This window comes from Dendrobium catenatum, unplaced genomic scaffold (assembly GCF_001605985.2).
Source record: "Dendrobium catenatum unplaced genomic scaffold, ASM160598v2 fragScaff_scaffold_1016, whole genome shotgun sequence".
Taxonomy (NCBI): domain Eukaryota; kingdom Viridiplantae; phylum Streptophyta; class Magnoliopsida; order Asparagales; family Orchidaceae; genus Dendrobium; species Dendrobium catenatum.
The window spans coordinates 713,494-775,686 of NW_021319478.1; the positions used below are offsets into that span (position 1 = coordinate 713,494).

At 34.7% G+C, this 62,193-nt stretch overlaps 3 protein-coding genes and 1 pseudogene across 5 annotated transcripts; 2 read left to right on the forward strand and 2 right to left on the reverse strand.

Annotated features, from left to right (window-relative positions):
* Positions 1–7,619: 7,619 nt before the first annotated feature.
* LOC110105858 (probable mitochondrial adenine nucleotide transporter BTL3) lies at positions 7,620–15,382 on the forward strand. Its single transcript, XM_020835523.2, has 4 exons — positions 7,620–8,404; positions 10,808–11,111; positions 11,478–11,945; positions 15,047–15,382. Exons 1-4 carry the CDS (start codon positions 7,980–7,982, stop codon positions 15,113–15,115), a joined length of 1,266 nt encoding a protein of 421 aa, XP_020691182.1. The 5' UTR covers positions 7,620–7,979; the 3' UTR covers positions 15,116–15,382.
* A 3,871-nt stretch (positions 15,383–19,253) lies between these two features.
* Positions 19,254–32,485, reverse strand: LOC110105832 (cryptochrome-1). Of its 3 annotated transcripts, none has more exons than XM_020835482.2 (5): positions 31,952–32,485; positions 29,769–29,987; positions 21,499–22,217; positions 19,997–20,748; positions 19,254–19,642 (listed from the first exon to the last, which is right to left on the reverse strand). In XM_020835482.2, the coding sequence occupies exons 1-5, from the start codon at positions 32,292–32,294 to the stop codon at positions 19,594–19,596; spliced, it is 2,082 nt and encodes a 693-aa protein (XP_020691141.1). In that variant the 5' UTR covers positions 32,295–32,485; the 3' UTR covers positions 19,254–19,593. The 3 variants fall into 3 exon arrangements, with proteins under 3 accessions (XP_020691141.1, XP_020691143.1, XP_020691142.1); XM_020835484.2 differs by having other exon boundaries at positions 21,499–22,205; positions 31,952–32,483; XM_020835483.2 differs by having other exon boundaries at positions 19,254–19,639; positions 31,952–32,483.
* An 18,579-nt stretch (positions 32,486–51,064) lies between these two features.
* On the reverse strand, positions 51,065–53,981 carry LOC110105838 (transcription factor MYB93). Its single transcript, XM_020835493.2, has 3 exons — positions 53,273–53,981; positions 53,049–53,178; positions 51,065–51,897 (listed from the first exon to the last, which is right to left on the reverse strand). The coding sequence occupies exons 1-3, from the start codon at positions 53,403–53,405 to the stop codon at positions 51,297–51,299; spliced, it is 864 nt and encodes a 287-aa protein (XP_020691152.1). The 5' UTR covers positions 53,406–53,981; the 3' UTR covers positions 51,065–51,296.
* LOC110105839 lies at positions 52,289–52,717 on the forward strand (annotated as a pseudogene).
* Positions 53,982–62,193: the final 8,212 nt, after the last annotated feature.

Sequence of the window (62,193 nt, forward strand, 5' to 3'; positions counted from 1 at the left end):
AAACGGTGGATTATTTCCGTTGGCCTTTGCAGTTGTTGAATCCGAGAGCAACGAATCATGGGTTTGGTTCCTTAAGAACTTACATGACTTGGTTGAAGTAGTTCAACTCCGTCAAAATTTATGTATAATATCTGATAAGCATCCTGGTTTGGTGAGAGGGTGCAGAGAAATTTTTCCTAACGCCGTTCATAGACACTGCCTGCGCCATCTGCGTGAGAACTACAAAAAATTTTTACGTCGTAAAGCAATTCCTGATGTTGAAGGCCTATGCATTAACATGTACTTAGCTGGTAGTACTGATGATATCGTGAACTTCACTCGCATGATGAACCACATTAAAAATATGAAGCAAGAGGCGTATGACTGGTTAATAAAACGTGATGTTAGTAAGTGGTCATTACTATTTGACAACGGATGTCGATACAGCATCTTGACAACCAATGCATCAGAATGTTTTAATGGAGTTCTTAAACGTGCTCGTGGACTTCCCATTCAAGGTCTGGTAATGTCCATATACTATAACCTTGTATCTTTATTCGTTAGGCGTTCTACAGACATTGAGAAGTGGCTTATGTCTAGGGAATCTGAATTTATTTCACGTACGATGGCTACGTTACAGCGAACTGAACGTGAGGCTAGAAGATGCCCACAACCCATAACTATTTAATAGAGGTGAATTTGAAGTTCTGGATTCGTCATGTCGCCCACATAGAGTTGAGATTCCATCACTTGAAAATTGTACCTGCACATGTAAGAGACCATAACTCTATCATGTGCCGTGCGTTCATGTCATAGCGGTCGTCGGATATAGGCGATGGAATCATAATCCGTTCGTATCACAGTACTTCACACTCAACTCCTATAGGGAAACGTACTCCAGCTTTTTTCATGTTGTACCTCCGAAGGAAGTTTGGCCGAACTTCAGCGAAGTTCAGGGAATCATACCTTTACTTGCACCGGCTTTCAGAAGGCGTGCAGGTAGACCGAGGACCAACAGATTTTGTAACACAATGGATGAGGCTCATTCAACATCGAATAAGAGGTGCGGACATGGCAAGCAAAATGGTCATAATAGAGTAACATGCCCAAATAACCCAGGATCATCGAGGTATAAAATATATTAAATTAATATTTATTTTACTACAATATGTTATATTGTTGGTTTTGAGATTGAGTCAACTGATTAATTTTTTCTTAATGATTTGAAGATATCGTCGGTAGATCGAGGGAAGCCATCTCAAAGCTACGACCAAGGATTGGGATCCACATCATGTAGAGTATCGAAAGTCTGAGGCACCTACGTGTTATGTATCAAAATAATCAAAATTACATTTATGTTCTCTAAAAATTTGCTTAGTGCAATGAATCTTTCATATTATTATTATTATTATTATTATTATTATTATTATTTAATTACTTAAACTTTTTCTCATCCTATAAGAAAGGGTGATTCCACTCCTAATGCCCCACTCGAAACTATGAGAATACTAGATTTCAAAACATTTTTTTGAATATTGTATCTATAATATTTTACTTGAAAATTTATCTTATTAGCATCAATTTTGATCTAATTTTTCAAATTTTTAAAACTAAAATATTTTGATAAAAAAAAATTAATAATTGATTCTAAAATCATCGAAACTCCATTTTCAATAAATTTGTTGATAAGATAATATCTTTCAATAAGAGGAACCTAACAAAACCAATAACATCGGGATCAAAGTGCAAATGGGCATAAAGCATAACTAGAAAATTCTAGATATAATTTTAGGACTTAAAACAGCCTTCAAATTTTATGTGCTAAAAAAGAAATAGGCATTTTATGACTCTCAAATGCCTAACACATCTTATATTAGAAAATTTAAGCCCTTATGACTACCAGTGCCTTCAAAAGCCCTTATGACTCCCAGTGCCTTAAAAAAAAAAAAAAAACTTCGTCCAACACCAAAACTCCTTAAAAATACATATTTCACGCAAATAAGTGCATATATGATTACCTCGCAATAGAAATAAATATAAGTAATGGAAATTAGAGAAATTTAATAGTGCTTTATTAACATCCAACAATTTGAAATACTGAGCAAATTTTCAAGTTTTCAGATTTCATTAGTGCTTTATTAACATCCAGCAATTTGAAATACACGACGTATTAGTATTTCAAATGCTAAAATTTGCTTTAACTATAGCTCACATTACTATGGCGCCATATTAGAGACTATCTTTTGAGCTAATGTGAAATGCCAGTGATTAGACAATTGGAACTATGCTAGAACTGCAAGTCAATGAGGCTGCAATTCATTCGACTGATTTTATGTATATTCAAAACTTGTTAGATTAGCCGCAAATCTCTAAAATTTGTGAAATATAGCTATGGCTGAAAGAACTCGGCGGCGGCGTGGTGGGCGTCGTACCACCCAACAGGAGAACACGGAGGAACCGATTCGAGAAATGAGCATAGCATCGCTGGGGGCATCTCATAGGGCGCATGATCCATATCAGGTATAAACGTAATTCAAGTGTATTTATGTATATTATGAAGTGCATACATCTCTATCTTTCTTTTAATTGGTTCTTCTTATATCGTTGCCACAGGCATCTCCTTTAGTTGCTTCGACCCATTTACGTACAGCACGTGAGTGGCCGGTTGAGTGCCCCCGCATGATTTATGTTCTACGAAACCTCAGACTACATAACATTCGACATCTACAGTTCATACGTTTGGATCATAATCTCATAACAGCACTTGTCGAGAGATGGTGTCCTCTTACGAACACTTTTCATTTCACGGTTGGAGAGATGACAATAACGCTGCAAGATGTGCAGGTTATACTAGGACTGCAAATTGATGGGTCAGCCGTTGTGGGACCAAATGTTGTTGGATTAGGTCGTCGTTGAGAGTCATGGCCAGAATGCTGTAATGAACTACTTGGTACACATCCAGGTAGAGAAACTGTGTACCATGCTCCAGGCGATGAAGAGGACACAGCCACTTTTAGGATGTGTAGTTCACAGTTCGAGTCAATGCTCCCCTTACGTTGGCTTCGCTGGACTTTCTACAGAGATTCGTATGAACAGCTAGCTCATGGTCCATTTCTTCATCATGTCCGGGCTTACATCCTGTTCATGATTGGGTGCTTTTTGATCCCAGACACATCGCGATCACATGTGTCCTTGCAGTGGTTGCCCTTGCTTATGGATGTCAACTCATTCGGTCAAATGTCTATTGGATCTGCTGTTCTTGCACATCTATATAGAGAGCTATGTAATGCGACCAGGCCCACACGTACTTATATTGCCGGATGTGTTGCATTACTACAAGTATGATCGTGGGAGAGATTGTACATTGGCCGACCCACACTGCGTGTACCACAAATACATGATTTTGGTGGAAAACCTCTTGGTTGCAGGTATTATTATTTAATTATAGCAAAGTTTAAACATAGATAATATTTACTTATGCTATTACCTATTTAATGTAGGTGGGCTGAAGATCGGATACGTGAGCTCCCCTCTGGTAACACGTTGACATATCGTGATGATTTTGACGGTTTACGACTAAGTCAGGTAAAAGGAAATTTTGGACTATACCCCTTATCAATTTTTCCTTTATATGGAATCAATAGAAATCCTTGACTTCTATAAATGTAGGTGAGCATGACTCAGTACACGGATGACATTCTAGCAACTTTGCCTGTCGATTGTTTGGAGGGGATCGACATATGGCGTGCTAGAGTGCCCCTCATTAGCTAGAAACGTACTGAGTGGCATCTTCCTGATCGTGTTATGCGGAAATTCGGGGGAATACAATTCACTGATGTTCCACCGATGGAATTAAATTTTAGAAGGATTGATGGAAGAGGAAGAGCTGATCTGGATTGGACTGTTCAGTATAGAGATTACCTAGAGATATGGGAAGATAAGAGAGCATATGTAGTAGCAATAACCCGCCCAGAAGGAACAGGTAATCAGGAGTTAGGTACTTACCTACGGTGGTATAGATCATGGGCTTCGATCTATTTGTTACATCCTCAAACAGAGCCGCCAGAAACTTTATTTCCTCGCTCTCCAAGCGAATGATTAGTGGTACGTCGCAATAATATAATTTTTTACAAAGTTCATATAAAGCATATTTTGACAAAAAGTTTTTATCGCGTAGGCTGACTACTACATACGTTTGAGTGCTATTCTTGAGCCAATGGCGAGGGGTCAAGGACAAAATGCAAGTTCATTACAGTTAGCAATTGACCAGGTTTCGGAGCTCTCCGCCAGAGTGCAGCATTCAGTTTATATCGACTATACTACTTTTGACACCACACCACCTGAGATGAGTCAAGCTAGGGCAGAAAGAATACGTTCTCATGGCTCTCAAGGACCAAGACGATCAACTTCTGATGCTCCATCTACATCCAGGAGAAGTCGACGACAGCATAATACTGAACGAGAACTCCCAAGACATTCAATGCACATTCCATCGAGCACCTATGACATGTCTGGGTTAGGACCCTCCATACAACATTGGAGTCCATTTGCAGTACAGGAGAGCAGTGCACATGAAATCTTTTATGGTACACCATCTCAACATCCCGCAACACAAACATTTATACCCATAGCAATATCAGAGTGGATGTCAAGGGTTGGGTTACCATCCTCCCCCTCGCAGCAAGATATATTATTAATGGGAGGACAAACTTCAGAACATTATACTGATGTGAGGCAACATCGACCTGAACTTCCACCATAAGATGAGGAATTTTTTGAGGAAGAGCAACAGCTACAACGACGCAGAAGAAGAGCTCCAGATAGATATACTCATGGTAGTAGGGCTCTTCCTCGTCATCGATAGATGGGCTGGGTTAAAATTTTCTCTTACATATGCTTATTATTTCAATTGTATGTGATTATTCGATGATCTGTAAGACAACTTAAGACCTCTTATTTATGCTCTCTTCTTTATGCTCAGCACGCAAAATATAGTATTCTATACGTTCTTTCATACTTGAATTGAATATTATTCCAAGTTGTTTCATAACAAATTTCGCTCCTTGGTTCATAGGAATCCACATGTGAAGGAAGAAGAAGTTTATTATTACAAAATATACTCTGAGGTCAATGAAAAAATGGGAGGCACACCAACACAACAACTAATAGAAGAAGGAAGTACCCGTATACATAAAAGTTTGTCTTATAGCACAGATGAAATCCTGGAAGCAAAAGCAACAACAAATGAAATTTTTAGATGTCTTCTACATACTTGGGGGGAAGACGAGGATGTTGTCCTGTGGCATGAAAATGATGATATTATGAAATTAAGGTAATATAGGTCTGGCTATGAACTTCGATCGAGTGGTTGGAAGTTGCTACAAGATAGATTTTGCGATATGAACGGCCAGCTAGTATCATTAAATTTTCTAAAGGATCGTATTCGAGAACTGAGTTGCGATAGACATGATACAGTTGAGCCGGGGATAGGAATATCAATGCTTGATATGGATCACTGTATTCTATATCATCATTAGTGACCTAAAGCAGATAAATGACTTTTAGATAACTACAAAATGCTAACACAATGTTCTCAGGATGGAAAGGAGAAACAATTTTTAGCTGGTGAAGATTGGAACCACCTGCAACACGGATTTATGTACCACTTCAAATGTTGTCCAACACAATCGCAACTTCAAGCTCGTGTACGACTTTTGCTTAGGAAATGACTATGATGTGTGCTTAAATTAAATCAATTATTAATATTTGATGTATAAGATTAAGGTGCTAAGTAACTCAAATACTTATTTTCTTTACTTTTGGTATTATTGGCCTTTACATAATTACTTGTATTATTTGCTTAAGTAATAACTCATTGCGCATTTGCTTAAATTTTAGCACATAATGTCATCATCATCATCAAGGACCTCATCAATAAAGGGCTCACCATCTAGGGATTTCTTTCATATTATTCCAAGAGAGAAGTTGATATATGATGGAATAATTTGATTGACAGAATCAATGTCGTACCCTATGGATGAATTCTTGGAGGAGAAAGCAAGATCAAATAAATTTTTTCGATGTTGTTTACATGAATGGTCTTGGTATGAATACGATAGTTTATGGGATACATATCACGAAGTTATCAAAAGTCGTCACCCCATGTATGTGGATGGAGAAACAATTACTGATATGGGCTGGAAATTTATACGACAAAGGTTTACGGATCATAATGGTCATTTTGCTCATATACCTATTCTTAGTACAAGAATTAATGAAATCACACAGAAAAAAGATGGTTCCGTTGTGGTCAATGCTGAGAATCCAATAATCGATGTGCAACATTGTATCCTTTATAAAAGATGGCATACTAATCAAGATGCATTTCTATCAAAAAAATATAAATAGCTGAATATTATAGATGGTAAAAAGAAGAAGGAGTTTCTAAACATAAAAGATTGGCAATACATCCAACAGCAGTTCACAGCAAATTTCTTATGCTGTCCAACTCTAACCCAACTCCAAGCGCGTATGCGTATAGTTCTGAGCCAAATGTAATAATAATTTATTTACCTTTGTTCAATTCTAATCATATGTCATCATTTCTATTACTGAACTTATCCTGTATTTTCATGAATTTGTGTTAATGATTTTTCGCACTATTTCAATTGCAATTTCTCTAAAAAATTTAATTAGTTCTATTTTAGATTTAAATAAAAAAAAACTTATGATATTATATATTACATTTATTTCTTATTTAAATTCATTCTCATTTTTTATAATTATATTTCAATCTTCATTAAAAATTAAAATTACCTCTACAATACAAAATTTATCAAAAATCAGAAACAAAAGTAATATATACGGTGGAAGAAATACCATCTACGCTCTTCTGTGTTTCTCAAATAATGTAGATTAGCTTTATACCAATAATTTTCTATAAATGAATAGCGTAAAAAATTAACGTGTAAATTTTTGAAACTATAGAATAGTTTCAAAAATTTTGTATTTCTTAAAACAATTCTATTAGTTTTGTTCTCATTTTTCAAAAAAAAATTATTTATTACTTTATATTAAATTTTTTTAATATATTAATATAATTAAATTTAACAATTTAAAGTTTAATATGATTAAATATTATACAAAATTAGCATATTATTCATATATAATATATATAATACATATAACTAAATAGAGACGTATTTAAGTATTTAACTTATTAACAAAATAATTAAGTTTCTATATTCATGCATTGAAAATGAGGCACCATATTTGTTTTTTTTTTGGAGTAAATAAAATGAGGCAAAATAGGAATGGTATAACTTAATATCAAACAACGTTTTCAAGCACAAAAATTGAGTCAAAATGTCGCCTGACATTTACTGCAAATATCTGGGCCTCCGTTCTTTAACTTTGAGCGAATACACCTAATGTTTCGGCGCAATTCGTAGAATAACCCAAATGCGTCCTCCTGTTACACACATTCATAGAATGCGCCAATCCAACAAGCGCCAAAAGGCCAAGCGTATCCGCTGCTTCTCAAATACTTTTTCAATACTGCTTGTTCTCCTAAAAATGGTTGCTGAGCAGCTCGTTTCAAAAATTTGGCCTTCTCCTAATACGCAACAATATGGACATTTTATAATTAATCAGTACTTCTCGTCAGCGGAGATTCTCCTTAACCACTGTCATCTCAATACTCAGTCGTCACCGAGAAGACGGTCAAAATCCTGGCGAAGAATTGGCGAAAGAAGAAAAAGATCGACTACTGAACGCGCAAGCGTGAAATGCCCCAACCTGCAAGCCCTAGTTGCCATGGAGCCGAAGCATAATACTTCCCACTGTCATTGTCCACGCCAACATGCTTCAGCCCCTTGCGCAAAAGAATTTGTTTATTCCATTCTCTCTTTCTCCTCACGCCTCTCCTATGCCGGCCTACGGAAACCCTAACACTAGAAATACGCCCCTCCCCTCTTGTAGTCCTTAGCAGAGAAGAAGAGATGCGCGGAATCGAAGTATGGTTCCGCGACTCCGTACCCGTTCGATTTCCGGCAGTTGGAGAGGATCCGCTTCGAGAGTCGCGCGCATTCGTCGCCGGTGGATTGTTCATCGACCCTGTCGTGCCGGCGTCCTTAATATCGTCGGTATCGTCCCCCCAAAGGGCTTCTTTTCGCTGGTTGTCGGTGGTCAGAGTGCGTGGATTCTTGTCAGTGAGTTTATCGGTGAAGGGGGGTGAGGGATTCGCTCGGGAGTCTGTCGGGTTTCTCGAGAAGAATGGGGAGAATAACTCTGTGGAGGAGATGAAGGAGGATGAGGTTATTTTGGTGGTCAAGAAAAAGAAGGTTAGAGTACGCGGGGCGGGAGCTGGTGCTATTAATACCAGTAAGCATTTGTGGGCTGGAGCAGTTGCTGCCATGGTGTCCAGGTACAAAATTCTTCCGTAATCTTGTGCAAAAGTAGAATTTGGATCCGTTTCTTGCCGCAAATTCTTACTGTTTGTTTGTCAATACTTGAGTCAACATTCTTCCTTCCACATTTACATCAGTATCCGCCATTACTTTTCCTTGGTGTACCTTATGGAGTAGAATGGTAGGTTTTATTAGTAGATTTATGTGTGAACGTTCCTTTGTATGAGCTAGAGGCCCGTTATGAGTGGCAAAATGGTTTTACATTTTGGTTCCTGGCTGTGGTTTTCTGTTTGATTAGTCTGTTATACCAATTGGGAGGATCAGAAATTTAGAACTTCATTAATCTGTTGCTATGCTAGCATGTTAGTTTGTATAGACAGATCCATCTCTTCTTGGTGATTCCTATTTTGTGATAATTCATTTGAGTAATTCCAGCATGCTATGTGGCCTTCAGTGCAGCAGGTGCTTGCAATGGAAGAAAGTTTTAATCTGCTTTATTTGGTGTATCTAAAACAGAAGGAATTAATGACTACATTGAATGCAAGGATGGGAAGTAAGATTAAGTAGACGTGGAGTTTTATTGACAGTTGATTTCAACTGTTGATAGTGGGTGAGTTTGTATATGGTTTCTGGGATCGGTGATGAGGTCGGGGAGCACTTAAATACATAATAATTAGGGATTTTCTTTGCTGCACTTGTATTTGCTCCATTTAACTTGCCCAGTTTGAACATAGATTCTATTTGTCCCAAATATTTTTTGAAGAATTGAAAGGTGCATATAAGTTAAGTATTGTATTTCTTGTTATAAAGTTTTGCTCTTACATTATGGTAGTAGGGTACTCCTATCGTAATGTAACACAACCAATATGTGTGTTCATAAACTTAGTATTTTCCAGTTTTCAGTTTTTGTTCATTGCTACCATCATATTCATCAATCTATCTTTCCAGGAACCATGAAGTTCCTGATTTCTGGAACCAGCTTACTAGAAGTGATATAAGAGTTTTTTTTTTTCTATTTTGGGATCGACAGTCAAGAAAAGTCTTTTCTTTCATCCATTTAAATTAATTTTTTTTGCACTTCATATCAGAAGTTTCAGTGAGAGAACATATAGCTCTAAGTGTGTTGGACTTGGAAGCATTTGTATTAGAACGTTTCCAGTTTATAGTAAGTGATCTTAAAAGCAGCATATTTAATTGATTAATTTGGTAGAGGCGATCATTATGTTGTCCTTGCTTAGAATAATTTCATCGTATGGGCATTTATCAGCAATTATGCCTAACTCCTATAGTTGTACCATCAGAAAATCACAATCTAGCTTGCATTTACATCAGTAACCATCTTGCAACAAGAGAAATTGTTTTAGTTGGCACACCTTTGATTAGTATAAAGTTGTTGAATTCATCAATGAGATGATTTACTTCTTAAGCTTTCAGATCAAGATAAGAGATGGTATTATCCGATTAAAGCTTCACTTTCTTCAATCTTTGTTACTAAGCAAATTCTAATTTTTTTTTCTTTTTGTTTGGGAGGATTCCTCGTCAGTTGGTTGGCCTTTGGAATTCGACTATACCAATATGTATTCATTTTATAACTATGACAGACTAATAGTATTTGTTTATCACCCCTCATACTAACTAAATGAGAGATTTAACAAAGAAATTATTTTAGAATAGCATAATAAACAATATACTAACTCATTAAAGATTGATCCCCAAAAAGTGAAGTGGAGTTAGTTTTGAAGGAAATGCATGAAGTTAATATTTAGGTCCATATGAGATATCTTTTAGATTTAGTATTATGAGGAATATTATAGTAATTTGATTAAAAAAAATTTTCTGATAAAATTTCGAAGAATATAAAGAAGTTAAATGATTGAAAAATAAGCAGTTGGATATCGATATTTAAACAAGTTTGAGATCTCAATATTTAAAAATAATGGCAATTCTCAAATTGTGCTAACTGGAGATGAATCAAGTGTACGAGTCATATGATGGAGCTATGAAAGAGAGTATTGAAACATAGATCTAGAAAAATTTATCAATTTTAGAGAATCATTCATGCATGATGATCAACTATGAAAGTGGTTTTAATGTTCAAGCAATTAATGGAGTAGCATTGAAAGCAAAGAAATGATTTTTATATAATTTTTATTGATATTGAGAATTCATATGATCGATTTCCATGAGAGTTAATTTGGTAGCTATTAAGATAACAATTTTTGTCAAAAATAGGCTAAACTTATTCAATATATGTATGATGGAGCTAAAATTACAATAGGTTTACATCAATGATCAATGTCGAGTCTAAGTTTTTGTCACAAGCATCTCCTTATATTTCTAATTGGAATGCTACTAGAGAAATTATTTTTTTCATTGTCACAAAAAAAAAAAAACTTGAGAACACTTTTTTCTTGTTCCAGAACCTTTGTGGCTCCACTTGAGAGATTGAAATTGGAGTACATGGTTCGAGGTGAACAGAGCAATCTGCTTGAGCTCATTAAGAAAATTGCCACCACACAAGGTTTAAAGGGTTTTTGGAGAGGAAATTTTGTCAATATTCTTCGCACAGCACCATTTAAAGCAGTTAACTTCTATGCATACGATACATACAGAAAACAACTACTCAGAATTTCTGGGAATGAGGAAACGACTAATTTTGAAAGGTTTATTGCTGGAGCTGCAGCTGGAATCACTGCTACCATACTGTGTATTCCAATGGACACGGTATGCATCATCCTGGACATTTATTGTTGCAATTTACAATGTGATTCTTTATTCCCTATTTTCTTTCCCCTGCTAAGTACATCTTGTATCTTGTCCCTTGTTCAAAATAAGCAACTCTTAAAGGTATATTTATCTCCTTGATATCATGATTTATCGACTTTATAATTTCATAAATTAGAAATTCAGTCCAGCATGCATATCTAAAGATATAGTTAGTCCATTTTCTTTTCATTTTTCATAAATTAGAAATTCAGTCCAGCATGCATATCTAAAGATATAGTTAGTCCATTTTCTCCCCCCCCCCAACACCTCCCTATAACTTTTTGAAGGATATGATTAAGGTCGTTTGGCTTGCAAATTATTCAGATCCGAACAAAGATGGTTGCACCAGGAGGTGAGGCATTAGGTGGAGTTATCGGCGCATTTAGACACATGGTCTACACGGAGGGATTCTTTTCCTTGTATAAGGGATTGGTGCCTTCCATTATTAGCATGGCACCATCTGGTGCAGTTTTTTATGGAGTATATGATATATTGAAGTCAGCTTATCTGCATTCGCCTGAAGGAATGAAGAGAATTGCATTGATGAATCAACAAGGAGATCAATTGAATGCATTGGATCAGCTTGAATTGGGCCCCATGAGAACTTTACTGTATGGGGCTATTTCTGGCTGTTGTGCTGAGGCTGCCACATATCCTTTTGAAGTTGTTAGGAGGAAACTACAATTGCAGGTCCAAGCAACTAGATTAAGTGCATTAGCAACGTGTGTAAAGATAGTTGAGCAAGGTGGTATACCAGCACTTTATGCTGGCTTGATTCCAAGCTTGCTACAGGTAATATCAGCATGTCCTTTATATTTTATGCGTTGGCTCTCTTATGCATCTTTTGAGAAGTTTTTATTTAAATGGTAAAATAATATCCTTCTGTTTCTTTCTTAAAATTAAATCTGTTATTCAAGAGCGGCTTAGCATGAACATCATTCATTTAATCTATACATATTCAGGTTCTACGTTTAATATATGTAGGATGAGACTGAAACAAGGTTCCCCGAGTAACTTCCTGTTTTGTAATGTGTAATTTTCATATTTACCATTCTGGAAGCATAACAGACTGGTTCATCTTTTCTTATATAAAGTGCTCTTCCTTACAAAGCAGTAAAAAAACTGAAATAATTTCTCTTAAATATTCAATGAAATGTTTGGGACTTGAACTATCTTCCACTAATTGTGAACCTTTGCATGATGTCTATGATAATTATAGAATTTATTGGGAGCACAATTTTGTTACAAGAAAAATGTTTGTGTACTATTAAGCTTCCATCCAGGGGCAGAACCCCATTATGCTGAGGGTGGGCAGTTGTCCACTCTCAAAATTACAATGGTGGTGATTGTAAATGTGAAATGAACTATTCTAGGTTTTTTTTTTTTTGCAAAACTGAAGTGCTTACTGCTCATGCCTACATTGGGAGAGCCTTTAGTTTTGCGCGCATCTTCGTTGTACACAAGAAAAAATGTAGGACATTGAACATCATCATCATTAGACTTATCCCACATAATTGGGGTGGCTTTTGGAATCATTACTTTTTATTCATTCCCATTGTGTACTGACTAAGATATTAAATCTATTCCTTGCAAATCATTTTAAATAGCTTCTATCGTTGTAACCCTAGGACTTACCCTTCTTCACATTCCTCTAACATTCATTTTATTTACTCTCTAATAAGTGCCTTTTTTATAATATTTTCACCACCTAAGTCCAATATGTCACTTCAATTATTTTTTTTAATATAATCATTTTTTAATTTATCCGTTTTAAAGTCATCATATATTTGTATTAACATTATCATTTTTGTTGTGCTCAACTTAGATATCAATGATTTTGTTAGTGACTAACACTCAGATCATACAACTTCGTTGACCTGACTATGGTTCTATAAATTTTACCTTTAATGAGTTTCTAGGATATCCTATCATTGCATAATATTGTTTATGCAATTCTCTCCAACATTAATTATAGTAGTTATATGCTCATCTATCTCTTTAATTATGATCAAGCTCTTTAAAGGACATTGAACTTATGAATTCATATTACTTACTATGAAGTATGAACATATCTTAAATGTGGAGAAGTAATGCCATGGAATTGAAGAAGCATAACAATTGTAGTGCAACTTTGAGAGGGTAAATTTGGGGGATAAAAGAGACATTTTGTGATGATCATAAATTCTATTTTGAGCAATTCAAATTCCTATATCACTCTAGAAATTAAAGAAATAAAGAAAAAATATAAAAATAGAGAAACTCATTCATATTTTTTGTATTTCCATCCTCCATAACTAGGAGTATTTTTAGGACATAAAACTAGCTCATTAACTAACCATTATTATCAATACTAATCACAAGAATGATTTATATGTTAATCATAGACTCGCAATATGGTTAATCCAAAACTTGTTAGCATAAGGTAGAGCTGTGGGTGGAGAATTGTTTGTTGTTGTTAATGATGTATGTTGAACAAGTAGTTGAAGACGATTTTCATTATGATTATGTAATATATTTCAAGATAATAAACATAAATGCCATTTGGACAATCCTTAATCAAATAGATGTCGTCCTCCATGAAAGAAAACATATTAGATCAATACATGGCTATGCAGTTATATGAAGAGGAAAAATTATAGCCATGTGTGGAAGGGACAATGCTCTTCTTAAGGAAGCAATCAAATGTTAGAAAAAGATGTGATTTTGCCTGTTGTCAACTGGTTTTGATTGGGCGGAGGTGTCGGAGAGATCTGGAAATGGGGAACATAGAAGCTCAGCAGGGAATTTGGATCTTGAGCATAGGCATGATGAGGACCTAACAATGCAAGATAGCGATGTAGGATTTTAATTCGGCAGCAAGATTAAGATATGGGTGTGGTGAGTGACTTGAAAGGATTTGAAATATTGATAAATGTTGTGAATAGAGCTCGAATGATCAGCTTATGATTTTCGTGATAGATCTTAGCGGCAGTGAGTTGCTGGAAGACGATGACTTGGCAGGTGGCAGTCAACAAAATCCGATTGGTTCTGGTGAGGATCAACCGAGGTTTGAGGGGAGTTGTTCGTAAATCTGGATGAAGTTATTGATAATAGGGAGGTTTTCTTGGGCATGAGCAGAGATTCAATGAACCGTGGAATACGTGTATTGATGGCACAAGGAGATGGAGACGAAGATAGAGGCAAGCAAAACTAGAGAAGACAGCTTTGTGTGCAGAATAGCCGAATGGCAGCGAAGCTCCATGAGACAAACTTATGAGATTTTGGCGAGATTTTGGTTGGAGATATAGTTGATGTTGATATATGCTCTAGATTAGCGATTGTTGAAGGCAGGCTTGACGAAATCGGTGATTTGGAAGCAGAAGGTGGAAGGCTCAACAAGATGAATGATATTGGGATCCTTGATGCTAATTTGTGCAATTTTGGATGCTCAGTCACTCCAGAAATTAAGAAAGGAAAAAAAGAAACAAAAAATGAGAAGACTCATAACTTTACTAACGAACATTTAGCTAATTACAAGATTATGTGGTGGATTCACAACATAGTCGGAGAGAATTAATTTCAATATAGGTTGGATATATAATGACAGCATCTGTAGTGTAATTCTGTCACACAGCGTCTCCTAGAAGTGGCATTGTATATCAGCAGGTTGTTCAAACAACTCCTTTTCCCTGTTTGAACTCCTAAGTTTACTTACGACTCTACAACCAGAACTCTCTCTCTCTCTCTCTCACACACACACAGAGGCACGCCACCATTATTGTCTGTCAACTTAGCTTCCTATTCATTCATCAACTTTTTTTATGAGTGTTTTCCTTTTACTCATCATTCAGTGTTGCCTTATCTCAAACTCCTACTATTATGCTTTTTAATTCTAATCTGCACTTTTATTCCAGGTTTTACCTTCTGCTGCCATCAGTTACTTTGTATATGAGTTTATGAAGATCGTCCTTGAAGTCGAATGATTAAAATCCATTTATGGCCACTGCTCCAATAGATGTGAGAGAATGATTTGGTGGCTGGAGATTTTTTTTTTGGCCCTATTTAATATGGCAAAGTTTACTAGCCTCTCTCTCACCTTTACATTTAATCTTAAGGCCTGCAGTTGTGAAGGCCTGCAAGCATGTGTTATGAACTTGCTTCATCATTTCATTTTACCTTCTAATAACTTTCTCTATACTAAAAAAAATTGATTCTCAATCTCGAGCTCCTAAATGGCGGATTTTAATTTATCTTGCCATTTTATCCTTATTACTACCTTCTTTGCTTCTTGCTTTTCTTAAATAAATGAAAACTTCTTTAACTGATTTTTTCAAATCTTGAGGCAGTATGTGATGCATCACAAGGCTTGCTTCAATTTTTTGGACCACTGAAGCAATAAGCCACATCTGTGCTATAATGGAGGATAAGTATTTATTGTTATACGTTGATCAGGAGCTTTGGCTATCAATCAAAATTTTTCGGGTTCGAATCTTATATTTGTGATGATGTTTGTTTTAGTTTTTATCTTAATTGGCCTAAATGTTTCAAAAAATAATATTTCTTGTTAGGTGATTTAATAAATCTTGTATGTTTAAAATTTTTTAGCAAACATTAATATTTGCAAGAATAAAATGGCACTGCTCTGACTTTTTTTTTTTTTTTAGCCTTCATTTATGTCAACCTTTTTGAGTTGCCTGGACCTAATTCAAATGGGGGCTACATAACAACTTAACAAGCAGTTGCGTCAGTTCTCTTATGCTATAATAGCTTTGGCATTGTAGCATATCATCATCATCATTAAATGACTAACCCAAATATTCGGGTTTGGAATATATATATAGCATTTCTTTAATAATGTAGGGATAATATTGAAATATTAATTTGTGGCCTCGTGCTTGATTATAAATTATTAAAAATGATATTTTTTTTTAAAGATTTAAATGAGAATTTGAATTTTAATAGAACATAATGGGGAGAAAAAAAGATCTATGTAGTTGATACCATATAATAGGTTAAAGGCTTATTATTGTTGTGGATCTTAATGCTGTTATTGTTTATTGTTCGTTTGTTTTCAATGATTTAAATTTTTACGATTTTTCTTTCTCTTAAATCTGATAAAAAAATATTTTCTCTTGATCTAAACGATTTTCACTATGAAATTTTTGATATATGTCATTTTTCTGAGCATTTTAATAATTATATATATATATATATATATTGAATGAACTAAATCGATTAAAAGTATGCCTAAACTACATAGGAGCTAGCGTATTCAAATGTAGGCATGAAATACATGACATGAATGAAAGTCTTGTTTATTGATATGATATATATTTTGAGATAATACCTACATTTTGATAAGTACATTAGATTGATTGGCCTATTATGATAATTGATTGAATAACATGATAATTGATATTATATGATGAATATGATTTGAAATGCATGTGAAAGTAAGATAAGCTAACTGAAAATGATTGATTGATTTAGGTTGACCGGAGATATATTACTCTGCACATGAGGGTGAGACACAGACTTTCCTTTAAATAAGATCTGTAGTGATATTCCAAAAGATATGAAAATAAAGGCATAAAAAGACTGACTAATATGATATCATATACAGATGGATCGAAAGTAACAATTTCTTACATGAAAGCCACATAACCTGTGATTGAGAATAATATGGCTAATTCCTGTTTACAAGACTGATATGGTTGAGACTGGTAAATATAGGGTAAGCCTGTAAGACTTGATATAGGAAAAACACCACAGAATCCAGAATGTCTGCCTTGCTTATAATATGACATGCATACATGATAAAATTGCATATGTAGAATAGAGTATAATATCAAAGTGCATAAATGATATGATATGACATGAACAAGATCCAAGATACAACTAATACAATAATACATAGTATATATGATACATTATATTTATACATAATGTATTGATATTGTATACATACATAGAATAGATATAAACCACTTGTTAATATATGATAGGCATACAAGTATAGATAGCATAACATAGAGGCAAAATAAGAGTATATAATAGATATGTCCAGATACATCATTTCACTTACAATGTTGTGCTAATATGAGCATAGAGATGATAAATCGTGCTGATCTCTATGTGGTTATTGATCATTAATCATTGAGTTGTAATGGTTGCATTAATTTTTCCTGTTCATGTTGATTGTCACATATTCTTACTATTACATAATCATACTGCTATTATGAATGATCACATTGTTTCTATTATTATGCATTTATTGCAGTTATAGATTCAAGTAACTTTATGGATTGTTAGCTCACTCTGTTAGGATCTAGTGGGGTGGGGTTAATCCGAGTTGTTGTCATAGGTGTTTTGTTTATTATTTATTTTTGTAGCCTAAAAGATTGTGTGGACTGATATAATAGGATTTTTTTTTATTGTATATGATTTTTTTATTAGAAATGAAAATGTATATAGTTATGTTTATAAAATGGAATGAAATGTTATTTTTCTGCTACCTTATTTTTGGATAACTAGTGGTTCTGGATCAGGGCTGTCAAAACCGGGTCACGGGTCGGGTTCGGGTCCAACCCGAAATTGACCCGACACTGTTCAACCCGACCCGTTTTTGCAAACAGGTCGGTTTTTCGAACCCGAACCCGACCCGCTTCAGGTCCGGGTTAACCCGAACCCTACCCGTTTCAGATATATTTTATTAAATTTTTTTATTTAATTCAATTTATTTAAATCTAAATCAAATTAAGGTAAGATTTACTTCAATTAATTTAAAATAAATCAAGATTAATTTAATTTGGACAATAATGTTTATAATTTTTTGAAATATCATTTACTTATTTAATAAAAATCCATTAAAACCCTCCTAAATTAATTAAAAACGGGTCAAATCGGGTTGCTTTCGGGTTTCCAGGTCAACCCGAACCCGACCCGGTTTTGCAAACGGGTCGAAATCCCTAACCCGATCCTGAAATTTTCGAGTCGGGTTCGGGTCGGGTTTTCGGGTCGGGTCAAATATTGAAACCCCTATTCTGGATGATTAATTAGAAGATAAAAAATACAATTCTTTCTAATTAGATCTTGGGCGAATTTGTTGTCTCTTATCCAATCCAAGTTAACATTTTAGGAGTACATGCTAAGTTAGATTGGGTCATGACACTACTAATCACTAAAATCCAACCAAATGACCATTATGCTTTCTATATGGCACTATCAGTCATAATATTTTTATTCATTGTGACTCACCATGTATTCTCTAATACTAATTGAACAGATAATAAGGATTACTTCACCTCTATTAGTGCCTACATTATATATCTTAGTCAAAACCCCATCTTTTTTAGGTCTCGTTTGGGACGACTTTCTTGTTGCTCCTTAAAGTAGTTTTCTAGTATAAAAAAATTAATTTTTATACTAAAAAGCTGCTTTAAGAGGCAACAAAAAAGCCGTCCCAAACAAATTATGTACCGTAGCCCACTCCTCCACCGAGCTTGAATGTCACACTATTGCCACCATTATTGTTGATATTCAATAGGACAACTCCATAATCTTAGAACCTAGCATCTACTTTTTTCAGTCCCTAGTGATCTATTGTGACAATGTGGGTAATACTTAGGTCTTGGGCGGTTAAACTTTCCAGTAAAAGCTTCATATTTGATATATATTTATTTGGTTTAGCATGATTGATGGCAGGACTATTGTTAACTACTAAACTTGAATCCTAGATCTAGTTATGTATTCTATTGGTTTAATGAGAAAACTAAAAGACATCATTCAAAACTCTAATGGGTAGAAGTCAAGGTACATGCTACAACATAAAAGCTTTTCATGTTTATCTTAACAATCTCAACACTTAAATTACCTGATAAACAACACATCATTGCAAGTGTTACTTAGGCTTCGTTTGGTTATTCTGTACCTTTCCTAAAAAGTATTTTTAAAACTGTTGTTTTAGAGAACGGAGTTTTCTAACGAAAAAGTTAATATCAGAAAGTTTTTGAAAACAGTACAAAAATACAGTTATCTAAAAAGCATTTCTGTAAAAGTGGCACATACAAAAAACAGCTTAAAAAAATTTCTACCGTTTCAAAATTGAAAAGGCGAAATTAAGCCATCTCAAACGAGGCATTATATAACAATTTTATGCATTGAGCTTCCACAAAAAGGTTGGATGTTTTCCCTTACACTCAAAACTCAAAATTATCTGATGATAACACACCACCGCTAGAGTTATTTATATAAAGTTTTATGTTACATGATTTTGTGCCTAAAAATTATATATTTTTCCTAACACATAAAACTCAAGTTACCTGATCGATAGCAGCACACCACTGCTAGAGTTATCTATACATCAACTTTATGGTACATTGATATTCTGCAGAATCTGATTCTCAGCAAAGTAAGAGGAACAAAAGGATGGATTGTCTACATCTGATTTCCATAATAGAATCTAACCAATTGCATTTGGCTGCACCGTGTTCTCTACCTCCCAACTTCTGCTAGATGAAATTTCTGATTGTCAGCATTATCGTATACAGAGTAAGTAAATATTCAGTAGGAGACACAAGAGATGTTGCTAAGATACATGACAGATATAGGAAGAAAATGAAATAGAAGAGAAAATGCGATAGAAGCATCCATTCATGGTTTCTATCAATCCCTCCCCCTCTAATATCCATCTCTATCTCTCTTATCACTAGAGTACCACCTATCTAATATATTTTATAGTTTATGAGCCTAAACAACAGGTGTAATAAGTAAAAGAAAGAAGTTTTTCATGAGGCTTGCTAGTTTTCTTTGAGCCATTAACAGTTTAGTAATGAAAGATAAAAAGATGAATTTTTTTAACTCACACAGATGGCGAATGCGGTCTCCAATTAGTAATTTGATGTGCCTGGGGAAGTCTCTGTAAATCAGCATAACCTCTGCTAGTTTCCTGGGTGAAAAAATGCTCAGATGGAGTTGAAGTTGATGAAGGAGACCACACAGGAACCAGACCCCTTTCTGTATAACTACTAGATGACTCTTCTGAAAACTCAACCCTGGAAGGAGTGAAATGTAGGATTGTACTATTTGTATCTGTGCCTTCATGAATCTGGGCATCAATAGTCACATTTATTGGTACTTCGGCCCTGCTATCTTCCTCACCGATGTCTATATCGACAGATATCTCTTCCTCTTCAATTCTGACTAATGAAGAAGTTATACTAGGCACTGTCTGATCCAAGAACCTCCTGGTTGTGGCTTGAATATTATTAGTCCTAGTATGCTCAAGATCAACTTCCATATTCGTTTCAATAGGATAATCAATATATTGTGACTCTGAGGAATCACCAAGGCCCTCTTCTGTCCCATTCTCCATGGCAGCTCTCGATGCAGCTTCAATATGCCACATCTCTGTGAGAGCCTCCTCTAATCTTTCTTTAGCTGTAGAGATTTCTATAATTGGAAGAGGGTAGTTGGAACCAAGCTCGATGCCTGCAGCTTGGAGTACAGATTCAGGCGCATCCCATGGATGGTGTATCCATTCAGTTGGTAGCCTAGCAAGCTCAGGAAGCCAGCGACGAACATATTCACCATCTGGGTCGAACTTGTAGCCTTCAAACTTTTAAGTACGGCTAATTAGAACCAGGCAAGTTAACTAGGAGCTTAAAAATTTATATGAACAGTAACATAAGTTGCATAATTTAGGGGCAAATTGGTAGTACCCAGGATTTGATTTAAGTAGGATTTCGTAAATCCTCTAAATCCATATTTCGAAATACAGAGAGGCCAAAATCCTAAACATTCATGATAAATCCTATTAAATCCGGTGCGACTGTTTGGCTATAGAGCGGATTTAACGAGCGGACTCTTCCTCTCGAGCCAATGGATTTCGTAAATCCGGCAAAAACAGGATTTCGGAAATCCGGGATTTAGCACGAAAAGGCGGAATTTTCCATTTACGGTGGCTTTCCTTTTCCGTGAGATTTAGTTTGCATTTTAGGCCGTTTGGCTTGATTTCACTCAAATCCGACCTAAATCCTGCTACCAAACAACCCCTGAGTGTCCAAAATGATATCTTTTATTGGTTTTAGATTCTATAACAATTAAAATGCTGAATGAAAGTTTGAAAGAATGAAAAGTATCAATTATAATTGAAGTCCAAAACATCTCTAAAAAAAGGATTTCAACATTTGATTCAACATTTAAACCTAATAACCCAAACTTCATTGACAAATCAAATTCAAATATCTAGTAAAAAAAAACAAAACTCTACCATGATGAAAAAACAAAAAAAAAAAAGAACTCCCTAAACAACATAAACAATACCATAAAGTTAAAGAGAGAAATTTCTAAAAAGTAATAAGTATACCTGAGGGTTATCAATGCGATCAAACTCCCGACCATCAGGAAGAGTTCCAGATATATACTGCCAGCCCAAGGTATCACTTTCAAGATCAGCATCCAGAAGTGTATCCCAGAAGTACTTCATTCCCCACCTCCATGGAAGCTGCAGTACTTTTACAAAGAAGCTGGATACAACCACACGGATACAGTTATGCAGCCAACCAGTAGCCCAAATTTCTCTCATTCCAGCATCCACAAGGGGATAACCAGTTCTACCCTGTCTCCAAGCTTTAAAGTAGCTTTCATCAACAACCCAAGGGAAGAACCTGAGGTGAGAAAGTAGCGGCCTTTCATGGCTGCAAGGGTGGTGGAAACTCAAGTATCTAGAGTACTCCCGTAAGCCAATGGACTTGAGAAATAAGTTAACGCTCTCTTCTCCTGCTTCATTTCCCTCGTTAGCCCACACCAGCTGCTTGATTCGGGCAACATGAAAGACTTTACGCACGCTGAGCTCCCCAAAATGTAAATGTGGGGAAAGGAGAGAGGTGGTTGTACCATCTGCATTTTTTCGGTTCACAGAGTAGTCAATAAGTGGTCCATTGATAAATGAACTGAGGGACTTATCAGCATTCTGCCATCCTGGAGACCAAGCTCTTGCAAGAAGAGCATTACTTCCCCTCTCGGATTCATCCTCAAATACTAAAGTATCAGATGGGCACCTTGAGATATCACCTATAGAAGGAGCTGTCACTCACACAACTGTATTTATTATTTTACAACAATGGAAAATATAGATTCAAAAGTCCACAAATAAACGAGCAGAATTTAGTTCAGCTTCTCCAAAAAGAGCTGCAACAAAAAACATAGCACTAACAGCCCTTTTTGTAATAATTATATGGTTATCAATCACAGATACAGTAAAAGAGAAATCCATGTTTAACAAAGGAAGAGTTTAATGAGTGGTAAAGCAATTACAAGGAGAAATGTTGAAAATTTCAGATTTACTTGATAAACCAACATTGATCTATATAATGGATGATGTATTATTTCCCGAGACAGAAATATAAATTATTTAGGGCGTAATTTCATACAAAGCACTCAAAATATCAACATTTATATATTTCATATCTAAACTTCAGTATTTATATCCATAGCACCCAAAACTTCTAAACAAAATAAAAAATAACACACCTCCGTAAATTCCCTAACGCATCATAATGCTTGCCATGCCCACCGCTCGTGCTGCCAGACATGTCAATGCCCTCGCTTGCAAGCTCCATCCCGCCTTAACCCATCAATACCCTTGCTACAAGCCCCCATGTAATTTCCTCGCTCTGTGTGGTGGCTAGTGTGGTGATGACCGTGACAAACCCAGAGGAAGGCACTAATGGGTCCAGGCAACCACGAATATGAGCCTAAAGATGAGCCGCGATAGATCTGATGCATGTCATCTGCTAACTTTGTTACCGGAGTGCTAGATGGAGTAAATAGTGATGTTTATGTGTGAAATATGTAAATGTTAATATTTTGAGTGCTCTGTATGCAAGTCCTCCATCATCATGTCCTTGACTTATCAAAATGATGCAAGCCAAATCTTTAGACACATTTTTGTTAGTTTGTTAGGGATAGTTGCAGCTATAAGAAGGGGCATGAGATTAAGAAAAGATAGAATTCTAGCTAATACTAAGATAAAAATAAAAATAAAAACAGCATGCTGAGAATTTTTGTATGACCATAATAAACAAAAAGATAAAAAAATATGCAACTCTCCAGTTAAGAATTGATTTGACTTGCAGTTATGTTGACCTCTACAACCAACCTAATAATCTTAAATTCGATAAAGAGAATTCAGCTTTAATATGGATTGCATTGGGTTTTGTTATGCACTGGTTGAAGAAGCAATCAAATGGGGAACATCAAGCTTCTATTAATGGAGCTGATTTGTACAGAAAAATATCTCTCCTACCTATAGTGGGGCATGGCGGTATGGGAAAGACAACTCTCCTACAACATGTTTATGAAGATGAAATGACAAAGAAATTTGATCTTAAAATGTGGGTTTATGTTTCCAACGAAATTGAAAAAAAAAAAAAGGGAAGCCATTATAGATATGTTGGAATCTCTTAAGAAGGAGAGGCCTCATTTGGGGATACTTGAGGCACTTCAAGATAGTCTTCAGGCTGAGATTATGTCCAAAAAGTCCTTACCTGTGCTAGATGACATTTGGGAGGATGATGAGAATAAGGATAAAAGTAAATGGAAAAGGTGCTCGTCCCCTTTGGCTTATGGGAGTTTCGGTAGTAGGATTTTGATAGCAACTCGAACGGGCTCAGCTGCAATGATGATTGCAACAATTATTAAAAAAAAAAAAAGAAAAAAAGGGGGGGTTGAAGTATTTAGATTAGAAGGTTTGGAGAAAGATCAGTGTTTGCAGCTCCTTAACTCTCATACATTTGTTGATAAGAAGAATCCTAACACCACTAGAAAGATGATTGAAACGTTTTTTTTTTTTTTTTATCTCCATTTGTTGCAAAGGTCATCAATAGTGTTGTGAATTCCTGGGCAATTTACAAAAAAAATGATATAAAGGCCTGCGCTACGATGGAAAGGAGCCCTCGAAAACGCTCAGACGACATCTGATCGACAAACGGACAGCGCCATGGCGTCCGGAACGTCGTTGAAATTCAGGATATACATTTTATTTAATGAATTTGGATCATCTGAGATGGTGACGAATTTCTAGGCGATACAAATGTAATATAAAGGCCTGCGCTACGACGAAAATGAGACCTCGAAGATGCCCAGATGACGTCCGATTGATAAACGGACAGCATCATTGCGCCCGGAACGTCCCCAACATTGAGAATACACATTTTATTTAATAAATTTGGATCGTCTAAAGTGTCAAAAAAAATTTCAAAGGCGGTTCAAATATGTTACGAAGGTGCGCGTGGTGGGAGAAAAACAAATACAACCGCCGCGGTGTCTCACAAACACCAACCGTGCACGCCTTTGGTGGCGTGGCGGGTAGGCGGCCTCTTCATTTTTCCCCTAAACGGGGGAGACGCCGGGAGGCTGCCGAAATTTTGTCTGAAAAAAGACAAGAACTTGGACAAATATTGGATATCATTTGGACAGCATGGGACATAAAGCATAGGCTCAAAGATGACTTGAACAATTTGAATAAAAATTTGAATGAATAAAAAAGAGAATAAGACTTATGATTGCAACTAAATTGTGCTCAAATGAATGTTAAATAATAATGACATTCAAAATCAAATAAAGTTGAATATAAGAGGACTACATAGAATTGAACTTCATATAAGGATAAAAAATTTGCAATCAAATATCAATTGATCAAAGTGATGAATTTATAAGGGATTTGTGATCTCTACAAGCATTGAATGATAAGTGACAATCATAATCATTCAAATGAAGATGGCAATGACAAGGAGGCCTAAGTGAACAAATGCAAGAACTATGAATCTCAAACTTGAGTTTGAACTAAGTGAAAGAGAACTAATGGAGGACTACACTTGAGCTTGAATTCAAGTTGAAACACATAAGAATTTGAATGAATCATAAATGATCTAATTTGAAGAGATAATAAAAAAAAACTAAGCTCAAGATATCATGTGATGAACAAGTACTTAGTCCATTATGTATTCAAATGAATATCAAATGGATAAGTAAGGGATTCATGTATTTCAATTTAGCATGTTTATGAATGATTCATACATCTACCCCAATCATGTATGTGGGTGATTTGGAGTAATTGTAATGATTGCAAGAGCATGAATGCAATGACATACCTACAACCAATAGCATGAAGCTTCACACAAATGTTGAAAGCCTTCATGCTAGATGAGGGGTGAATATCAAGCAAATGATGAATATCAAATTTATCATGTATATGCCAAATTTTCCTTAAAGGTTAGGAGTTTGCAATTGGAACTGGTTCACAAGCAACAATGTAGGCTCTTGAAGATCATGTCAATCAATATGCGAATAACAACATACAACAAATGATCTGCAATACATACAATCTCTCTACGAAGACAAATGTATGTGTCAAATGCCACTTTGGGTAGCTGTAGAAAGGCTTCAGTAAATGCAGTATCCTGAAGTCAATTCCAGTCTGTGAAGGAATGCATTTACCTGCCTACTTGTAGTAATGACGGATGTACTACACGAGCCAAAAACCACAACAAAGTGCATGAAGGATACTACAGATACAAGCTCCCACGAGCTTATGTTGGAGTCCCGCTATGAATATTACATAAAATTTACGAACAAGTGCCAAACAACTACGACGAATACAAGCATCTACGAACGAAGCAGGAGATTCGTTAGTGCACAACAAACTACATGTGAAAAGCAATAAGCAGTGTACGACAGTCTACATGTACAATGCAACAAATAACTTAATCCACAAGCTGCTACAACACGCCACCGGATCTGCAACATTCGTACAAGCAGACAGAAGACATCTATTCCAAGAATACCCCTGCACGTGCACTGTAATTTGTATACACATAGGTACACTAAAGGGAAAAATATAATCTCAACCCGTATGGGCCCCGGCGAGCATGTTATTGGTACACACGTGACATCTAGGGATGCTGCGCGGGTTATCAAATTTTGAACCCGATCCTCCTAAGAAGATAAAAGGAGTGGACAGGGCTCAATTATAAAATGCCCCCAAACCCGCATGGGCCTCGGCGAGCGTGTTATTGGTACACACGTGACGTCTAGGGATGCTGTGCGGATTGACAAGTGAATTCAGGTTCGAAACTGATCATTCTATACGGGTCAATAGAAGTCGATAGGGTTCGAACCAACAAACAATTATACGGTTGTGGCGACCGTTATATTTGTCTTAATACATTAATATTAGGCCTTCAATGCCTATAACAATGAGAATTCACTATAAAGGGCATAAAACCTACGAAACCTGATCTTCTATCGACAGCCCAACAGAGTTGACAAGGTTTAATCAACAAAGGGAAATGACCCCTAATACCCTGATGATGGCCGCGTTGAACAAAAAAAATCTCAACCGGAGGGGTCCATTCCAAATATTTTCAAATGCCTCCCACATATAGTCCAAAAATCTCAAAATCCAAAAAAAATATTTAAAACTGAAATAAATCCATCGCATTTAAAGCAAAAATTCATCCACCCTCCGCAACAGTTTGTCGAGGTGGACAAATTTAAAACTACTTCAGCTCACAAAGAGCTAAATGCCTAGTCAAAAATATTACTATGATCCATTCTCAAACAATATCCTGCCAGTAAGGACGTGGTACACGTCCTCTAACCGGCGGTTCGCCTCCAAATGGCACCGCAGGATAAACGGTTATGACTCGAGGCCCTCTGAACCGAGTGGTTTTGCCGCTAAATGGCACCACGAAATACCGGTTATGGCCAGCGCCGTTACGTTCTTTATTGGCATCAAATCCTTGAGATATGAATCAATAGGATATGATCAATAGGGCACAAAGCCCTCTGTTAGCTAAGGTGAATTCAAATTTGTCCCCTTAGACAAACATCCAACCCAGGTCTACAAGGTCCCCTTGGACGAAGCAACCCATGGCTGCCGACAAGGATCCTTCTGTCAGGTTGGGTCGACTATCTTCTCTGACTAAGTAAACCAGGGACCACGATGGCCCGGGACGACGGAACCATGGGATCTTGATCAGGTCTATCATCTATTCCCCCACCATTCGCTTTAAGTTCAAGATGGTGAAATTTCTATTTTTAAATATCAAAACCTTCAAATTTTCAAATATTAATCATTCAAATACCCAAATCCAAACCCAATTTCCAAATTTCAAATCCCAAATTCATGCTGCTACTATATGCCAGATACCACGTATTATATACGTATCTGATTGACGACTAGCCTTAATCGAAAGTTCTCTCTCGTGATCGGGAGGGGTAATTAACTATAGAGGCTTGCGCCTATAGGAAACCAGAACACAGATCATAAAGTCTTTACAAAATGAGGGCGAAATCTCTGGGTAGTATCTTATCTACAAACCCATCTGCCTTCCAAAATTTATCCCGGAACATATCCGTTAAAACTCCCTCGCCAAATAAAAAAATGAAAAGCGGGCAGAGGCCGGGGCCGAATTTTCGGAGCCCACAAGTTCAAATGACATTGATTCTTGTAAGTTCGTCTAAATCCATGTTTTTAATAATTTAAAGAATAATTTCGCTCTAATTGCAAGTTTAACTATCATAAAAAAGTTTATTGCTTAAATCAAAAGCCAGGAAAAATAGGTATTATAATTTACTCTCTAATCAAATATACTCGTTGCAATGCAACATCAGGCATACATAAAGCAGAAAAGAATATATAATATTATTGAGATCAACTGCACCATATAAGTAGATTCTAAATTCAACAAGACGGCTTCAGTAAGCTTTGAAGGAAAGGAAAAAACCATTTACAGTGAAAAAAGTAATGAACATAAACTCCCTAAACTGCTTTCCCTTCTAGTCAGGCTTCTCATATTAAAAAATTTGAAGAGAAGCCTGCTAAGAGCCTGCAAAGCGTGATAGTGTCACAAGCATAGCATGTTAAAGCCAAATTCTTAAACATCAACCCATCTTTTGCCGCAAAGGTTAGTGTTTTGTTGGGAATTCCCAAGTATCCTTACGCTAGAACATTTCTAAAATGGGTGACCTTCTAGAAAATGCACTAAATGAACAGAAATGTGAGCCTTGTTAGGAAAAATTGAAAAATATCTCAATAGTTGAGAATTTGAGATGTTAAAAATACCATGCAGTACAAAGTGTTAGGTTATGAGAGCTGCTCCTTAAATTCATTTGAGTCTAGGTGCTATATGAGGGGACCAACCTTTTGAATCTATAAGAGCCACCTCTCGAGTCATATCTACATTATGGATGATTCTAGGCTACATATAAGGCTACTAACAAGGACTTTAGTTAGTAGCAGAGATTGAGAGAAAGTATAGTAAAGATAAACTATCAAATATTGAGATATTTTTTATGTAATAATTAGAGTTTCATCATGAACTTCAAAGTTAAATGTGCTTGCAATGGAGCACTTCTTGTATGGGTAACCTTTTAAATAGTTTTACCAAGAAGACGACATCTTGACGTTTTTTAGGACAAAGTGGATAAAATGTAGATTGATGAAAAGTTAGGCTATTACAGATAAAAGATTTGCCTCGAAATATCTTTGGACTACTCTAATTTTATAAGTATAGGTATCTCATGGACTCAATTTAATCTCATAATGATCAAAATCTTATAAAATGTTTGTATCACCTCTGTTATAATGCGTGAGAATTGGGTTTAGTCTCACATCATATAGTTAAAAAATATGTTGAAGTAAAAATATCATAAGGTTGGCTCTCATACATAAGCTTAATCTAGTGGGTCGAAAATGGGTTTGACTACTAATATCTGACCCAACTTTATCCCCATTTGGTTCACTCCATAGCAAGTGGTATCAAAGCTGATTGTTCAGATGGGATTAAATGACTTATGTGGTTTATGTATATCGTATGTCTTTAGCTCTTTCTAGTATAGTTGAACAAAGTTCAGTTAGTGACTCCCAAACTGTTGGAGTTGACTCTTAGCGCATGATAATTGATGATGCTAAAAAACTATTATTTGAGAAAGAGTGGTGGCTAAGATGCAAAGCTCTCCGAACTCAGGAAGAGAAGATTGCTAAGACATGTGAAACCTTGGTTTAGTCTCATATCTGATAGTTCAAAAACATGTTGGCATAGAAATATCAAGTGGTTGTCCATCAACTATAAATTTAACCTTATGGGTTGAAAATGAATTTGATAAGTGATGTATCAAGCTCAAAATTGATCCCCATTTGGTTCACTTTCTAACAAACTCCCATTATTGAGTATCTTCACCTCAAAGAGTAGCACCCATGTTAGAGTGAGCTCTTTTGTGTGCCATTGTTATATGAAATTTGATGCAAGAGTAATGGCTGATATTGGGAATTCTCAGGGGAATGAATGATATGCCAACGCCACATCAAATTTGTTACAAAGTTGAGCAAGTTGATATACTATTTATGGACCCACAAACTTTGACTTGAGCTTTCAAGTTGAATAGGATTGCCAAATTATCTAACTTTGCACAAGCCCATCCACAAAACATAACATGAACGTACAACATATTCAAGAAAGTGCATATGAAAGATTTCTTTGGAAGAGTAAATATCATCCCTTTGTTGGTTCATGAAAAAAAATAACTTAACTTAATAGAGATGATGATGTCATTTATTAAACAGGAACAAACCAGATTTAATCCTTTTTGGTGGTAAGAGAGGAGCTGCAGGATCATAGGACATGCTAAGGCATTTATTCCAGAATGGAGCAAAAGTTGAAAATGGGCAACCATTCTCATCTGTAACTTCCCATGGTTCGTAAAGCAAATCAGCATTCAGAGAATGAACAGTGAAACCCCGAGCAGTCAGAAGCTCCTTGATGCGGTGATCCCTCACAAGAGACAAAGGGTCTGTTGGATAAAACCGAGGTGTTTCAGAATTAAGAGCATAGCAATCACAAACAAAAAAAAAAAAAAAAGTATCAGGACATACTCATGCATTGCCATGCCAGAATGAGAAAACAAACAAACAACAATAACAACAACAAGCCTTTGTCCCACTACGTTGGGTCGGCTACATAAATCATTTTTCTCCATTGTCTTGTTAAAAGTCAAATTCACGTTTAAATCTAATAAAGAAAGATCTTTTTTAATATTTTCTAACTAAATCTTTTTAGGTCTACCCCTACCTTTTAGAAAGGAAAAACATATTATTAAAATTAAAAGACTTTTAAGCAGAAATAGAATAATGCAAATGATAAAAAGCTTCCATCTGGGGTTATTTTATGTTTTTGTTTAAATGTTTTCTATTTTGAGCATTTATCTCCCATCTTTGATAATCTGTCTTCCTATCCTGACGAAAGAGCATATCAGGATCTCCAAATACATTTTTTTTCAAATAGGAATAAATCTTAACTAGGTGCCGAATGTTGGTCATTAAAAGAGAAGCATAATACTAAGTTAAGTGCTACATAGATGAGGATGCTCAGGTGGATTAGTGGCTTTACCCTTAGAGATAGGATATGAAATGAGCATATATATGAAAAGGTTGGAGTAGCTCCAGTGGAAGATAAGATTAGAGAGAGTCGCCTACTTGCCTTAGATGATTTGTTCACATAAAACAGCGGCCTTCCGATGACCCGGTTAGTAAAGTAGAGGTATTAGATTTGACTTATGATAAGAAATGTATATGAGGACCTAAAAAGACTTGGTAAGAAAATATTAAAAATGATTTTTTTATTAGATTTAAACGAGAATTTGATTTTTAACATCACACAATGAAGAAAAAATTATTCATGTAGCCGACCACACGTAGTGGGACAAAGGCTTGATGTTGTTGTTGTTGTTGTTAGCAATAGATCATAACTTATGTTAAATCTAAATGTTATATTATCTTTTCTAGAATTAGAAGAAAAATATACCAAGTAATCTTATGATTCTATTCTCAACCAATTCATCATTCAAAATTTCTTCCATTGTTCATGGAATGCATATCCTAATATTAAAAATCATCTCATGTTATGTTTAATCGGCAAAGAATAAGTAAATTAAGATAATAAGGCAAACAATAGATACAGGAAAAAGAAATTGGAGATTTCTCTCAAGGGGGTACAAAAACAAAGGGCAGATGTAGATTCCGAGAAATAGCAATAAGATTTATGCTTCTTGTTGCATCCAGATGAGGTTATCAGTTAGCAAACACATAGTTCAGACATAAAGAAATGGAAGAATATAGAGAATATAGGTTATAAGCAGCATAGATTTTGTGTAAAGAAAGATATATATTCAAAATTGGATTTCACCTAATTGCCAAAAGTTGGAAAGAGAATTATCAAAAAAATATATAAAACCTATCAAAAACCGAATGCATAAAACAATCGGTGGAACACAAGCAAATTAAAGCCCAGTAAAAAATTCTTTGTTATTTTGAGTTAAGGAACAAACAAAAAGATTGAAGACTTTAAAAATGGCAAACTGCTACAGTATATGAGCTTAAACAAAAACGGAAGAAAAAGAACTTAAAGTACAACAGACCCTAATAAAAACAATAGAAGACTCCAAGCTTCTGAAAGAAAAAAACAGAGTGCCATAAACATGGTAGCCTTAATCCAGAAAACTTTTAAATCATAAAGTGCAAAGGAAAAAAACAGACTCCCGAACCTAAATTCTTAAATTAATATCAAAAACCTTAACAAAAGATGCACATAATCTACAACAACATTAACAACAATGAAGAAAACTCGCCCAATAGTAAAATGACAGTACGTTCTCCAAAAATATAGAAGCAATAAATGAAACAAATTGACAGCCATTAATGATTTTTTTTCCTTTCCATAGAGGAGAGAGAGAGAGAGAGAGAGAGAGAGAGAGATGACCATAGAGATGATTGAAGAAAAGGCTGGTGGCACCAGTAGAGTTCAAAAGATCAAGAAGAGTGGAGGCAGTGTCAAAAGACCTCTTTGTGATGAGACTAGTCCCAAGGCTCCTAAGGGAGGAATCAAGATGCCTCAAGCTTTGGCACAACCACCACCTTGAAACCCTACCAGGGTAGTAATGGCCTTCTTCTTCTGGAGCCCAAATGAAGACAGGCACCACATATCCAGCTCTTACCCCTGCTGCAAGAGCTGGGTTGTCTTCAACTCTAAGGTCTCTTCTGAACCATACTATGCTAATGTTGTTGATAGGGCTTCCACCATTAGAACTGTTACTATGAGGCATGAGTCGATCTTTCCTTCAAATTTTTGTTTGTTTGTGAGAAAGACGAGATTTTGGTAGATGAGAGTGATGAAAGCCAGGAAAGGGAGGGGGTCTGTACAGGACAAGTGTGTTGTGCTGTGTTATGGGAGGTTCTAGAGAGGAAAGCATGGCATCAGCTAGGAAGAAGATGTGGGGATCACCTTGATTGGTTTTGAATTTTTCTCTTTTATTTTTGTTTTACTTTCTCTGCATTCAGGTTGAAAAAAGGTTTTATTTTTAGGTGAACTGTCATATTTTGTTTCGAAATTCAAATTTATTTTTTAGGTGATCTGTCGTGTTTTGTATCAAAATGAGAGTGATTAAAAACATAATTTTTGAATCAATCTAAATCATTTTAAATGAATTTTAATGCTGCAGTTAATAACTTTATTACTGCAATTTCTATGGCAATTGGAGAGAATAAGAACCTCACACTTTCATTTTAAATTTCAATAATTCAAATGAGAATAAATAAGAGCTTTAGATTAGTATCTATTTATAATAATTTAGAAACAAATTTTAAGGAGGAGCTTTATTAACATTTAAATTAGTTGTATGAGCATCATCTTAAAATAATCTAGAAATGAGCAAATTAACTAAACCGTAGAATGCACCAAACAGTTTGGCGTTCTCAAAATGCATCAAACAGTTTAAACAGTTTGGTGCATTCTATAGAATTGACCAAATTGTTTAGCATTTCCAGAATGCACCAAACGGTTTGGTGCATTCTAAATACTGCTACAGTTGCAAAATTTTATAAATATATACGGTTTTACAAATTTAGAAGATATATGATTTTTTTGAACAAATTTTGATTAATTAGCAACTCGCCCGTTCCTCTAAACAGTCGATTTTTCCTTGTTGAAATGCATTTATTGTGCATGCTTAATCAACTAATTATTATGCTAATGATGCTTTGCCTAAAATTTTGTCTGAACTCTAATGAAATTTTGCAACTATAGCAGTATTTAGACCAAACGATTTAGTTAGTTTGCTCATTTCTAAATTATTTTAAGATGATGCTCCTATAACTAATTTAAATATTGTTGCGTCCAGGAGTATTTGCGGCGGTAGAGAAATATCATATTTAAAGTCTTAGCATTGTACGAAAATCCGGCATGCAATCAGATAAGGAGAGAGGGTCTAGCATTTATGAAACACCAAGATTTTTACGTGGAAAACCCCTGTAAAAGGGGGAAAAACCACGGGGCCTAGCCCAGTTTGAACGAATTCACTAGTATTTGCAGTCGATTACAAATGAGGCCCTTCCTTGGGAGAAGGCCTTAGCTTGATGTACATCTTATGGAGTACATTACATGATGTAAATACAAAGAGCTACTATCGACGTATTCATTTTGTTGGAAGGACTACAGTCGGCGGGCGACGTAGGTCAGGAGGACCATAGTCAGCTGGCGACGGAGGACTGTAGTCGGCGGGCGATGTAAGTCAGGAGGACCGCGGGCGACGAAGGTCGAAAAGACTGTAGTCGGAGGGCGACATAAGTCAGAAGGTCCGTAGTCAACGGGCGATGGATGTCGGAAAGACTGTAGTCTGACGACGAAGATCAGAAGGACAGCGTCAGGTAGAAGTCCAGCAATGGAAAGAAATGCATCTTCGCATAGGCGTCCAGTGAAGTCCGATAACCGGTAGAAGTTCGGCGTCGGGTAGAAACTTGGCGAAGAGTGAAGGTCCGACGTCGGGTAGAAGTCCGACGTCTTTGGTGGCAGAGGAGAACTCCGGCTTCACTTGGGCGGAGTTTCGACGTCAGGAGGAAACTCTCTTGTAAATTGAGAAGAATTTCAGCATCCCATGGAAGTTGGGCAGAACTCTGGCGTTCTCCCGAATATCCGACAGAGTTCCGGCGTCTTCAGGCGGTAGGAAGAGCTCCGGCGGTGGTCGAGGAAGAGTTTCTTCCTTCTCCTCCTTCTCTTCTTTTTCTCTCTCTTCACTTGAGTCCCCTTGGTGTAGAATGAGGGCTCTATTTATAGTTTTACTGGAGTGACATAGCCCGTAAATAGGCGTGAGATCAGGGGTGAATTGGGAGTGTTTTGAATGGACGGCCGATATCGAATCCTTTGATCATGCACCGTTCGTTGGGCATTTGAAGGCCTTAATGATGTCGGAATTCGGCGATCATGGGCTCGTTGGATTCGTCTCGTCGAGCTGCTCGATTCGAGTATAAGCTCATCAAAATCGGAGACCGTTTGGTAACTCAATTGTTGTTTGAACCTTCCAATAGCGCTTCGGGTCCTTGATTTGGACCCATTTGGGCTCGGATTGGGTCGAATTTAGTGTCGTTGGATTTGTATTTCCAAGACGCTCAGTTTGACTGTAAGCTCGCCAAAATTGGAGTTCATATGCTCTCGAATTTAAATTTTGAAGTTTCCGAACTGATTTTGCCTCGAGATTCGTGCTCAATCAAGCTAATTTTGTGATGCCGTATCAAATATTAATAAAAGTCCTTAAATTTTGTTCATTCATTTTCACATATATTTAATCATTCGCCATTATCTCACCTAGAGCATTTGCAGGCTTAAACTACGAACTCTTTATTTTAACGTTGGACAAAAAATTAGTATGCACCTAGATAAAAAAGATTTTTAAGTTCACAAGTGCCTTAAAAAATTTCTAAGTTTAATATATAAGATGAACATTTGAGAGTTTGTCCTTCCTCTTAATAAGGCAAGATTATAAAGACGAGTTGAGCATCATAATTCTTGAAATTCAAAACTCTCTCAGATAATTGGGAGATGATTTTTCGATGGTGAAGTCCAACGTTTTGGTCTTATATGGAAGTTAGACACCAAAGCCAGCCAGTTGACTTAGATGATTAACATTGGTGATCTAACAGTGATGGTTGGATTGCAATAATCTAACGATGATGCTTCGACACTAGTGGTTTGGCGACAGTTGTTCGATAATAGTGGGCTGACAATGGTAGTCTGGCAGTGATGATCCAACAACAATGATTGGATGGACGTGATCTAATGACAATAATCAGATAGTAGAGATCATATATAAGTTGTCCGACTATAGTGGTTAATAGCTAAAAGTTTAATATATAATATAAACATTTCAAGAGTTTCTCCTTCCTCTTAACAAGGCAAGATTATATAGATGAGTTGAGCATTAAAATTCTTGAAATTCAAAACTCTCTCAGATAATTGGGAGACAATGGTCCAAAGCAGTGGTTCGATGGTGATGATTGAACGGTGGTGATCCAACATTGATGGTTGTACTGCGATAATCTAACAATGGTGCTTCGACACTGGTGGTTTGGTAATAGTAGTCTGACAGTGATGACCCAATAACAATGATCAGATGAACATGATCTAATGACAAAAATTAGATAGTGGAGATCAAATATAAGTTGTCCGACTGCATCAATGTCAAAGGTGTAGAAGTATTCTAGCCAAAAACTTATCGATTTGATTTCAATATCATCATATGAACTCCATTTTTACTAAACTTACCATTGAAAATGAATATTTTAATGTGACAAACCTAACAGTAATATGAAGAGCATTGTGATTAAAGTTCAATTGAACCAACATCAAGAAATCACAATTATGGTAAAAAAAAATTTATAAGAACATTTGGTAGACCAAACACTCCTTGATTATTAAGTAAGTGTGGTTGAAACGAGCATCTATGTGACATAAATGTTCTGATAAGCCTACGATTATGAAATTTTGATATTGTTAACACTATATGCTAAAAAAATATTATATGATCAAGATGAATCATTTGATGGAATGTTTTAATTTTTGGTTGAAACAACCTTACACCCATTTGAGAGGTCATTAGTGTAAAAGAACTTCATCAGTGAATACTGAAGTATTCATTGTTTACCATTAAGCTAACAAATCATAGAGATGTAAATCAGAGGAAAATATATTCTCATTTCATATAGAAAGAATACAGTAGTGTATTTATATCTAAAGATTATGTAATGTATAACAACAAGAGTACCCATGGTAATTACATAAAGCTATCAAGGTAAATTATGCCAAGTAGTGGAAGTAGGTTATAAGCCAAAAGCAAAAATTGTATGTGTAGATGATGATGTTGTGCGGCTATTGTTATCACTGCCACTCAAGTTGATGGGTGGTGAAACCAACAACCTGCCTCTAAGATAAGTAAGTCTAGATGTGTGTAAGGATTTTGTAAAAATGTCCGCAAGTTGATCAGTGGTGGAAACATGATGAATTGTGATATGCTGATTTTGAATGCAGTCTTGAATAAATTGATGTCTATCTCAATATGTTTGTTTATTGCATGAAATATAGTATTGAAAGCTATAGATATGGATGAAATATTATCACATAAGAGTGTAGATTCAAGTGATATGGAAAAATATTAGCATAAACGTCGAATCCAAATAAGATCAGTAGCGACGAAAACAAGAGAGCGGTATTCAGCTTCATTTGAAGAATGAGCAATGGTGGACTACTTCTTAATGTATAAGGAGATGAGTGCTTTGCCAAGAAGAATGCAATACCCTGTTGTAGATTTTTAATCCTGGGTCGCTGGCCCAATCAGAGTATGAGTGTGCTGAAAGTGTAAGATCAATTTTGAGAAGAAGAAGAAGAAGAAGACAAAAATACATGGTTCCTTTGAGATAGCGAAGTATCCTTTTTAGAAGTTGAAAGTGACTGAATAAGGTTTGATGCATATGTTGGCCCAAATTGTTTATCGCAAAGGCAATATCTGGATGGGTGTTTGTAAGGTACTCTAGAGATCCTGCTAACTATCGATATAGATGGTTGAAGTGATCTTATAATGTAGTATCTGTGGACTATTTGGATGGCAGAGGAGTGGACAATGGTTTGTAGGAGGACATGCCAGCTATATGAAGTGTTTCAGAAATGTAACTTTGCTGAGACTGATGATAGCATATAGTAGATATGTAGAAATAAATGGCCAAGTATCGTGAAAGGACACCTAAATTATGGATATAAAATTATTTTTGTAGTTTTTGGATAAGTGTGGAAATGAAGGTGGAATCATTTCCATAAATGAGAATGTTGTCCACATAAATAAGTAGATAAACACGTACAATAGCTTGGTGAGAATAAAGGAGGGGTTGGCTGAGCTGATATGAAACCCTTGAGTGAGAAGATATGAGGATAATGTGACAAACCATTATCGAGGTGCTTGTTTAAGGCCATAAATTATTTTATGTAGAAAAAATAAAATAAAAAAATTGTCGAGGTGCTTGTTTAAGGTCATAAATTGCTTTCTGTATACGACATACATAATTTGAATGTTAAAGAATGGACCAACCAAAGTGTAAAGCAATCGTGAGAAAAATTCTCTTATACGATGCATAAGAACTTCATCAAAGAACACCTCAAGTGTTCATTGTTTACCATTATTTCGCTTCTATTATGAAAATAAATCTTTCATAATTAATTTCTACTAAAATTGATTCATTCTAGCATAATTATTTTAATTCAATTAGCCCCTATATTTTTTTTTCTTTTTAAAATTTTCACATAAAAATTTCTTAAACTCATCTTAGCATCCCACAAATTATCTTATCTATGTATATGTGATATTTTTGTTCATTACTCTATAAAATCACCACTCTACCGACCTATTAATTAATTAATTAATTAATTAATTGTATAGTAATAAGATGGTATGGACCTCACATGTCGCATAGAATTACAATTTGGACCACCAAAGAGACAGATAATGAAGCCCGCAATTTTCATCAATTAATTTGAAGCTCGAAAACAAAAATAATTATATTTATTAAATAATTATCGGATTTCGGATCTTCATATAACCATCTTTTCATCCAGCTTGGCGATACTATGAACAAATATCTTATACTGTGAGAATTATTTCAGTTGAAAGGATTGGAATCATTTCATGAAAGTTAATCTTTTTAGTGAAATTACATTTTAATAAAGCAGAGGTTTTGGTCGAATTATGTAATTTGATGGGCATTGAATTGCAATTATAATGTACGGTCAAGTGTTTGTATATTTTTATGAAAAAATATATGTCGCGTCATGAAACAGACGATTTCACCATAAAATAAATTCTTTTGTACGAATATTATATATGTTAGAATGTGTTAGGAATATGCGAATATTTATTAATTAAATATTTACAATCATAAGGTTTAGATAAATTATAAATTTTCTCTGTATTACATTAATTTTTAGATTAGAAATACAATGCAATATATGATAAAATATTTATGATAATAAAATGGGAAATTTTAAAGTCAACAGTGTGAGCAATGACATGTAATGAAGATGTGACATCATACATCAATATTATAGGCAATGGGGTTCATCCATATCTTGCATCTATCTTATAGTTAGTAATGTGCATCAATAGTATGCATTTGCCTTATAAATAATGATGTGCATCAATATTGTTGGTGACAACAATAATTAAAATTAGCATGTATCAACATTAGTGTTAATGGCATGCATCAATCTTATAGACGATATTGTGCATCAACATTGTACATTGACAACAAAGTCAGCAAGAGATGGGTGCCAAGCGAGCTAGCGGGAGACTGTAATCGCTCAACTATCGTTAAGACACCATAATCGAACTAAGTTGATCAAGTGATTGTAACTGAGCAAGGCTAGTCAAATGAAAGTATTTGGGAGATCGTATTCAAACAATATTGATCAGGAGATCATATATAAGTGACAGAAGTTTGGCGATGGATTACAATTGGGTGACAATGGTGAAGAGAATATAGTTGGTTAACACTAATTGGGTGACGATGATTGAGATATCATAGTCAAATGAAGGTGGTCCAAAGAGTGTAGTTAAGCAATAGTAGTTTGGAGACCAAGTCAATGTCAATGAATAGATGATGATGATCGGACGATGGTGATCGAGAGATCATAATCAGTCAAACAATGGTTAAATAATGGCAATCAAGAGACAATAATCATGCAGTGGTGATCATTGCATCATTTAAAAGAAGATGTTCTACAGACTGCGATTAGGAGACCTTAGTCACGCAATGATGGTCAGGAGACCATATTCGAGAAATGCTGGTTAAGAAAATGAAGGTTGGATGATGGTGGTCAAGAGATTATAGTTGAGCGATGATGATCAAGAGACCTTAGTTAGGTGATGGTGTTAGGAATGATAATTGCTGCAACAGTCATTGATGTTGATTATCGATTAGAGCCCTTTCGAACTTCAAATTAGGGTTCAATTCCAAACTCAAGCGCAAGGTCTACTTGATATGATAAATATATGTGTAATTATAGTTTTTGGGAGTAAAATTTTGCCTATTTTAGTTATAAACCATTCTTCTAGGATTTAAGTGCCTCAATGATAATAGAATTAAGTGATCTTTGACTTATCATATTACTTTCATTGAAACACTTGATTTAATTATAAGAATGCAAACATATGGAGATCATCGTCAGATCCTGTAAGTGCTTCATTTGATTTCATTTGGAGTCACATTAGATTACTTTGTCGTTGGGTTCATCTTATCGAGATGTTTAGTTTAATTATAATTTTGCTAAAAACAGAATTTGGTTGATCCTAATGTAATTTCAAAATTTTAAAATTCAAAGACTACATCAAGATTCATATTTAATCAAATGTATTTTCTTATGAGTTATGATAAACTATTTCTCCCCTACTTTAGAAATTAAAGTATGTGTTTTTTGAAAATATGTAGTATGTACTTGAAAATTTTGTGGCATAAAATTATAATTTTTGAAAAATTAATCAATTAAAGATGCAACCAATATAAGTCTTATCATTCAAAAACAAAATAAATTCTCATAAATTATAATTGTACTCTTTTTGAGAGTTGGCAAAATTAAAAAAAAAAAATCATTATTATTTTTTTTCTTAAAACCCTATAAATAAATTCAAAATTTCTTATAAAGACTCTAAATTTTAAAAATATCAAAATTTAATTCGGCCTTCCACAGGCCGGAGCAAACCTATGCGAGCATCTCGAACACAAAAATCAAACTTAGCAGCAGCTAACCGGCAGGTAGGCCACCAGCACCACTGTCTATCGGTGGTGGGCACTAGCAGCTGCTCGTGCTGATTGTCCCTGAAACTCATTCTTCTTCTTCTTTTTTATTTTTAATAAATTCATCTAATAAAAAATTTAATAGACATGTAAAGTTATATGTAAATAGTTAAGTCATATAGCAAAGATATTGCTCTTAATAGATAAATCAAGTTGTGCGTAAACATTTAACCTATTTCTCTTTATCCATGCTAAGGAAGGTGATTAAAAGTTATATAAAACTTTAGTTGGGGACTATATATAGAGTTTGAAGTTTGAACATCCTTTGAGGCTATAATAATGTATATGATGTTTAGCATGAATGTCCCTTCAATGTTATAACTAAGGTTGCACTTAGTCCTGATTTAATTCACAAGTAATCGATGCAATAATGTAATAGAGTAATGTTCTGAGTATAACCATGCTTAGGACTTAATCTTTTGAGATTGTAATTAAGTTTTCCCCTTAGTCTTGAATTACTTCTTTCAAAACTAATAATTTAATAGATGGTAGAAAGATTGCCCTAGTACAATTGTGCTCGAGACATTGACATCAATGACCATTCAAGTTTATAGCAACGGTTGCTCCCTAAAAAGAAATCAACGCACGTTGACATTGGTGTCAATGATGTATATTAGCCTTATATGTGATAGTTTGTATTAATATTGTTGGTGATAAAGATAGAGGGAGACAAGAGTCGGGTGAGGTGGTAGGGAAGATTATTGTCAGACAATGGTGCTCAAGAAATCATAATCATGTATAGTCTACTCATAATAATCAGGCAATGCTAGTAGTTAGGAAACTATAGCTAGGAGGCAATGATTTAGAGACTATACTCGACTCAAGATTTAAAATTGCGTAAATAAGCCTCGAGGCATTTTTTCGTTCGTGAGGTGAGGCGTAAACCTCATGGTTGAAGAATTACATAAATGCAAATTTAAGTATTCTAGTAGGTAAATAATAGTAAGAGTCTATGATACAATACAAACATCTAAATGAGAAGTGAACTCAGTGAAAAATAATAAAATAGATGCAATATATATATCTCATAGTGTAATTTAAAGTACAAAACAACAAATTGAAGTATATCTTAAAGTACAAATAAGAAAGAACATCTAAATTTCAATAATATCTCATCACTAAATGGGTCTTAAGTGGAGGCATCTTCATCTCCAATTGTATTTATGAATGTCAAATCTTTATCATTTTCAATCTTATCTATTTTTTTCTTCCTTATTCAATAAGAATGATTAGTATGTTGTTAATTGTATATATTTTAAATGTAATAGCACATAAAAAATTATGAGATATATTCGTTTGGTGTTGTGCTATAGTACTAGTGGATGTGTGTGGTGTGGTACTAGTAAATGTGACTGCTTGATCTGCTTCGCCTCACAAGACATCCATATTTATATCCTCTAGTTGCAGATCTGATAATGACAAATCTATCTTAGCATCTATGAACCACTCATTATCAGATACCACATCATCACACACCAAAGGGTCTACATCATCTTTCAACCCCTTGTTCCTTAACCTCTTATCTCTCAACATCTTGTTATGCATAATATACACAAGGGAGTTCTTTCTAAATGTTGAAAGTTGATTTCTTCTCTTTGTTATTTGTACTTGACTATATGTGCTCCAATTTCGCTCACACCTAGATGAAGAACAAGTGAGGCTTAAAACTCTAATTATAATAATCTGTAACTGAGGGGTGGAATCACCAAATTGGATTCACCATTCAACTATTTTCAAAAAGACAAATGATAATCAGAACATATTAAATAGTTATACATATACGGTTACTTTACAAAAATAAGAAGAGTCCCTTCTCCCTTCACCACTTTATCATAAAAATCGTATTTCAAATACACGTATGTCTTCTCGTCGTCACCTATGTCAACTTGTACATTATACTTCTAAGAAGGGTCCCTCCGTAATGACGTATTTGACTTTTCCTTGCCCTTAACCATATTTCTTAATGCACGGGGGGGGGTTCTTGCCGGGCTTTACTGCTTCGTGTGGTTCTGATCGGCTGAGGGGGATGCTAGGGAGGAATGAATGGGGATTTTATTAAGCACTTAAGTGAGTGGGACCCATTTACTTGAGGCGTACGCCTCCCCTATTATTATGTAATTGTGCCTCTAAGGCGCGTCTCATGTTCTATGAGGCATATACCTCTCCTAGTCCCAGAATTGCTTAAGCAATAAGGCGCATGGGGGAGGGGGGGGGGAATGCGCAGAGTCTTGCCTCTAATTGCATAATTTTAAACTATGACTCGAGTAATAGTAATTGGGCTTCAGTGATTCAGATATTATAGTTAAGTGATAATGCTTGAAGTATATAGTTGAGCGATGGTAATCAAGAGATTGTAGTCATGTGGGAGTAGTCGAGTAATGATAATTAAGGAAAAGTAATTAATAAAGGATGGTCTGAAGATCGTAGTTGCACCACAATTATCAAGTGATTGTAATCAAAAGATAATGATTGAGAGAATGCAACAATGCAATAGTGGTTAGGAAACCATAATTAAGTTATAGCAGTTGGAAAATGATATTTATGAGGCCATAATCAGACAAATGTGGTCAATAGACTATAGTTGAGTAAAAATATTTAGATTAGTATAGTCAGGTATCATGATTAGGAGAATGTAATTAGACAGCAATAATAAGAAGATCATAATTAGACGATTGTGGTCAAAAGATCTTGCAAGCAACGATAGATAAGTGACTATGTCTAAAGACCATAGTAGCATAATGATGGTTAAATAGTAATGATCACTTAATGGTGGCCAAGAGATTGTAGTTAGATAATAGTAGTCAATAGATTATACCCAGGCAACAGTGGTCAATAGTTCATGATTAGGCGATGGTGGTCATGCGATAATGAGTTTTTTTTTTTTTTTTTTTTGTGACAATCATCGATTTCAATCATTAGGTAGAGCCCTCTCAACCTCCAAGTTTAGGTTTGGCTCCAAACTCGAGCTCAAGATTCTCTTCTTACGAAGAATAGGGATATATTTATAAATTTTGGTCGTGGCATATTAGTTATTTTACCAAAAGTCTCTTAATGTATTATTGAATGGTCTATATTAATTTTCTTGATTATAAATTATTCTATTATTATCAATTAAATCTAAAACTTAAATCAATTAATGAGATGAATTTTAAGATGACATATGACTAAGGAACTTTTACAAGCATGATATTTTTTGTCATGAATTTCATACTTGCAATGAATTCTTAACCCCATCATTTGATTGTTGTCGCTTTACCATCGTTTCCCAACTATTATCATCTAATATCTATGGTCTTACCGACGTCGCTCGATCTTCATCTCTAAACTAACACCGCTTAATCACTTAATCACCATCACACAACCATCATCACATGACTATCATCCCCTAACAATCATGTGCTAATTACTATTGTTCGTTAATGCATCTATACCTACATTATCTTTTTTTATTTGTTATTATTTATTTTTTAATTAATTTTTTATTTTTATTTTTATTTTTATTTTTTATTTTTTTATACCTACATCATCCATTTTTTAAAATAAAAATGATATTAAAGATAAAAGGATACACCACAAGACCATGACCAAGCCACATCATTGGAGATACAATCAGCAAAAAACCAAATTAAAAAAGGATCCACACTGACTCAAACTGACACCCAGTTGCAAGAGAGGGCCATCCAGTGATGATCCAAAAAAGCCAGATCACCACGGTTGCCTACCCCAAGCCATCATAGGTGCATGCAGAATAACTACTTCCTCATTGTTCAGATCCAAACCATTGAAGGCAACCAAAATTGTAAAAAAACCCAACAATAAGGCCCAATAATTCATTTCTTTTTTTACTTATGTTTACGATTTCTAATAATAGTATCCAACGAACCAGTTTACAAACCATCGTTAAAGGTTTCCTCCCCTTCAGATAGCCAATCATCTTGTAACCAATCACATTGCAACCGGACACTATTTCTATCTAGGTGGACTTGTAAGTTAGCATTAGAAATAACAGAAATAGGCACGTCAACCAGTGAAGCAACACTATCCCCAGGATAATGAACCACCTCAACCCCAATTGAATTAACACCACCACCATCAATTGAAGAAATTGAGATAGCCTCCGAAGACTCCACACCACCATTAAATAAAGGAGAAGCTATAGAATTAACTTCGCAAAGAGGAACTATTAAACTCGCACAGCAGTGTTCACAAACAGAGGGCCCCCTCCCACCATAACACCACAGGCTTGAGAACCACCCAAGCAGATCACGGTAGAAACTGGGGCAGCAAGGGAAGAGACTGGACAAACCAGACTAAAAACCTCGGGAGCAGCAGCATTAACCAAAGCTAAATCATCTAACGAATTAACAGGCAAAGACACAGGCAAAATCGAATAAAAAAAAGACTTCCTCCTATTCAACAAGAGGGAGGAAAGTAGTAGTGGAGGGCCGACACATAACACTGTCGACAGTAGAATTCATGCTCGCATTATCTAAAATGATACCAGGAGCTTCCTTAGACTCACTAACACCAGCATAGACAATATTTTCCTTAACCGAAATAGCATCATTCTCGGTCAAAACCCCAATAACAACCTCACAGCCAACAGTCCCTAAAACTGGGTTAACGATGGGGTTCAGAACCTCCCCAACCATCACCTCATTAACAGTCAAAGAGGATACACCCAAAGCATGACTTTTAACATTCCCAACCATAAGGGAATTAGAATTAGATAGAGGAACCGGATCACAGTGACCTTTAAGATGGCCCAAACGCTTACAAGACACACAAAAATCAGGAAAACCCTCAAACTGCACCTTTGAATATACCTCGAAACCTCAAGCCCGAGCCAAATTTGGGAAGGATAAGTTTTGGTAATGTCCAGCTCCACCAACACACGCGCTAGGGATGCCCGAGATCCTACCAAAGTGGCAGAATCAGCCTTCAAGGGTCTACCGAACATTGATCCTAAGGCGTGAAGGATACGGAGAGAATAAAGACGATGTCTCAAATTAGGAAATGAAACCCAAATTGGTATGATCGGAGATTCACATCCAATGTTGAGGAGCATAGACCATTTAGTGAGCTTCATGAAATAGTTATTCACCAGATAAGAACGATGGCAGAAAACATAGCTATAGTCTAGATCGTTGGAAAGTTTAACCAGCACATGTGTTTGATCAAGCACCGTGACAGAGAAATCAGAGTTAAGTTTTAGCGAGAAAAATAACTTAAGAATAGCGTCCGGAGACGGATGACGCGTGGGGAAAAAATCGACCAAAGCAAATTGCAAAGGCACATTAAGAGCTTTAATTTCATTCTCAGAAATCCACAACGATGGTAAACCACGAAAAGAGCATTGACGGAGCTCAGGGAAACATTCCGAAGAGGAAGAACCAGAAATGGCTTCAGCAAACGACTAAGATTTAAATGAACCATTCAAAAAGCCCGGATCAGCAACCCTATGGACCGCCATTCCGGCCACCAAGGGCTGGAGGAGGAAACACATGGTTGACGCCCCAAACTATCCATCTCAATCATAGGAGCTCAAATTAGGGTTTTATATTTATAACATAATCATCATCTCTAAATTAAGGGAAAAAGCATACTTTTAGAATATTTTTACTTGCATAATTGTTTCATTCAATTGAATCTAACCTCATAATTTTTTTTTTCTTTCCAAACTTTCTCAACAAAAACTCAAATGTCTAATATCAAATCTTCTCGTTTATATGTCCATATTTATTTTCAATACTAAGATAAAAAAATTCACTTTATCACCACCATTTTTTTAGCATGTGATAATTTTTACTATTAATTTTTAAATAAATCCTAAAACAAGCTCATAAATGTCTTCTCCTAGATAGCTTAGAAAGTAGGAGTATGGGCCACACAAATTTCAATCCATTTGAGAACCAAAGTGGGCCTCATCTCTCACTTACTCACTCTTTCTCTCTCTCTCTCCTTACTGCATGTGCCTGACAACAGCAAATGATTGACCTTTGTGTTCTTTTTTGATAATTCTATACTTAAATAAAATGATTATTATTTTAATAATTCTAAAAGTATATTACTTTGAGAGAAAATTAGGCCTATCAATTTTATTATTATTTATTTATTTTGTCGTATTATGCTTGCATCTTATCCAAGAGAGAAAAGATTCGTTTCAGACTCTTATTAAAATAATTTTAAAAAATATATTTAAATCATAATTAAATTTAAAGTGAAATATTTTCGTCAATTTCTTCAATATAGTCCAAGTGAATGTAATGTTAGAACACATTGATATTAAGGGTTTGTTGCAATATTTTATAATATTGATTGTGAAGTTAATGTAGGAGCATCAACTCAACTAAGGGCCTATTTGGAACAACATTTTGGTTGCTATCATTTTTAGGCCGTAATAATAATAATTATATTTGACTATTGCTATCCTTTCTTATTGCTTTTCAAAAAGTTTGGCGCAAATTTTCTTTCTGGAATCATAATAGCAAAGTTGTTTTATCAACAACAGCTTCTCAACCAACTTTATAAAACGCTACAGTTGTCCCAAATAGGCCCTAATTTGATTGCAAAAAATAACTTTTCATTATATAAATTTATTAAATGATACATCAATAAGAAAGTAGTAGCGACACAAATTCTTTTTTATCTAAAAAATAAAAAAGTGATAATACCGATCCAAACATTCTATATTGTAACTACTAAATATATATATATCAAAATTTTGAGTTGAAAGCAAGAATTTAGCTATAAAGGTCTCTGTTGATCGAAAAATTATTCTATGTGGATCCTAGACAATGTTCGAAGACAAACCAAAATATGTCATGTCACATTTTATGCTATCGGTGCTCAATATCGTTATGTATCGGATGATATGGTACATTCTGATTGGTCTCCGGACCATCCGGTGTCCGCACAGAATAATTTCTACTGTTGATAAGATGAACGATAAACCTAACACAATTATAGATGATTACATTTTTAAGATAAGAAAATATATTAAATTAACACAACAATTAAAATCTAAATCATTTTCTTCTTTACAGGAATATATCATTAGTGCTTTCATTAAATGCCAATAATGTCAAATCACGTGAAACATGTGATTCTTAAACAATAGTGAAATGAAAAGATGCTAAATTTTTTACTGATAAGAAAGAAGAACATAAAGTACATTAGAAAATTAATTAATCAGAAAGTGGTTGCCTAAATTTTCAGAGAAAAGTAGACTTCTTAAGAGAGGGATTGAAGCCCAGCCCAATTAGTTTATATGATTCTTTTTATCAGAAAGTGGTTGCCTAATTTTTCAGAGAAAGTGGACTTCATAGGAGAGGGATTAAAGCCCAGCCCAATTAGTTTATATGATTCTTTTTAAGTTTTAAGTTATTAGGAGGGAATTAAGGATTTGTTTGCAGATAGTTTATTTATTGCTTTCTATAGTAATATTTTAGAGCAACTTTTTTTTTTTGAAATCAACAGAAGAATAGTGGTTAAAAATTGTTCCAATGCTTTGTTTGGGACTGTTTTCTCACTGTTTCTTAAATCAGTTTTTTAGTATAATTTTTTTTTTACTTTTTGTACTAAAAAGTTGTTTTAAAAAGTAATAAGAAAGTCATCTCAAATGACTTTTTTTAATGCTTTTTAAAATAGATTTCTAGTACCAAAATTTTAATTTTTGTACTAGAAAGCAGTTTTAAGAAGCATGAAAGAAACCGTCCCAAATGAAGCCTAAATATCTCGCCCCCATTCTTTGTTTAATGATTCGAGAATTAATGACTAGTCTTTGATTGAATTTTTGGAGACTCTTCAGTACACTATTTTCAATCTTCCTAAAACAATCACAATCACTGATCTTATAAATAATCCCTACCCCTTAATAGTAAATATCAAATTATTTATTTAAATTTCATAAGGTGCCATCTCTATTTCTCCTAATGAGGACAAATTTTCATAATTGATGGTCCTCAATGTATCTTTACAAGTATGAGTTCTTTGAGTATAATAAATATTCATAATTGGGTTGATTTATCCATAACAAACCCACCATTAACTGCTATGAGTTGCATGAATCATTCATAAAATTGACTTTGATTTGAACTGAAACAATAATTCTATAATGACTTTATTAAAAAGTTATTATAATTAATTGCATGAAATTTACTTTTGTTTATTGCTCATTGATATTTTGTGCCTATAAAATATGTCTACCAAAATATACAACTCAAATATGATTAACAATAAATGCATGAGAAAATTGTTTCCCGATCATTTTTTCTTCTTTAATTATATTTTTTTAAGAAATACATATTTTGACAAAAAAATGATTTTTTTAATTTATTACACTAAGAAAAATATCCTAAAGATAAAGATTTTGTTAGGATATTCTAATAAAAATTTTATTTGCAATTTACTTTAAAATATTTAATTTATTCTAAAATAATTTAGTGAAATGGAATTTTTCAATATATATATAAAGGCTTATCTAAATAAGGTTAAATTTATTTCAATTTTTGATACAATTTTAAAAAATATATAAATACTTTCACACACTAAACATGTTACTTAAGTAATCATTTTGAAAAAAAAAAAACATTTTATTGCACTTTCATGCATTTTATCTATAGTTGGTAATGCCAATAACTATACAATAATAATTATAATAAAAAACAAAATATATTCTCAATAATATAACTAACAAGAAATTATTAGATGAGCTAAATTTAAAATATATTATCTTATATTCATTTAAATCATTACTTATTAATGCACTATACTCACCTATTGAATCCAACACAATAAATTATAGAATCAAATCATCCTGATTTTTTTCTACCTACCATCATCCACCATTCATCTTTCATTTTAGTTTATATATAAACTCTCCAATGTAGTGACATAGGAAACTTAATATGCTATACAAACTTCACTATCAAACCTTTCAACATTTCCTTGACAACCCTAACCAACCCTACTTTTAGTCAAGCTTTTCACTAAATAAACCCCTTTCATGAGAAAAAGACCATAAAAACCTTGAGGGTTGACATAAAAAAAAATATTTATCTATCTATTATTTATTATGGGATTCATAGTGATGTCTTAATTTTGATGGACTTGCAAGTCAATGTCTTGAAGGAAAAGGCAAAGTTCAACTGCTCATTAAGAAAAATAATTTGAGGTATATGTTAATAACTTTGGAATCCAATGCATGCTTAGTAAGAAAAGTTGTTCTTGATTATTATGATTGATTCTCTTAGAGATTGAAAATGACAAGCATTTGCTTTGTTAATTATTTGATGATTTATTGATAGTGATTTGTATTCATATATAACACTCTTGATTTTGTAATTTAGAATATATTTTCATATTGTAAATTGTCTTATTAACATAATGCTTGATTATTATTAGATTAAATGGTAGATTAAGTAGAGTTTAGCATAACAATCATAAACCCATTTGCCATCTAAAGCAATAATAGATAGCACCAACTCCTTTTTATAATTATATGGAGCCCTCATTCTATCTCTCTAAAATTTAAGCAAATCACACATAAAAAATAAAAAATAAAAAAATAAAAAAACTTGTTAAATTTTAATTTATAATTATTGAATAATTATGTTATAACTCTTTATTTAAAATTATTTGTGTTTAAAATCTCTATGAGATCTATGCTTATAGAAGGAATCTTTTGAATCAATAAATCAAACTATTTAAACCTAAAAACTCTTAATTTCATTTATATTTCCTTATCAATTTTATATTAACTATACTATTTCTCTTAATTTTTATTTCTCATGATTATTATTGAGTTAACACCTAATCATTAACAAAAAAAAAATCAGCTAGTAAATTGTTGTTCTTGAGGTCATTTAAAAATTCCTGATCATGCTTTTGACTTTACAATTGATGCAAAATTAGGAAATCTAAAGCTCTTACTAAAATCATATATCCTTATTAAGAATTGACTTTAGTGATGAAGTTCTAAAATCTCTTATTCATAAAATATTTTGCATCAACTATAGCTTTGTATATTTATTCAGAAGATAAATAGTTGATTGATGATTACATTACATTGCTAATGAAGAACATGTCTACGTATCTCATTTTAGTCTATTAGTTGAAAACTTTGACTATCAACTAAGAGGTCGAGTCTTCAGTATGACGGCTTTCGCACTGCTTAAAGCAGTTTTTTAATACAAAAATTAAAATTTTTGTACTAAAAAATTGTTTTAAGAAGTAATAAGAAAGTCATCCCAAACAAAGCCTTATTTGTATAAATGTCCTAAAAAAACATGTCAATGCTCTATTTATTATCACTTTATAGCACAATCATCACAAAAAAATAGTGATAATTTTATTTATTGCTTTAGTAGTTGTTATATCAACTCAATATTATTAACTAATAAAGAAGAGTATTAGTCTGATTGCAATAAATAGACAAACATAAGTAGGGATAAGGCAATCAATCCCACAGCGCAATTAATGTCATAACAATAACAATAAAACTATTGATAAGGCATGAAAATCCAAAGTACAATGAAGAGGAAAATAGAAGATTTGGGCCTGACACAAATTTAATCAATTTAATAATAATATTTAATTTATTTTGAAATAAATACAATATATAACCACTAAATTAATTCTTATATTGCATTATCTCAAAATAAATTTAATAACGATAAAATATGTCATCATTAAATTTGAATAAGGATATATGAAACAAATTTCTTTCAAAACAGGAATAAGATCAATCATTGATACAAACTGTGTGTGTATATATATATCTGAACATCTGGATCTATTTGGTACTGTGGAGCAAAGCTTTGGCACAGCAATCTAACCAATATCACATTAAGATTGATACTTGTATAACAGCTTCTCAAACCGTTGAAGAAATTTAAGGAAACTAATTACACTGAAAGAGGAAATATAGATGGAAAATATCAAGGCAACTCATTCATAAAGGAATCATCGAGCAAGAACTCCGGCCAGAAGGAAGTGGCCGAAGTACTATTCCCTCTACCCTCACAGCTGGAAGTGCTACAGGCATCGCCTGGGTTTGACATATCAATCAGTGGAGGCAAAGTTGATATAGGAGACTCCATTAATGGGAGCTTGCTTTCATCATAGTTTAAGTTTTCATTGCTCAAGAGAGACTGGTAGTCATAGCTCATTGGTAATTCCAGCAATGGTGGTTGATTCCCTATGTTTTGCTCAATGGGATAAGAAGAGAGTGGCTGAGGGTTCAAGAAGCTGTCTATGGATTCAAATCCTGTGTTGGAGGGAGCAGATTGGAGGAAGTATTGAAGGAATTGTAGCTTGGCAGCCTCTGCTTTGAGGCTGTCAAGCCAAGTGGGGGGGCGGTGGTCGACAAGGTTAGCAAGGGCAAGGAGGTGAGGGAGGGCGGCGGTGAAGTCAGTTCGAGGTTGGTGTGTCATTGGATCAAATCCCATCTGAATTAGTTTCTTCTTCAAGTGTGTGTTCCAATAATTCTTGATCTCATTATCAGTCCGGCCAGAAAGATGAGTTGCTATAGCTGACCACCTGGAAAGAAATGAAGAGGATGTTTCATTAATATGAGAATAAATTTCTGCTATGTAGCTATATGTTGCCATTTCAATATGGGCCCATTTGGTTGGTAGAAGTTAGAAATCATTGTCGTTGTTATTTACTTTATCCCAACTCTTTGGAGTCGAGTTTATAAATTATTGTTTTACACTTTTGCAGTGAGTGTTATCTTAATGTTAAACTTATTGTTTACAAATATATATATACATCTATGAGCTGTATTTTCTACCTTTGATTTTATGTACATGTCTATACCACCTAAGCTTATTTTCAATTATCTAATCTCTAACAGATGCTACTTCAACAATTCCTATAATATATCATCGCCATATCCCAGATAAGCACCAAGTGAATAATATATCTTTCCCTCATCCCAAAGATCAATATTTGAGATGGCTAGGACTAAGCAAACTGCCCGCAAGTCCGCCGGCAGCAAGGCACCAAGGAAGCAGCTTGCAACCAAGGCGGCGACGAAGTCAGCTCCGGCAACTGGCGGCGTGATCCGGGAACAGTTGCGCTGAGAAAGATCAGAAAATATCAGAAGAGCACAGAGCTTTTATTCGTAAACTCCCTTTCTAGCGCCTGGTTCTTGAGATTGCTCAAGACTTCAAGACCTGTTGCTTCTTTGCAACAAGCTTCTGAGGCATATCTCGTCGGTCTCTTTGAGGATACTAATCTTTGTGCCATTCATGCGAAGAGGGTTACTATAATGCCCAAGGACATTCAACTTGCTCGAAGGATTCGTGGTGAGAGGGCTTGAGTGGATGATGGGTTTGTTGTGAAAGTTTATCTGGCTGGTTATAGCTTAGTTCTTCGTTATATTTCTCCTTTGCTTTATGTAGAAATGAAAGTAAAAAGTTCTGGCTTGTTGGAAATGTCCGCAATTAGTTGTTTGTAGGCAAATGGACTTTAATCTGTCAGTGTGAATTCGTATTTTTGACTAATTAGATTTGTTTCTCATAAAAAAAATTCCTATAATATATTTATTCTTTCTACAATTTAGAGAAAAAAAAAACAATTCCTACAATTTAGAAAATGAATAAAAAAAGAAATCATCATATTCTAATTACGTTTATTATATATCTACAAATAATAAAAAAAGGTTATGCGTGGAAAAGATTAGTTACTTGTTGCCAAGAATAGAGTGGAGGTTGAGGATGGTTTGTTCCTCTTCAGGTGAAAATTTGCCCCTCTTGATATCTGGCCTCAAGTAGTTGGTCCATCTTAATCTGCAGCTCTTCCCACATCTATTCAATCCTGCAAGTGACCAATAACATGCTTTTTTTACCAATGCTCATATTCATACAAAATGATTGGTAATGTAAAGAGAAAGGGAGGAAGAAGATGATACCAGCAAGCTTAGGAAGAGCTCTCCAACTGCCATGGCCATGCTTCTGGATGTAATGAACCAACTTCTGATCTTCTTCAGGAGTCCAAGGGCCTTTCTTGAGGCCATTCTCATCACAACAAGGAGATCTTCCCATGAGAAGAGAGTAGAGAAGGATAGAGAGAGTAATGGAGTTGGAGAGGAAAAAATGGCTACTTGGCCATTTCCCTTGTTTATATGGTTCTATGCTTAATTTAGCCTTGCATATTTATACACATCTCAAGGCAGCTGGGACTAACATATTATTTTGGAAAGAAAGGAAGGCCAGCCCTTACACTCACTTGAAATGCCTAAACTGCCCCGGATATTGTTATAGAGTAGTTAATCAAGGTTAAAAAGATCGAGAAGGCTCGAGCATTCTTTTCAGCAAAAAAATATGGAAAAATCCTCCTTTGAGAATTATTTAATGGATTTAATAGCAAATTGGAAACAATAAATTCAGTTGCAGATACAGAGAACAAGCTTATAGGCGAAGATTTTTCTTTGTTTCTATATGCACGCAATTATGAGATCGATGGCATAATAAAAAATTGATAACTACGTACGCTTGCATGAAATATAGACATATAATAAGATAATCAGTGAGGTCGACATATATAAAAAAGTTTTCCGATTTCTACTGAAAATATTATTAAATATTAAATTTTTTCTTAACAAATTAATAATAATTAAAAAAATTTATAACTTATTTAATATAAAATAACCAGGAGTCATTAAAATTCACTTACATTATATAATGTGTTTTATGTATACGACACGCATACTGATGGGTATAATGATAGTTGCATTGAGTGTATGTGATATTTTTTATTATGCATTGATTGATAAAGTGTTCTCCGTACAACACCATGGCGCTGTGTACCCAAGTGCCCTAGGGCTACAGAGTTTACCAAGAGAAGATAGAGAGAAAAGAGCCGCATTGCTCTAGATTCGGCGCCGCAACGCTGTGTAGTGTCGAAGCGCTATGGATTTGAGCACTGCAATGCTCCAAACTAGCGTTGCAGTGCTGCGAGACAGATTAAACAATTTTTCTTTCTTGTTTTTCTGAAGGGTGGCGTCCCTGGGTGTTGTTAACTTAACTTTCTCTTTTGTTTTGAGTGAGAGAAAGGTGTAAGAGAGAATAGAAGCAATAAGAAAGTGAGAGAAATGAAAGATATGTACTTATTTCTCCCAATTTTATAGAGGATTTCTTGGTGTGTGCGGCTCCGTGGGTTTTTCCCGATAACGAGCTTCTCACATTAAATCTTGGTGTTCGTTTCTTTCAGTTGCATTTTTTTTTTTTTTTTTTTTTATTGCATCGCGTGGTTTTACTTCCATCCCCAACACCAAGAACTACAAGTCCATCCCTCAAGACTACAATCCCAAGCAAGCTCGACTAATGGAATTAAGTTCCAAGGCAACAAACAACCTGCTTGATCGACACAATTAGACTATACAAAACTAACAATATCAACATCCCACTGCCATTTGAATTTTTCTCAAAAACTCTTTAGTATCAAGAAATGAGAGGGTTTTTCCATTTATAAGTATGTTGCCCATTTCAACAAGGGAACTCATGATGTCATTGTCTTTGACTTATTAGTGGGCAAGTTTGAGCTAATCTTAGGGCTCCACGACAATCCCTTTAAAGTTTGTTGTGTAGAACAACCCTCCAGAAATCATAACCAACTTGCTACAAATTAAAAGGCGATCAAGTTTATAAACATTTAGTAAATTAATTGAGTCACAAAGCACTTGATTTCATAACCTTCCATTTGCCAAGTCAAGAAGCGAAGGGAGTAGCCTTCTAGTAACTCCCATCCCTCTAAGAAGTGGCGTGACCAAACCAGCTTCTCTAATTGAGGCCACTTGCACCACCTTAATCGCGACAACCATTAGGTAACTCACTCTTTTTTCTTCCTTGACATAACACTTCAAAATGTCAAGCTCCAGGCTTTAGAAGAAGGTGGTGCTCAAAGCTATAAATGCCCAACATTAGCTCCTTTAATGAACTATATTTTCCCTTTCTCTCATAAACTTTCAACTATTGTAATAGCCTCAAATTAAATTTCCAAAATTCCTGAAAATTCATTTGAGGGAACACTGACACTAAGATTGTGGGCGTTGCAGCGTTAAGCTCTCAGATTTTCTGGAATTCAACAAGTGAGCGCTGTGGCGCTGACTCAAGAGCATTGCGACATTATATTTGATTTTTTTTTTAATATCTAAATCCACTATCCTATTAATATAGACCCTAAATCATCCCAAAACCCGCGAATTTCGTGTTGCTTGGCTGAAAAAAGAGAGAAGGGAAGAGAGGATGAGAGAGAAAGTTACTCTCAGGTAATATCTATCCATTGCTCCAATTGTGAAAAGTGTTCTGATAGTGGTAAAGAACCTTAACTCTACCTCTATTTTCATTGATTTTGTGTTTTGCCTATTTTCTTTCTGATGGAATTGATAAAATATAATATTTCTTGTTTGAATTTTCATCATGTAGATTTTGATATGTAGTAAATATCGTTGCCCTGAATATTTTAACTAGTTGGTATTGAAATTTTATCAGTTGGTGTTACTTATATGTCATTTTATTTGAAATAAATAATATAATATTGAATATAAAATGATCATGAGTCAATATAATTCACTTAGACATGAAGTACATGATATGCATACGTATATTATTCATTTAGAAATAAAATATGTGTTTTATATATATGACACGCATACTGATGGGTATAATGATAGTTGCATTGAGTGTATGTGATATTTTTTATTATGCACTATATGATATAAAATGTGTATATTAACAAGAAAAGTTGTCTGGAAATGATTAATTACTTTAAGCTGATTGGAGACATTATCTTACACAGGAGTGTGGGCCGATGGCTTTCCTTGAGATGAGGTTTGTGGTGTGATCATAAGTAATATGAAAATGGTGGTATAATGAGATTGACTAATATAATACAATAGGCTAACGTACAGAAAGTGACGACTATTTTTATAAGCCACCTAACTTATGATATTTGATATGAGGCTGATTCCTAGCAACAATATTGATATGATTGAGACTGATTCTTGTACGATTAGCCTACAGGATTTGATATAGAAAAATCACCACAGGTGGCCAGATGTCCTATCTTGCTTACACATACATATGATTTAAAAAATTGCATCAAAGACATGATATAATATGATTTATAAATTATACATGACATGTTTCATACAGACACATAATATGACTGATAAGATTGATAAGACTGATATAATGACATATAATACATAAAAAACATATGACATACATGTTGTATTACATAGAATAGAAATATATGATATACATGCATCAATACTTGATGTTGTACAATATGCATTGAACAAATATAGAATGCATGTTTGATATGACATGTATACTAATACACATGAAATGTCATATAAATTAAGATAAAAAAGGCATAATTTGTAGGCATGTGCAGATTCATGATAGACCTGTTACATTGTACTTTAACATGAGTAAAAAAATGACGAAACACACTGATCTCTTTATATGGCTATTGATCATTGATCATTGAATCTGAATTATATTATTTTTAATGATTTATATTGCTCATATAAAATGGTATTGTTTATATTGACTGCCCCTTGATCTTATAATTACATCTTTACACTAATTTGGATTTAATGGTTACAGGCATATTGCTTCTATTACCATACATTAACTCCAGTTATAAGTTCTAATAACCTACTGAGATGTTAGCTCACCTTGTGATTGCTACATGTTTTCAGAAAGAGGGTAAGAACAATGAAGTGAGACAGATCAAGTCTTATAGGCATATGTGTTGCATGTTGCAATAGTAGCTCATGACATCACTGACTTTGACTTGTCCGTATCCAAGTTTGCATTAATCTTGGGGAAACATGAGTACAATCAAGTTTGTTGTTTTTAAGAACCCTCAAAAAATCATGTTCACTTGATGCAAAAGGCAAGAAAGGCCAAAAAAATCAACTAAGGAACCAAGCACTCAACATCAATCTTCATCTTATGACATCAAGGGTTTAAATTTTTTTGAGATTTTTTGTTTGATTTTGCATTTGTGTATTAGGAAATATGGTTAGGGTCAAGGAATATTCAAATACATCATTGCGGAGGGAAGAGAAAAGTGGGTAAAATTGAAGATGACGAAGATTTGACATTCATAGATACAATTGGAGTTGAAGATACCTCCATTGAAAACCCATTTAGTAATAAGACATGATTGGATTTTAGATATTCTTTCTTATTTATACTTTGAAAGTTCTGATAGACTTCAATTTATTATTTTGTACTTTCACTACAGCAAAACACCCGACATTACCGATAGATAGAATACGTCGATAAAGTTAAAAAATTCAACGAAAAATTAACGTTTATGTCGCATTTCCATACAACGGTAATTTGCACGTCGGTAAAAACATTCTGACGTAAAAAATACGCTGAACCCTTTCCGGCGTACTTTCCAGCACACAACCGACGAAAAAGTAGATGGTATTTACCATCGTATTTGTACGCCGGTAATTCCGGCGAAACAACCATCGCTAAATACGCTGAAAACAAAATGACGAAAATAACCGACACATATCCGTCAGAAATACCGGAGTATAAATACGCTGGAGATCGGTACAAAATTCATTGTATCGACATTTCCGGCAGCTTATCAGCGTTTTATCCGCCGGAAATCTATAGCAAAAAAAAACTTCCCAGACAGCAATCAGATTTCCAAAGCTGTAAATTACAATTATAAATAAACATCAACATTATATATTCCACAACACAAATTTCCACAACTTCACCAAATATTCAAAATTTACCAAATATTCAAAAATAACTATTCATAATTATAAACATCACCAAATATTCAAAAATATCATAAATTATTCATTAATATCAACAAATATTCATAAACTTCACCAAATATTCAAAAACTAAAAAAACTAAACAAATACACTGAAACTGTCGACTCATCATCTGCTGGAGCTACCTTCTTTCCACTCAACTGCTCCCTCATTTTTTGTATTTCATCCAACAACTGATTGTGTTGCACATGCATTGTGTTGCACATGCATCTACATTTATATCTGTACTTGCAACTGCACTTGCCAATCAGCTTGTGATTTCATTACTTGTTCTAGCACCGCTTGAAGGGCAGTTATCTGTTGACTATGTAAGAACTCATGTGAACTTACTGCAAAGCTGGATCTGCTAGAGGTCATCCCATCGTATGTCAGGGCTTACGAACCTAAACCATAAACTATGTCATGTTGCATTCCTCCTACCGCTTGGGACCAAATGCAATACTCATAATACTCTACAGAGCATACTCAGAATACTCTACAGAGCAGCTAGAAGAACCCTCACCTACTGCAGCTTCGCTCTCTCGAAATCGTGTATACTCCTCCTATGAAAGTTAATAAAAATGTAAGCAATTTATTTAGACATAAATTAAAAAATATTAAACACATATACTTATATATATGGGCTTTTCTTGCTCGCTCACCAACTCATTGTTGGTCCTGTCGCTTATGGGTATGACTATGCAATTCCACAGGAGTTGGTTCTCTACCCAGCATCTCTTTCTGTAATATAATTCCATTAATATTCATATTAAAAAGATTTTAAAGGCTTTTAAAATTCCTTACCAAATGTCGCATGTGCTCAGTATGTTGAACTGAGCCCTCGGTATGAAGGGAACTACCCATGCCCCCAACATCAGAAGCTCTATTCTGTCGATTTTGATCCCTCCTCCTGCTATACTCTATGCTGCCCCAAGCAGTCAGCTCAGCCCATACAGTCTCTCCAATCCATAGTGGCCGCTCTCCAAACTTTCTAATGTCTGTAAACATGTCAAGCATTCAAGTGGACCCACAAATTGATTAAAACATTCACGAGCAACATAATATTCCGCCTTGATGCTTAACATCTTCACAGCAACAAATAACTCTGAGTGAGTGGTGTACCCATTCTATATTGGTTATTGGGCAGAATGCAATAAATCATAAAAATTCTATGCCTTCTTATTTGGTAACTCTTATGTATATTGTTAAGATTGTGTTCCAGTTGCATCATGAACTAATTCCTCAAAATTTGGTCGGATATTTTCATCCTCATATATATTACTACTTATAGATGAACTGCATCAAGAATTAAAATGTGGCTCGTACTCATCATGAGAAGTCCAATACCAATATTATAACATGAATCATCTGTGATATAGAATAACAATTACATCATCTAGTCTTAGGTACACTTGATTTTTATGTTTAGAATATGGACATCGAAACATTCCATCTGATATGAAGCTGGGTAGTTGTTTCGCTGTCTGAATGAAATTTTTCATCCCATTAATGAATTCATCTGTTAATGTCTTTTGTCCTTGCGTCAATCGGTTATAAATTCAACTTCTTTGATTTCTAATATTCATAACATAACCTACATACAATATGGAGCTATTAGATATTATTTGAAAATATTTTAAAGAGAAATAGATAAATTTTAATGTGTCTTTTATCAATTTTCTAAAGATTTTTCCAACAATAATAACAACAACAACATCAAGCCTTTGTCCTACTACGTGGGATCGGCTACATGAAGATTATTGGCAGGCATAAGTCGAGCAATGGATGTTAGATAATGTAAGGAAGGAGATGTCAGATAAATATTATTGGCAAACGTAAGTCGAGCAATGGATGTTAGATAATACAAATAAGAAGATGGCAATATTTGACATTGATCGTCAACATCAAATATCAATTAAAGCCCTAGAGTTATATTTAGACCTTTGTGATCTCTCCAAAATCAAGTGAGGTCTCTTTCATGAGATATGAAATTTTTATAAATTCATCTTAATTACAGTCCTTCAACATCTGTGGGCTTACAATCCTACATCCATCATAGATTGACAACTTGACTATGATCCTTCCAACTTCCATCGCCCGTCTACTCTCCTTCTAACCACAATCGCTTAATTATGTTCTTCCTATAATTATCGCCGTTTTATGTGCCCAAACCATCTAAGGCAACTCTCTATAATCTTACCTTCCAATGGAGCTACTCCAACCTCATCACGTATATGCTTATTTCGAAACCTATCTCTAAGGGCAAAGCCACTCATCCACCTGAGTATCCACATCTTTGCAACACTATGAACAATAGATCCAAGATATCTAAAACATGTACTCTTATTAACGACTTGCTCGCCCAAAGTCACAATCCCCTCACTAGGTCTAGTACTTCAACTCTCTCTTAGTCGTATCAACATGAATAATATGATCAGCAAAAAGCATACACCAAGGTACATCATCTTGCAAATGTCTAGTGAAAAAATAAAATCTTACAGTGGATTATCCTAAAAACAACGGCGGAAGTCAGCGACTGAGGCGGCGAATGTCGGCAAACTAGGTCGAAGTCCGCTGGGTGAAGGGTCGGTCTCGGCAGCGACAACGTTCGACTGAGGCGATGGAGGCAAGCTGAGAGAAGGGAAACGGCATCATAAAAAAGCATACACTAAGGCATTCCGCCGGTGTCTAGTGAGAAAATCATTCTATGCAAATGTCTAGTGAGAAACAACATCAGAAATAAACATACACTAAGCATACACTAAGGCACAATCTCCTCACCATTATATGCAAATGTCTAGTGAGAAAATCAATGAAAAAATAAAAAACTTACGGTAGATTATCCTCAAAACAGCGGCGTTTCGCCGACGACTGTGACGGTGAGCGTTGGCAAACTCCGTGGAAATCCATTCAGTGAAGGTCGGTCTCGACAGCGGCGAGGTTCGACTGGGGCGACGGAGGCAAGCGAAAACCCTAAATGAAACTACATAATGAAATAATAAGCCAGACAGGCTCAGGAGAGAAATAGGGTTTCAACCGACGGTTTTTATGGAGGAAAAGCCATTGGTGATGTTTCTGTTGTCTTTTTCGACGGTAACATTTCGTTGTGTTAAAAGTAACCGGCGTAATATCCATCGGTTAATACACCGATACTTACCAACTTTAAATACGCCGCTTTATACGATGTGTTTGCATATTACAACGTCTATAATGATGAAAAATGCGTCAGAAATTTACCGGCGTAAGATACACCGGTAAATTCGCTGTAATATTACGATCGCATAAAACGCCGATAAAAACACCATAATTTCTGACTTATATATATACGCCGGAAGCTCCAACGATAATATATGATTTTCCTGTAGTGTTTGAATTATGCTATAAGAAGCATATATTGCATATATTTTATTATTTTCTACTAAGTTCACTTCTCATTTAGATGTTTTTATTGTATCATAAATTCTTATTGTTATTTACCTGCTATAATACTTAAATTCGCATTTACGCAATTCTTCGTCTGTGAGTATTACGCCTCACAACATCTCAAGGTTTACACCTCGCCTCACGGACAAAAAACGCCTCGAGGCTTATTTACACAATTTTAAATCTTGGTCAAAAACAATATATTTAAATCCTCCTAAAAATGCTTATAAAAAAGAAATTTAAGCTAAAATATAATTTATAGTATCAAAATATATAGTGTTCGACATATATAGAATAATACGACATACATTTGATATCTGATTACCACACCATCAACATATTGATTAAAAAATATTAAATAAATAAAGAATATGCAAGTTATGAATTAAGTGACATAATGATGATAATAATGGAATTATAGAAAAGTAAAAAAGTAATAAGTAGCCTTTAATTTTGCAAGAAAACTAAAACACACATTTAATAATTAATATACTTAGATTTTATCTTTTTTAACATTTTTGTTAGAAATGACAAAATTTTTCATTACATTAATTAAATTATATATTTTTATATTAATATAATTTAAATTATAATCATATCTCATATTAATTTCA

What these genes read in the sequence shown, in the direction of transcription:
- LOC110105858 (XM_020835523.2), top strand. Translation starts at nt 7,980, where the DNA reads ATGCGCGGAATCGAAGTATGGTTCCGCGACTCCGTACCCGTTCGATTT. An exon ending in TGTGTATTCCAATGGACACG is followed by an intron (nt 11,112 to 11,477) that starts GTATGCATCATC and finishes CAAATTATTCAG; the next exon opens with ATCCGAACAAAGATGGTTGC. An exon ending in TGATTCCAAGCTTGCTACAG is followed by an intron (nt 11,946 to 15,046) that starts GTAATATCAGCA and finishes CTTTTATTCCAG; the next exon opens with GTTTTACCTTCTGCTGCCAT.
- LOC110105832 (XM_020835482.2), bottom strand. Translation starts at nt 32,294, where the DNA reads ATGCCTCATAGTAACAGTTCTAATGGTGGAAGCCCTATCAACAACATT. An exon ending in TTTCTTCAATCATCTCTATG is followed by an intron (nt 29,988 to 31,951) that starts GTCATCTCTCTC and finishes TTTATCCAACAG; the next exon opens with ACCCTTTGTCTCTTGTGAGG. An exon ending in AGACCGCATTCGCCATCTGT is followed by an intron (nt 19,643 to 19,996) that starts GTGAGTTAAAAA and finishes AATTTCATCTAG; the next exon opens with CAGAAGTTGGGAGGTAGAGA.
- LOC110105838 (XM_020835493.2), bottom strand. Translation starts at nt 53,405, where the DNA reads ATGGGAAGATCTCCTTGTTGTGATGAGAATGGCCTCAAGAAAGGCCCT. An exon ending in AGCTCTTCCTAAGCTTGCTG is followed by an intron (nt 53,179 to 53,272) that starts GTATCATCTTCT and finishes GGTCACTTGCAG; the next exon opens with GATTGAATAGATGTGGGAAG. An exon ending in CACTCTATTCTTGGCAACAA is followed by an intron (nt 51,898 to 53,048) that starts GTAACTAATCTT and finishes ATTTCTTTCCAG; the next exon opens with GTGGTCAGCTATAGCAACTC.